Source organism: Rhipicephalus sanguineus, chromosome 7 (assembly GCF_013339695.2).
Source record: "Rhipicephalus sanguineus isolate Rsan-2018 chromosome 7, BIME_Rsan_1.4, whole genome shotgun sequence".
Taxonomy (NCBI): Eukaryota; Metazoa; Arthropoda; class Arachnida; order Ixodida; family Ixodidae; genus Rhipicephalus; species Rhipicephalus sanguineus.
The window spans coordinates 119,446,754-119,518,842 of NC_051182.1; the positions used below are offsets into that span (position 1 = coordinate 119,446,754).

Consider the following 72,089-nt stretch of genomic DNA (forward strand, 5'->3'; position numbering starts at 1 on the left):
CGCAGCGCCTCTTCTATCGTCTTTAGACGACATTTGCAGCGAAGCACGCAGATACGCGGCCAATTTTTTCTTTCGTTATCTCTAACGCATTGCGAAATGCTTCATTTTAACATTTCCTTTCCTCCATGCCAGGAATCGAACCTCCAGCCACGTGATTCGCAGCGCCACACTTCTGTTGATACAGACAAGAACTGGGGTCGTGTTTGAACAAAATAAATGCAATAACGATAAGCAACAATGAAATGAGGCAACGTGAAATGACAGGTGACCTCAATAAAAGATCAAATTTCCATATGAGAAATGGCTGATCGCCGAGAAGTCCACGATCTAGAGAACATCAATTATTGGGAAAACGGTGTATACAAATACGCATTTGACCGGCGCAACATCGAGGGGCTCATTAGTACACACCCGCATTTCTGGCACCGGGTTTTTCGCAAATTATGCGGCCGCCGCTACCGAGGTATGCAACTCATCGAACCTTCGTATCAGAATTCCAGACCATTCCACTCGGTGAAGGTGGGTGACCGGCTGAGCTTACGGGTCCTAAATCTTCTTTGAAGACGTCTAAGAGATGCGTATGTGTAGAGTTTTATTGTAATATGCGACCTTCCCTAGAACGCTGTTGTCGGGCGGCAACGGCAGTTGTGTATTCTTCCTAGCGTTCGTCAGCATCTTGAGCGGCCCCCTAAAGAGCGTAGAGCGAAACGCATGTCTGGCATCAAATTTTGCACATCCAGAATTATCCTGATTCGTGCAAATCTACGCGCCTGACTTCGCATGCCATCCTGCAGATGGCTTTTATTTCAGCACCAGTACACCTCCGTATGGCAACGGGTGACAGCCGTGACCGGCGCGCCGCCAAAGTGGCCAATGGCGAGGCGGCAACCGCTGTGTTTGGGTCTACGTGCTTGGTCTACGGGCGCAGCGATGCGCTGCAAACTTTAGTCGGTTCAAAGCTAACAATAAATGAAAGCTCCGCCTACAGCCGTCGCAGTCCCACCCAGAGAGAACTTGCATAAGTGTCCAATCCAATGGCCATTGTTTATATACGTGACGTGTAAGCACTTCCTGCGTGTTTCGTGACGGTTACTTTCTCATACAGGCACATCTTCGTATCGCTAGTTTTCGGTCGAAAACTTGATCCTCCTGGCAAATTTCAGCAAAGATTCTGGCTTCATTGATAAGCCAAACGTAACATTTTAACACGGGACGACGAACTTTTAATTGATAATATGCGTATTGTTTACATTACCACTGGAAAACTACCTATGGTTGGAACGGAAACCACCTAGCGCGACTGCCTTGCACAGTTAAATGACAGGCGCGTCGTAGTTCTGGCGGCGGAGCTTGTCTTATTCTTCAGCTTGTAAACGACTATAACGTTTGACAACTCCGCTTTAAAATCCTTGTCTATAGGAAAGAAAAGTATCTTGTCTAATAAGACTGCTCACTTGACGTGCATAATGATTTGCTATATTATGGATCGTAGCACGCGAGCCTTCTGTTACTCTGGAATGCACGATGACTCACGCGTGACGATAGCAGCCTCACTTGACTCACAGAGGTGATTACGACGATCGACGAGTGCGCACGCGGCTATTTGTTGCGATTCGAATGTTAGTCGTTATCCTGCTTCCAGGACAACTAAGGGATAGCTTCGTGACTCATGCTTTTTTTTAGCATTGTCTCAATTGTTCCTTCACCAGCCCTACAACTTGAGACGAAAAAGAAAAAGACCGAAGAAAAACACTCAAGAAACGTACTGATGGAAATGCTTACAGCCATCTGTGAAGCTTTCGACTGGAGAGTGATTAGCATAAGTTAATATTTTACGTTCGACTGGCGTTTGTTAGTTCTTCGTAGTTTTGTGAAGCAAAGCAAAATAGAGATTTAGGAACTGCTGGGGACGAAACGTTAACCACTTCGCAGGAAACTAGTGGCCCGGTGATATATTACCGTATGGCGGAAAATAGTCAACGCTTTCCCCCCGTGACTTACTAGTTTAAGATTGCTATCTTTTTACACATGGCTCAACGCATGTGTTTGTGCTGTGCTGAAGGTTAGTATTGCGCTGCTGCAGAGGTGTACCTCGACGAATAACCAAAAGAACGCGAAACGGACCTTGCGCACTAAGAATATTTATTCAAACGCCTTCGTACGTCACACACACACACACACACACACATATATATATATATATATATATGCATGGATGCACAGACAGTGAAAGATGGCGTGTGACACCAGTCAGGCGAAAAACGATTCCCGTTTACAGAGATCATTTTATTTTCAATCAATTATAATAATTGTTGGAGTCTAACGTCCCAAAACGATGATTTCATTATGAGAGACGCCTTAGTAGCTCTCTCCAGACATTTTGACCATCTGGTGTTCTTTAACGTGCGCTTAAATTAAGTACACAGTAGGGGTGTGCGAATATTCGAAAGTTTCGAATATTCGTCGAATATTACATTCGAAATATTCGTATTCGATTCGAAAATCGTGTATTCGATAACTTCGAATATTCGAAAAATTCGAATATGCGATTCGATTATCATGCATAAAATAACTCGTCTTCCACATTTCTGCTGCGTTCGTATAGCTAAAAACGTTGCCGAGAGGAGCGATAAAGATTGTAAGTACACGGAGGCACGATATCTGCCTGCGACGAGCGCCCCAATACGTATGATTTATTGCTGGTGCATCTCCGACGTGCAGCGTTGTTGGCGATCATGTAACCGTATATTTTCAATATTATGCGGCCGTAACGTGCCGCACTACCACTCGTTCACTATGCGGGACCACTTCTGAAGAAAGACAGTGGCCTATGTGACTGGTGGCGGACTGTAGGCACCTTCAGATACCCCAGTCTGGCAAAGCTTGCCCATTCTGTTCCAAGCGAGCGTGCCTTTTCAGTGGCAGGGGGTTTGTCTCTGTTAGAAGGGAGCGCCTGCTGCCTGATCATGTGGAGCAACTCATATTTCTTCAATGATAACATCTAGTCATTACTTTCATTGTGCCGTGATATTTGATAGTGTTGTCATGTGCATTGTGCTAGCCTGGACATTGTGTTCTGGAGATAGCTGCCAGTCAGGCTGTTAATGTTTTTTGTTTTTTTTTTCAAATAGCTACATGTTAAATAAAATATGTTACTGTGGAGGCAGTTTTCCTTTGATATTCGATATTCGATTCGATATTCGACGGTGGATATTCGTATTCGATTCGTATTCGAAAAATTTGATATTCGCACACCCCTAGTACACAGGCATTTTCGCCTCCATCGAAAATGCGGTCGCCGCGGCAGGGATTCAATCCCGCCACCTGCGGGTCAGCATTCGAGCACCATCACCACTAGAACACCATGGCTGGTCTCTATTTCCAATAAAGCCCAAGCTCGAAACCTTTTAGCCGCGCATAAGGCTGGATGGAACGGAAAAAAGACGACTACGACAAAGAAAAAAAAAAGAAACTTTCCGCTGCGCCGGCTCCTTCTCTGACAACAATCGCAACCGCGAAAAAAAAGAAGCGATATCCACGCCAAGAACGGAGAGTTGCCGAAATTCCATTGTCCCATACAGTACCCAAGAATAAAACAAGAACTACAAACGCAAGGTGAATCACAACTTTCGACCTGTTGTTACCTGTGCACTTGCATACGACCGCGACGATATATTCTCAGCGCCACACTCAGTTTTATTCCACCTGTGACGTCAACAGCGGGAATCGGGGGACCTCATTTATGTACCCTTAACGCGGGCACAAAGAATGAATTGACCCTGGTGCTTAATCGAGCGTCATTGCCTACAATTGTGAACAAAAACGTAAGATAAAACCACCGAAAAAAAGCTGCGTTCCTCCATGCGTAGCCCCCTGAACCAAGCTGCGCACGAGTCGTCTCGCTGCTATGACGTCACAAGCCTGCGTGCAGCTTTCACGGACGAACCAAAGATAGAGCTCTCCATGTGCGCATGCGTCGTTCTTGCCTGTTTACTGTGTAACTTACACAGAGTGTATTTTAAGCGAACGGCACGTGGCTCCACTTGCGTGAACGAACTACTTCTGAACTTTTGCCATTACAAAAAAAAAAAACAAGAAACAAAACACACCGTGAGCTTCCGAGGTCACGTGTGTTACGAACAACCAAGCGCCCGCGCGTGCGCTAATTGGATGTTTTTTTTTCGCAAAATCACTCGCTACAGTCTTTCATTTCATTTTATTCGGTTTGCCATAGGCAGATAAATTTGTTTTTGCAGATAAACTGTGGAGCCCTTAGTTAATGTCTAGCGGAGCTCCATAGTCAATCCAGATACGCTGGCGGCTGCAATACATCTGGTATATCTACTTCATAGAGAAAAATAACCCAGCCAAGTGATCGCACACATAAACACATGCAAAAGACAATATAATGAAAATACGGGCGGTATGTAAAGTAACTTATACAACTGTTGAAACAAAGTATTTTTACAATAACAATTTTCGCGATCTGAATCGAGTAGTTTCAGAAAAGTACGGCTTTTCAAGCGAAACTTGTTATGCGTTATAGGTTTAGGCGGCGGAGGCCGCGCTGCACGCGAGATACCCGGCGACGGTGAGTGCACAGTAATGCGGCCATCGACGTTGCGCCGGTCACATGAGCATTCGTATGCGCCATTTCGCCATAAATGATGCTCTCTCGATCCTGGGCTTGGCTGCGATCAGCCGTTTCTGATGTTGCAATCTGATCTTTTATCGAGGTCACTTGTCATTTGGCTTTGCCACGTTTCATTGTTGCCTGGACACGAACGCATGACCGTCGTTGTTGCATGCACGTGGATGAAGGTCCGATTCCCGGTATGGAGGAAGGAAACGAGTTAGGAGCGAGCATTGCCCAATGGAATAGATAGAATGAAAAGTATAGTAAGCAAGGCATGCACGTATAAAGTTTCACTTGCCACAATTTCCCCGTAAGGCAAGGGATATCCTCAATATCTTTTCAACAGAAAACACGAGGTCTTTTTGCCAATTTTACCTCAACTGATACGGACTGCATATTCTGACGCCATCAAGGTCAACCACTCGTCGACCATATGTATCACTAGAAACTGCTGAGGCAAGAATTAATATTTGTCGCGTTACTCTTATTTTTGATGAACGAGCATGTCGACAACGAGTGATTTCCGTTTAAAATGTTAATTAAAACCGCAACCACATCGCTTCAAAGTGCGGAGGCACATTCCTTAATTATTCACTTCCCACTCAGACGCTAGCACTTTCTACCCCAGGATAGTTATCTCCTCTGACGACCAGACGTACAGGATATCATCGAAAGCATTTCCAAACGCCGCATTTCGTTAAAAGTATCAAGTTCAATTTTGTCATTTTGCTACCTACGTTTCATGTCGGAATGGAATAGTCTAATGACCTTAAAAATATTTATGTGAAATATACCATTGACACAAACAGTTATATAGTGTTGTCTTGCATTTCTGCCTAACAAATGTTTCACACAGTTACCTTTCGCGTTTTGTTCGCATTTGCATCTAGCCTGCCGTGCCCGTGCTAACGTCACCAATTTGCAGTCCGCTGAATGAAATACATAAACAAAGAAATAAATAAATAGGTCCGACGCTCCCATATGCATATACATAAGACGACTGAAAGGCGAAAGCCATCTTCTTATTCTTATTCTCACTTTTTTCTACTGATCCTTTCCTTCGACGCGAAAGATCTCTGCACCCAAAATGGTTTCGCACTGCCTCAGGGATCGGAGACATTAGATGCTTTATGCGTCTGCCGTGATATTACAGAGCTTCCGGGATCGGCGCACCACGGACCAATGTCATGTGGTCGCGTCATCTTATGACGACACTTTATGTGTCGTCATAATGACGTCGCAAATTTTGCCGACCTGTGACGGCGGGATGATGTCATAGTGTGAAGTCACCACGTGATGCTTATTTTTTGCGTAACTAGTATTGACGCTGGCGGTGACTTTTTGCGTTTGATGAGGCATCTGAGGCTACCGGCATAATAAGGAAATAAAACATCTGGTGCCATACCAGCAGGGCCAGTTCCGGGAAAGCCGCTGGAAAAACGAGACCCATTTTCGCCATGTTTTGTTTAAAGAACCTCTTGTTTTTTTCTGTGTTTTTTTTTTTCAAATTCTTTTCCGTGTCAGTGCTCACGAAAAACAGCCGGGCAAATAAACACGAGAGATTCATGCTTCGACGTCATAACACTGTTCGCTTGGATCCGAACCCGGGATAAAGACGCGTAGTGTGAATCTGCGGGCTGCCCCTTTTGAGCCACTGCCGACCGGTAAAGCTCATGGTTGCGACGCGCCGAGTGCTTTATTTTTATCTGTTCGCTTTTTTCTCTTTGGTATGCTACCGACGTTGAAGGCGAGGCGGCAAGATAAACTTATAAAGAAAACGAGTGAGATAAAATAAAAAAGGAAACCTTGCAGCTGCGAATTGGTGACAAAAATTATACAAGCGGAAGAAAATTGAGGACAGTAGCAGCGAAAGAAGAAAGGATGAAAAAACAAACAAATTAAGGGAGTGACAATGTGAATCATTCCAAAAGACAGGGCGGGCAAACAATGACACAAGAAAGAAGTCAAGACACCACAAACGCCGACTAACAACTCTTGACCTCTTTTGAGTGTCCGTGTTTGCAAGCCCTTTCTTTTAGAATGAATGCTTACTAACTAGCTCAGCTCTCTGTTATCCGAAATTGTGAGGAAAGAGAACCGGAGGGCAAAGAAATAGACAAAAAAAGGCCAATATATGTTGGAACAGCTGATACGCGTGCATCTGATGGTTTCTGAAGACCTGCACATGCGACACGAACTCGCTCTCTCCCTCCCTCACACGCTCGTACATCTTAATAAGGACTTTAAACTTGTACGCATTATTTTTAACGTTACCGTGTTACCGGAATACCGGATTGCGTTTACCGTGTTACCGGAACGCAAGTTTGAGAAACGTTTCAGCTCCCCCCCATACGTAAATGTTTACGTACGTACGCAATCGTATACCTTTACGTTTGCGCAAATCACTAAATGGTGACGGCAACTGCACTCAAATTATTTTTAATGTAGATAATATTGAATTACCGCTGCGGCAAAATCATATAAGAGGTTTTTAGAGAGAGAAGAAATAATAGAGAAGGCAAGGCAGGGAGGTTAACCAGTATAGGACAACCGGTTCGCTACCCTACAGATGGGGACAGGGTGGGGGAGATTTAAAGATGGAGAGGAAAGAGAGAGAGAAAGGGAACAAGGGAAACAAAAAGAAGAGAAACATGACACTGCACACACAGAATCAGTCGGTCGCTCTTGCGTGAGAGGTTTTTAGCGTGTGCATTATCCCGGAATAGGCCGAAGGGTGTAGGGATACCGGGTTACCGAACAATGGTGTCGACATCTTGTGACGCTTCCTGCAACCACTGTCATGGACATGCTTGTTTTCGCCTAGTGTTTTTGAGGGAAAAAATTATTGAAAAGGCAACAATTTCGTACTTATGCCGCTGCAAGGCATTTACACTGGAAATAGAATGCCCGACGATTCTGCATAACAATTTTGTGCTTGCCTGGTTCATCTTGGCCCCACTAGATGGCACCACCTATCTAGCCTCTCAGGGGCTTTAGGCCTATCACGTTTACGGCTTCGGTATTCTAGGTCGCTCTAGCTTCGGTAATCTGGCTGAAACAAGGTGATGACAATTCGCGCTCGCACTTCGGCTTATTTTGACTCGACGGCTGGAGTCTCCGCAAAGCCGATATCGCGAGTAGCCACGAACGAAGCTGGATTTGCGAGATGGACGGTAAACGTAAAGCCTATTCGGCGAGTAGTTTACGTTCCGTAAAGACCCGCGCATGCGCAGATTCCTTCCGGTATCCGGTAACACGGTAATGTAAAGAAGCATACGTACAAGGTAAAAGCCCCTAATATCAGGCATCTTCGAAATGGGCTGGGCAAAAACAAGGACAAAGGAAAGACGACAACCTTTCCTTTGTCCTTTCCTTTGTCCTAGTTTTTGCGCCTCCAGTTTCGAAGATGCAGAACCAGTTCCAACTTGACCATACATCAATTCTTGTGCCCCTAATATCGTTAGTACGCGAAATGCAGTGTGTACCCTCATATTAGAGTACAAATGGTATTTTAAAGCGATCATGTTTTTGTTCTAAACTCACTCACTCACTCACTCACTCACTCACTCACTCACTCACTCACTCACTCACTCACTCACTCACTCACTCACTCACTCACTCACTCACTCACTCACTCACTCACTCACTCACTCACTCACTCACTCACTCACTCACTCACTCACTCACTCACTCACTCACTCACTCACTCACTCACTCACTCACTCACTCACTCACTTTCTAGTGTTGGTTTTGCATATCGCAGGCAGCTGTCAAAGTACCTTGGAACCCTCTTTTTTCCGAGTTCGCATCCACTCTCAGTGCCTTTTCTTATCTCTGACATATATACAGACATGTAAAATCCTTGAACAGGGAACGTCACTGAAACCAAGGTTTGGACAAGTCCATGTGTCGAAACGCTGCCTCCAGCGACAACCCCTGATCAAGGATTTTTCGTCTGTTCAATCTTGCACCTTATCGTGGGTTTCACTGCGCGCGCGCGCACACACACACATACACACACACACACACACACACATATATATATATATATATATGTATATATATATACATATATATATATATATATATATATATATATATATATATATATATATATATATATAAAGAGAGAGAGAGAGACAGACGGACAGAGAGACAGAGCGATAATAATAATTGTTGGGGTCTTGCGTGATAAAACCACGATCTGGTTATGATGGACACAGACAGATAGATACATACGAACACGTACAGACAGACTGATGCATAGATGAATAGATGGATGAACAGTTAATACATAGAGAAACGTGTAGTGAGCTACTGGTACAGAAAGGTCAGGCTTGTGCAAATAACCCACTTTGATCGCCACAGTACTTGCCGTCTCCCACAACCCAGTTCACATTTTCTTGCACATCCGCTTTAGATATGAGCCATTTTTTTGGTGTCAGTAGCCGTAATGGTATTGATAGCTTCCACGTGACGTCATGGACGTACAACGTGGCTCCAACGTGGAGGCTTAGATGACGTCAAGGCAGTATTTTCATTCAGCGAATAACCTGTTTCAGTGTGATGACGACGTCGCTGCAACGTTATTGGGCCTCTGTGCGTGAATAAAGCAGAAACCAGCATGAGATATACTGATAACACTAACGTGACGACACAAAGTTCGCGTCCCACCGTGTTGGCGCTCCAACATGACTGTTTCAGTGACGTCAGTGCATAGCATCTATCGGTGGGTAGACAGAGACAGGTACGCTTGCGGACGGACGCATGTACACACGAATTACGCGAACATTTCTGCGAGTTTTATTCAGGCGAAAACCTTAGTTGCCTCATCAAAGGCGAAACGTGAGCGTCGGCGTCGACACGAGTGGCGTAAAATATGATCACATGACGACGTCAGCCCAGGTCGTCATCATGACGGCGCCGGTCGCCGAAATTTGACTAGAAGACGACGTCCAGAACTTCAGAAGGACGTCACATGATGACGGCACCAGAAGACATCATCGCTTGCTCAAATGTGGGCCGATCTCGGAGGCAGCGCAAAAACGCGTTGGACGCAGAAAGTTTTGGGGAGGGGAATCATTACAATCAAACTGAGAAGGAAAAATGGATGGATCCTGCATTCGAGTCGTCTCAGGCAAATGCATAGGAACCGCGTGAATTCTTTCCACTTTCCTTCCCTCTACACGTGACATTACCTCTTTCCCTCTATCACTCTTTGCGGTTGTTATTTCGTCCTCCGCCTTGTTCTATTACGCGACAAAAGGAAAATATAGAGATTGATTATTCATGCTGCGTCTATCGGCTACCGCTGTACACGCCTCGCCACAGAAGGTCCCGTCCATTTTCTTTCTCGCTTGTGCTTTATCCATTGTCTCTTCCCCGTCGCCTCCGCTTCTTTTCTTTTATCCGCTTCCTCGCCTTTTTCTTGACGCAGCTGCTGCTGTTGACCCGCCTACCTACGTCATCGTCTCTTTCGGGCCCCCGACGCCACGTGCTAGGCGCCTGCCTTCGTCACCTATAGACTCTCGCGCGGTGGAGCGGGGAAGCGTACAGAACAGAACTGACGCTGGCAGCGTCAGTTCGTATTAGCAGTGCGCCGTCGCCGCTCGTTTCGTATCGGCTCGTCGTCGAAGTTGTCGTCGTTTCAGCCGTCACGGGAAAGTCGTCGGCTACCGAGGCCATCCTCGGCGAAGGCCCGCTGCCCGCACACACGCCGTTGCACCGGTCTCTCTGATAGGAGTTCTTGTTTTTGCTTTGTTTTTTTTTTATTGCCGCCTACCCACCTTACATAACTCAACGTGAGTGCAAGCTCTGGTAGAGCTACAAACCACGACAGGTCGTCGTCGTCGTCACTGCGGTTGTTGTCCGTTTCCTGGGTGAGTCGTTGCGTTTTCGTGGATTTGCGAAGGACGTGCATGAGGATGAGTAGAGGTACAAGGTGACACAGGTTGGCGTTGATTCGTGTTTAAAGTTAATGCATTTAGCTGGGCTGGTTGGTACTGACTGCCATGATACTAGCGGACACACACGAAGACTAGTTTCAAGTTTCAAGTTTATTCAACAACAACGTCACTTACAGGAAAGTGTGTACAAGATTGGTAATGCACTACACAGAAGGACGCGGGACGTCCGCTAGATTAGGTGTCGATTAAAAATCAGACGAAGTCTATGGGTTCTCCCGTGCCTTTCTGCGTAGTCTTCGTTCGTGTTGGCCAGTATTATGGAAGCATTCATCCTTAAAAGTGCGCTAGGTGTACACAGGTACACAGACACTGCACTAATTGTAAGAATACAGGTAGCACGACGCTGAGCGCAACGTCGTGTGTCCTGTACCTTTTTGGTCCTGTGCTGTGTGTGTGTGTGTTCACTTAGCAAACGTTTAAAGATGGATGCGGATGAGGTCTATTTCTGTGTGTGTGGTAGAAGAGAGGGAGGAGAAGGGCTTGAAAGAGGGCTTGGGGAAGTGCAGCGCTCGCGTAAGGAAAGGCGACGTTGAAAATGTCGACAGTAACAACTGGTATGCGCAATTGCTCGAGATAATTAACTGCACGAAGTCGCTACAAAATGTGGCCGTTAGAGGTTACATCGGCTCTGACGTAGGCGTGCGACGCACTACGGCGCCCATGTGAAGCAAATTGAATGCGGTGTTAATAAATTTACGCGCATTAATTAGCCCTTAATTGACGCGTTTCAATCTGCGAGGGCTGTATGTGCGCAAATGCTTCGGCATCGTTACCGGGAACCAATTTATTGCTCCACCAGAGTTATCCGGTTGCTTAATATGCAAATCTGTGATTCGATTTCTCTCTCTCCTCGGTTCATTTATCGTCCTCCTTCCATTCGCTGCGTCGCTAAACCGTTTTTCTTTTTATGATGGCACCACCTTTTCCCTTTCCTACAGATAGAAACTCCTGAGCTGAGCATTTTCCTTGCGAGTATGACAGGTAGTTTTTCACGGTCTTCGCGGTGAAGTTCGCGCTTTTGTTAGGGGTCCTAAAATGTATGTGCGCTTGGAAGTTGATTGATTGTAGCTGTAGAAATTGAGAGGGGCTTGGTTATTTGCATAGTCGTAATGTGTGGAGATCAGTCTGTTGCTAAGATGATTGTTTCACGTCAGTGATTAATGATGGTATTCGTGCTACCCGTCCTATCTCTCGCTACTTATTCTTTTGTTACCGTGCCTTGTTCCCTGCGGCGCCGAGTCGTACTTTCTCTTGACACGCTGCACGCAATATGCGACGCCACATTTCTTCGCGTAACAATGAGCCCTTTCGAAACGAACTGCTCCGTCGGAAGCCTGACAGACATTCCCTGCTGTGTGTTTGCGATTATGTTGTGCAGTTGCGCTTATGGAAAATATGTGCGCAGCTGCTTTTTTTTCCCCTTATGTTGGAGGGGGAGAGGGGATGTGGTTGTTAGAAAGAAGTGGCTTAGCGAGATGATTCGCCAAAAGTACTCGAGGATGATTTATCACCCCGGCAATTTATGCGCGTTTGTGACCTTTACGCGCCTGTCTGGATAACTAGACTAGACTATTCGTGAGTACAGATGACATTCTGGCGCTTGATACAGGTAATGTGATGATTCTGAATCACATATCGGGTAGAGGTATTTGCGCATTTACTACGTCAATGGCTGAGCACCTCCTGAGAATTGACTTACTGCAAGCTATTCTCGGAATGTCTGCGGAATTGTTAGTTTGCTCTTCACTGCCCCTTGACTCCAGCCTCTCTCCTGCCTTGCTGTTTTCTACTGCTTCGATAGCTACCGTGCTTGAACAGCTGTCTCTTGAGTAGCCACGTTTCTCATGCAGTTGCGGTGTATTGATCGCGCGTGTGCGCAATACAACGCAACTGCATGAGAACACACACACACGCGCACACACACGCACACGCGCGCGCACACACACACACACACACACACACACACACACACACACACACACACACACACACACACACACACACACACACACACACACACACACACACACACTAAAGAAAGATCACCCGTACGGCGCCCTTTCAAGAATAATGTGATGCAACCTGCGCCCACCTTTTCTCCGTTTGTAGACGTATTTTGCACCGTGAATAACAACAATATGCGTACACCGGGTGTCGTTCCTTGGCTGACTCTTTCCTTTAAAAGCATGTGACATTGGTTTTAATCTTAGGTATTAATTAACAGTATCTATGTTACAGCGATGAGAAGAAGGCAGAGGAAATTGCGCGCATGGGTGACGTTCTCCAACTAAATCTAGCCTTTAAAAACATGCAACTATTGCTCTATATTTTGGTATTTATTCATAATATCATTGTACTAGCTATACGAAACAGGGATGGAGGATTAACGCTTCTGGACTTCTCTCTCACAAGGCTCTTTTATTGCAATAAGGCAAAAAAAAAAAAACATGATTCGTGGAAGTGGCGGCATCCAGCTGATATACAGAAAATGAAGGGATATTATAGTTTTGTTTATATCTGAGCAGTCATCGGTGAATTGAATTTTGTCATTCGCAAAATGTCCACTACCACAAACACCACACCGCGCACACCGGCAACGAGGTTGACGTACTGCTGTCGACAGTAGAGGAAAATCTATAGGAGCGTTGAGTAAAGGTAACTCCGCAAATGCAGTTTCTGCGCACGCGAGAACCAGGTGTTCAGCTCGCGCAGCGCTCAGCTTTTTCGTTTTTAAAGGATTCGAGTTTTAATGACCCGCAGCGAGAGCTGCTTCCAATGTCATACAAAAAAAAGAAGAAAATAAAGGCTTTTATTTTTTTGCTGCGAAAATGTGCATTCGATGTACTGCGTTGGCTTACTGCCTTGGTACACCAACGCAAATGTACTGCGTTGGTGGTATTCCTTTATATGCGTATATGCTATCGAGTGAGAGGTGGAGAGAGAGAATCACTTTTAATGAGAGAAAAATGAAGAGGCAACCCTAAACCTTGACTCAGGTGTCTGGTAACGGCACGCGCACTTCAGTGTTCATGTACCCTTGTGTATTCCTTGAGTTAGCTTCGCGTTTCGCGCTGCCTAAGCGGCAGCATGGCCTCTGAGATCCGCAGCGGATCTCAGAGGCTACTTAGAAAGAAGCGCGTGGTCGGGACCTGCTCCGCCAGGTGCCGCAACGATCCCAACTGCTCACAAGAAAAGCGTCCGTTCTTTCAATGAAATAATTCAATTAATTTTCAGTAATTATCCTGACAGGTAATTTGCCATCACCTTAAGCAAGCTTACGCTCCGGCGTCAAATGCATCCAATGTAACGGTTAACTTGAACGAGAAAAATTGATTTTCGTACGACAATTTTCTAATGTCCGGAAAACCGGAAGTAAGCACTCGACTGGAAGTGCCTGGAAGAGTAACGGAAGTGTCACCCGTTGCTCGTACCCCTAAAACAGTGAGTGGTGCCTCCTATTTTTTTTTCTCCTGCGTGTATTCACTCTAAAAACTAAGAGGGTGCCGGGCACTCTCTTTGGGGGAGTAAATGCTTGTCCCATATTTAACTCTCTTTTCCAGAGTAAATCACCTCTTTTTGAGGCAGAGTGTAGTAACACCCCCAGAAAGGGTTATAATACTCCACCTCAACAGAGTAACACAACTCTTGGCCAAACATAGTAGCTGCACCCTCCGAAAGGAGTAGTAGTACAACTTCTATGACGTGCATGTCTATATAAAGAATAAAGATAAAGCCCGTAAAAAATGTTGCGGGGTGGCGCGTTTGAATCCTTTGCCTCCGCACTGTTTCTACGGCCATAGCTATTGTGTTGTCTCTGTGCAGCTGATCACGTGCGCAGTACAACGGCTAATGCATTGTCCATTGTACTGCCGATATAGGGCTAGCCTGGCGCCGCACTGGCCAAGCCCTGGCCCGGGACAAATGCCCCTTTCTATGCAGCCTATGGGTGCGCGTACGCAGTTAGGCAGTCCCGAGTCTCGACCTTCATCGCCTTCTATTGTCCGAAGTTGTTTTTGAATGTTTCGCGAGGAGCTTCTTTATTCGAATTCGGTTCCATTATTTTCGTACGAAACAAAGAAGTTGAAGCACTTCTGAAGGGATTGAACAATAGTTCCAGAGGCTCCCCAGCTCGCATTCTGCGACCACAGCTGCATCTCAAGTCCAGCTTAGGTTGACGTCTCAATTTTCTGTGGAATACTCCAGAAATAACGGTACCTATTTTCTCGTAAATATTTATTTATTTATTTATTTATTTATTTATTTATTTATTTATTTATTTATTTATTTATTTATTGCAATGGAAGCGATGTCCCTTTCGACCGTTACAATGTCGTTCGTTGAGTCTTACGAGATCAGTGGCGAGCACCCATACGCCACCCCTCTCGAATCATGCGCGGCATTGTGAAACTGCGCACATTCGAATGACAATTCGTAAAATGTTCTGTTATGACTGTGCAGTTAGCGTGTGTCTTTCCAGTATCCGCTCCGGGTTGTTTCGGAATGTCCGACACGGTGCCTTCAACCAATGAGCGCCGCGTACGCACAAGTCTCGGGCAGTCCTGGACTGTCCAATACGACAAATCGAAGAGTAACAGTAATAAAGAGTCACCGCCCAAGCACTACGTACAGATAGTTAACCAGCGAAGGTCAAAAGTGCAGACCCGGTGTTTGATCCGAGCAGGAACATTTCGAAGCGTCTCCTGTTGTAGCTTTCGATTTCTTCGTCACCACATCCAAGAACCGCGTAAATCAAACTTTGCGTTCGGTGACATTAACTTAAAGGATAATAAGAACACTGAAAGGATTTTATGGGCAGGCGATTGATGCGGCGGCGGTTATCATGCCAAAACTATATATGCTGAGAAAACCTCAAGAGAAACTGGTGCAAGTGCGGACACCTTTCGGGGTAGCGTATGCTAACCATTCCTTCCTTATTAGATTTTCTGCGCACTCACGGACCACCATATTTTCTACCTCCTAGACATATACGCTGTGACATCAGGCGACCAATAAAATCGACTGACAAGAAAAAGAAGATGACTTTCGCGTTCGAGTCGCCTTAGGCAGACGCATTAGGCGCGGTGGGACCTTTTCGTTTTTTTTTTGTAGTGTCAGGAGCTCGCCAAATACCGAATCGACCGCACGACGCACTAAATGCCGAGGTCTTCTCGCGCGACGAAGACACGGCCGTTTTCTCGACCGAGCGAAAGAGCAGCCTATTTCTTAGTTACAAACTCTCTGACTTGCCTTGCATTTCCACGTTAGTGGAGTCCATAAACTATGAGATCGGAAGGTTGCCGCTTGAGGTCGCTTTAGCCGTAGCCAAGGCGGTGACCTATATAAGTTTGGCTTCCGGCTCTCGCTGGCTTGGATAGATGTACATATATAAGGTCGGCGAAAACGTGGGACGCAAGCAACCGGGTGCCTTAACGTCTCGGTTAGGTTATTTTGCAGCACCGTACGAGTCGAAGAATAGATCAGACATTGATATTTGTTGGGTAGGTGGTCTTTTTGTTTTTGCACGGTAGGTAGCTCACGAGCACACCAACGTTCACCCTGGGAGGAGGGCAGGTGAGAAGGAGGAGGAATATCGCAGAAACACACCTTTCAAAGCAGAAAAAAAGCTCTTTGTGACCGCTTTTGCTGGAGCTCCCCTATGTTCGTGTTTTTTGAGGCAGAATGGAGGTTATTATCATTACATTGCGACTTGGTTTTGGCTGCGTCTATCTTGGACCACTATATTTTATTTGATGAAGAATACAACACTAGCAGTCTCGTGCTCGGGTCGTGGGGCGCTGAAACCCTTCACTTTGTCATCGTGTACCAAGTGGTCCACAAAATCACAGTTCGCAAGATGAGTACTTACACTCGCAACACATAAGAGAACACGGCGCAACGTCAGTGGAGACGAGGGTGACACGACGCTGCACCGTGTCCTTTTGCGGGCCGCCATAACCTTTCTTTTCTCAGTCGATTGTACTGATACCCCGCCTCCCTCGAAAACTTCCTGGACACAACGTGGTTTTGCTGTGCCTCCGGGATCGGCCCACCTTTGACCAAGCGACGATGCCACGGTCTGCGACGTCATAGTGACGTGATGGTGACGCGTTGACGAAGTCACTAACTTTGCCGACTTGTTATGTCGCGGGGGCATCATAGAGCGACGTCATCGCTGGATGACGCTTTTTTTGCGTAACTTGTGTTGACTCCGCCGATAGTTACTTTTCGCGTTTGATGAGGCATATACGGCTAGCTATCGCCTTATAAACAAACGCTCGGCAAAACGGGTTGGACGCCTGGTATTTCAGCAGTACTCGCGTAGGTGTGTCATGGCCCCGCAGAGTTCTTTATGGCCGCGGTGCCGGTGCGCCTTCAGCGTGTCACTACAACAGAATGCTCACATGTACTGCAAAGCACGTGCTCCTCGCAGAGGACATAAATAATAATAAAAGAAAAGAAAGAACACGAGGGAACGTACAGGGCCATACTGACATTACCAGCGAACGTTACACAGCTTCGCAGCTGTTGCGGCACGACTTCCTTTCAGCGCAGCGTGCCCAAGTGAATGAAATACGATGGCCCTGAGCCGTTTCCGCTGCAAACCGGGGTCTGCCGCTACACTGCAAAAGCCGTCGTACAGATGGAGAAAGCGGCACTTGCTTTATAGTGGCTGTGCCGAAAGTGGGTCATTAGGAATCTCTGCTGCACTCCTATACGCGACACGGATGCACAACGTGGGAATCTGAAAACCTGCGCCGACGTATGAACGCAACGCTTCTCAGCTATTCATAGGTATATCTATTATGGACTGCAAACGGTGCCAACAGTTATGGTGTTTCGTTCGCTTGTCCGCAAGGTTTTGTCCCTTTATGAATGAAGCATGCAGTCTGGAGAAGTTAATCGAATTAGCACCTGGTGATTCGCTGTAATCTGTGGTACAGTGACTGGTTATAATATAAATGCATGATATATTTTCCCAAGCAACGTTAGAAAAAAGAACAGAGAAGGCTTGCGAAACACTTTGTTTCATTAGTGCGAGCACGGCACGCTGTAATACTTAGGGTTGGATGTCTTCTGTCAGTACAAAGGCGAAATTCTGTAGAATATTATTAATGGAATAGAAAATAAGCCTTTAAGTATTCATACTCGAACCGGCTTACATATTTCTGCAGTCTACTGCGCAGAGATAGACGCGGATAGTCGATCTGCAATGCAGTTAACCTATGTACTACGTCAGGAAAAATGAAACTTCGTATGTGGCACACTAACGCTTGCCCCGTCGTTGTCGCTTCTCTGGCCTGTCTACTGCGTCTCACTTTACCAAACCTGCATCACCAAATGGCCCGAAATTTTGCTCTTTTGAAGTCGAATGCGGCTTGTCTAATGTGTTGCGCAGCTCAGTTAGTTCCTCTTGTGGAGAAATCCGCAAAAGGCGCACACTTGGGGATATTGCGGATATCCATGAATGCCAGGCGAACCTCTTGTGGAACGCACGAGCGTCGCTTCAACGATCCTCTTTGGCTCTTCTTCGCAGGCGCAACCGAACCGTCGAGAATCCACCACCCGTGACAAACCAGTCCATCTAGTCGTCTCCTGCAGGGGTCGTTGACTTCGAGCTCGCCACCAGGCCGAGTATCGCCATGCCGAGCACGGGCCAGGTGCCGTCGCTGTCGGCGCTCCAGCCGCCCCCGCACGAAGACGCCCACCACAGCCACCACCCGGCCAAGGACCAGTACCGGGTCGTGGTACTCGGTGCAGCTCGGGTGGGCAAGACGGCAATCGTGCACCAATTCCTGTACGACGAGTTCCCCGTCGACTACTTCGCCACCGTGGAAGAGGTGAGCGTTTATTTCGGCGATTTTCCGACCCTATTTGACACGCGGCCGTACAGGGCCATAGGCGTACCCAAAGGGGTGCGCAGGGTTCAGCACTAAGGGGGTACAACTTGCACCAGGGGAAGGGGAGCTTTCAGGGCGAGGGGGGTTCGATAACATCGGCTGAGAAGAAAAGGAAGAAGATGGCTTTCGCCTTCGAGTCGTCGTTGGAATATGCACAGGGAACCGTGCGACAACTTTTTCACGTTATGCCCCAACGTTTATATTTAGTATATCTTTCCCAAAATACCTTGCTGCAGTGTGGCGTCACGTTACATCACCGGGCTCTCCTATTACATCGATGAATGAAAATGATAAATGATCCCTCCGTTCGCGGTTGCCTCGTGTTAAGTGGCTCGCAGACGACGCGCCGGCGTGATGTGAGGCTATAATAATGAAACAGACACAAACAGGATCACCCAGGATCACCCTGCATGTGACTTTTCTACTCGTCCTTTAGTCAGTTCCTGAGAGCGTGAACAGTCATGAAGTCATAACGACTAGCCCCCACATAGCAGCTCTATTTGTTGTAGTAAACGTCACTTGGCGTACCTCACAATTCCGTTACCTAACGTTACGTCCGTATGAGCGTGTGAATAATAGATTTTTGCCATCTTCTTCCTGGGAGAGTATAGAAAGTGCCGTTTTCTTTTTTTGCGTGGCTCTTGGACGCACGAACCCAATATAGTTGTCGGGACGAGGAATATTGCACGGATGGAGCTGTTTTTGCTCTAGTTATGACTTTTGTGGGCTGGCTCCCTTATCTCGTGGAGCAAGACGAGCATTGATGATGAGCTCAAGGAAAGTATTAGGCAAGCAGTGACGCACTCAATATTGAATTCCGCTCCTTGGCTCAGATGAAGTAGAAAGGTCTTAGGAGCAGCGCCATTAGGGTAGCTGTACACTCGGATTCTCTGCCAGGGGCCTGTTTGAATTATAGAACGTAATTTCAAAGGGTCCGCCGGCAAATGATGTTGCGCGCTGTAATCACGTTGGTATGTGCAATGTGTGCAATGTGTATGCACATTGTACACATAAACACGTACTTAGATGCTTCCGCTCACCAGTCACCATCTAAATACATGAGAAGACCGAAGTCTGTTTCCTCAGGAAACGACTGCACCGAATTATATGGGGCATGTTCCATTTAGCAAACAAACAAAAAAAAACGAAGAAAATAAAATCTAGTAAAATATAAACGAGGTCATTTTTTATCGATGCCAGCAAAGTTCTGAAACAAGGACATCTGAAATTTCAGAAAAGCAAGAATATATCTCGCTTGCATGTGTATAACTCGGCAATGATAAGCCTTGCCGAAGTTTTTCTAAACGGCAAGCCAAAATACGTGTAAACAGGGAAACAATTGGTGCATTTTACGCGCTCTTCTTGAAATGTATCTCGAAGTTACGTGCAAGGCTTTGCAGAGTTTTACATACGGATCGCAATTAGTTTAACTACAAATTACTTAACTACAAATTAATATATACAATTTGTCGGCTGTAGAAAACACTAACGACGTGGGCTTGCGCAGGGTTCTTCTCCTTTTTTTGTGGTGGGGAGGGGGGGGGGGGAGTGTTAGGAGCGAGAGGGGTGGCAAAGTTTCATAAAGCCGTGGTCGGGCGCTGTGTGGCCCGTAAGTTCTAAATAGACGCTTCTGTATGCGTTATATTGGCGTTCTGACTTTTTGACAGTAATGTATTCGTGACTATTTCGCACTGTTTCCAAGATCCATTCTCAAATTCTCGGGGACAAGGATTAGTAGGCGTGGATGAACAAACATCTGATCTCAGTATTAAAGGCGAAAACGTACCTGATGTACTTTGTCCTCAGCGGGAGATGACACAAAGCGATAGCCGATTCCACCGTTGATTTATCGCCATCCAGATAGTGGGAAGCAGCAAGCGAGATTTGGGATCGAAGCGTGAGATCGCGTCTGAATGGACGCTGCCATGTTGTTTAGAGATAGCGACAATTCTCATCGGTATCTGCCGATGACAGTCATCGGCAGATACCGGTGCAATAATTGAAGACCTACGACGTACAGGGGAATCGCGATTAGCGTATCGCGTATCGCTGCGACGCAGCACTTGCCAAGCAAATGCAGGTTGTCTTAACTTTGTCCAAATATAATGCAGCTACAGAAATAACTATGTTTTGCTGCGCAATGTGGCTCGCTTAAGCCTCGTAGCTTCCATCCTGCTGCGACCAGGAAGAAAGGAACAGGATAGACAGCCAGCCTGTGAGAAAGAGTACTGGCTGAGCGACTGCCATCGCGCGCCCAATACGTGTTAGTCAGTAGCCATCAGTAGGTCAATTCACGCGAACGCTGCAAAAACAATGTGAACGCGTAGCTCTTGTTCCTCGCGTCAGAGGTCACGTGATATTTTAGCTGCGGAGCGGTTTAAAAGGACATAAAGTCAAACAATAGGTTAGTTTAGAGTGATAAATTGTGCTCTGAAAACTATAGTATCGTTCGTTTCACCACCATTGTATGTTTATAGATGACAGAATGAGCGGAAAAAGTTTCACCTTTAAACTTTCCGCTGAAATCTCCGATATTGAGGCCACCGATTGTAAAGGTTTTCTTTCTTATTTTCGCAACATCGCTCAACTAAATTTCTTGAAACCTGGTGTGGTAGGTCTCTGGATCCCTCAGAAGTCAATGTACATCATATTTACCGATTAGGGACTACGTAGGCCCGGGTAGACGCCGTCAAAATCTATGACGTCACGGCTTTGGTGCGGAATGTTCGAGGTGACGTCACCATCCGCATTTTCTTCTTGCGCGTTTTCTCGCTTACCAAGCGTCTTTTCGCGGCAAGTGTGGGAATTTTGCAATTGTTAAACACTAATTTACTAGTAATAGAAAAATCGTTTTTCTCTTTAGTGTCCCTTTAATAAAACGTGAATGATGCAGAGTTACTCTCTGTGCTCTACTATGGGAGAGCTGTTGCCAGCTGTCCCTCCTAACATGCCAGTAGACGACGATTGCTAGTGGAACCGAAGGTAGGCACACGCTGCTGTCACAATCTATCTGCGTAGCCACCGCTATTTCGCTGGGTATTCTAGAAGTTTCCTTTCCAGTAGTTAAATAGAATTGTCCGTTCACACGTTGTCTGTCAAACATTTGCAACGCACGTCACACTTGTTAACGTCTTTTATGTGAACGAAACAAATAATAATGAGGGCTAAATACTGGTGTCTATAGTTTCGAAAACAGCCAATTGCAAGATGCGATCAGTTTTGTCCAGAAACCAACTTCTTTTATGCAACTCCTGTTGCAATACCTCGGACAAGTGATCTTGCTGCATGAATGTGTTCAGTCTTAATAATAATATCTGGATTTTAACGTCCCAAAACCACCATATGATTATGAGAGACGCCGTAGCGGAGGGCTCCGGAAATTTCGACCACCTGGGGTTCTCTAACGTGCACCTAAATCGAAGTACACGGGCCTCAAACATTTTCGCCTCCATCGAAAATTCAGCCGCCGCGGCCGGGATTCAATCCCGCGACCTTCGGGTCAGCAGTCGAGCGCCATAACCACTAGACCACCGTGGCGGGGCTGTGCTCAGTCTTGCTTCTCGTAGAATAGAGGGAGCTCATGTGCAGAAAAATCAATGCCAGCGCGCACGCACGCACGCACGCACGCACGCACGCACGCACACACACACACACACACACACACACACACACACACACACACACACACACACACACACACACACACACACACACACACACACACACACACACACACACACACACACACACACAGCAAACAAAGCTAAATTTAAGTGTTCGTTTTCAAGCGGCCGCCTTTCTTGCTCCCATTACAGCTACAACCACACCATAGATTCTCGTTTGCACTGACTTCATTCGGCAGTCAATATAGTCTTTGCGGAACTCACACACCTATGAAACGGGTCCAGCGAATCTTAGTTGGAGCAGAATATATGAAATGGTGAAGTGCAGGACAGACGCTGCATAATGTAATATCGAATGTGTTCCTCAGCCTAATGGGTAACACAGATAGAGGACGCTTTGCTTCTTGATGAACCGCTTCATCGCTTCTTGATGAACCGAAAACGCTTGAGAGGAGTATCCATCCATCCATCCATCCATCCATCCATCCGTCCATCCAACCATCCATCCGTCCATCCATCCATCCATCCATCCATCCATCCATCCATCCGTCCGTCCGTCCATCCATCCATCCATCCGTCCGTCCGTCCATCCGTCCGTCCATCCATCCATCCATCCGTCCGTCCATCCATCCATCCGTCCATCCATCCATCCATCCGTCCATCTATCTATCTATCTATCTATCTATCTATCTATCTATCTATCTATCTATCTATCTATCTATCTATCTATCTATCTATCTATCTATCTATCTATCTATCTATCTATCTATCTATCTATCTATCTATCTATCTATCTATCTATCTATCTATCTATCTATCTATCTATCTATCTATCTATCTATCTATCTATCTATCTATCTATCTATCTATCTATCTATCTATCTATCTATCTATCTATCTATCTATCTAAATAGTTCTGCCCAAAGAAACGCGAACTCACTCTGCAATAAAGAGTTCAAAAGTACGAGCAATTCCACAAAGCTGCACCCACACGCCCGCTCACTCGCTTGCCCTCGAACCCAATATCGCAGCGATAGCGCCTACGACCACGGACTCGACAAATATCCCCAGCGCCGAAGAGTTATCGAGCTCTACGAATAAAACAAAAACAAGGAAAAAAAGGAAAGAAAGATGCCCCTAACTGCTCTGTCCGCTAGGGAGACGCTGTTAAATAAAGTGCTCCGACGACGTTTTTACAACTCGTCCCTGCTTCTTCTATATGTCTTTACTGTGCGACCGGACTCATCTGCTCCCCAGCCACGCGCTTGTAGGGGCCACGTGTTCTAGAGCTATTTATTATCGCTCTGGCGAGTATGGTATCGCGCGCACGTGGCGATGAAGGATGGAAAAAGTAATAAAATACGAAACAGAGCTCGGTAGCTGCTTGTATGCAGAAGAGAGGAGATGCTTTAGAAACTGGGTCACCGGTTGCTTGCCGCCGTGTTTGTCTAGTCGCGTGTTGAGTTATGGCGAGCGCGTGGCGACCTCGCTCCGCGTGCCCACGGTGGACGTTTTTTTCCCCGATAATGCGTTCTGACGTTTTATTCGAACGCTACATTTTTTTTTTTCAATTCGCTTTATCCGCGGAGATGATAAAGCTTACTTTCGCCGCAATTTCACTTCTCGTACATTTAATGGTTGTTCGCACCGGGGTCAATGAAAGGGTTGAGACAAGTTTGCCTTGTCAGGAGTTTCCTCCTCGCCCATTCGCAAGCATGGAGGTATGAGGCGGTGAAGAGGAATGGATAGGTTGGGGAACGGGAAAACAAACAGATCAAGAAGAGAAGCGGGTGCGCCATCATATGAGCATTATCAACAAAGAAAAAAAACAAGCTCATGCCACCTGCTAACCTGATTGGGTATTAGTGGTAAACGTACGCGCAGGATAGTTTGTCTGTGTAACCATTTGTTTTTTCTGCAGCAGTATTATTATTATCAACAGATGTGCTCATGAACGAACGTAAGGGCAGTACTTCGCGCAAATATACTGCACGCACGTGAAGTTCTCGCTACTGTGGGCAGTATGGTTCCACTATCCGACTAGTCGACCAGCAAACGATCTGTGACGTCATGACGACGTCATGATGTTATGGCATTGCGCACAAAGGTCAGATGGGTTTCTGGCGAGACTCGCGAGACCTTTGCGAGATCTTATGGTCTCGCGCAAGTTTCGCGGACGTGTGCGCCAACATAGGCACTTAAGGCTATCGCCTTAAAAAAAGAAAAAAGAAAAGACCGAGCGCGTGTGTAAAAGATCCTGGTCTCTCATACCTGTGTCAGGCGGTGCACTGCTGATCGTGATTAAGCTCGATTGGGATTGAATTTCTCAACAGTGATTAGCTCCCTTCTTCAGCTTGCGTAATGGAGCCCATCACGATTGAGAAATTCGATCCGGATCAGGCTCGATCCCGATCAGAAGTGACTGTGCCAAGCTAGAGTATGATTCTATGAGTAGACAGAACGCGAGAAGGCGAAAGTGCACACAGAGAGCAAAGCAACGGGACGAGCGCTGACTGCCAACTGAACGGTATAATGGCGAAACACACACGCTGTATGCTGACACCTGTCACACAGCGCCCGCTTGAATGACAGCTAGTCATATATCGCTCAGATATAGGACCTGTAGTCATGCGTACGCTAGGCATGAGACCGGTAGTCATATATCTGTCATAAGACGCACAAGGAAGCAATCGAAGAACCACAATCACATGAACAACAGCAACAACACGCAAAAAAAAAATTGGCCGTTTGTTTGCGTGCTTCGCTGGAAATGTCGTCGGAAGACGATAGTCTTCTGCCGGCCGTACTACATGAGTACTGGTCTCATCCGCGGCCACCCGTGATGCTGTTCCCAGGGCCACTGCCAGGTGGCAGCACCATATCGTCGGCAGAGGGCTTTTCCGTGCATAGCGTCGCATTTTCAGCAGAGTCTAAAAAACACTACCTTCTTTAGAATTACGTATATACGTATGTTCTAGTGAAGGAACACACCGCCTAATATTTACGTATTGATTTTGCGCCTCAGATATGCGTAATATTCGCTTTTTAATTGACAATGTTCACAAGCATGAACGCAGCTACCAGTTCAAGATGGCTGGGCGTTCAGCAAGTGTTTAAACTTTGGCCGGGTGGCTGGATGGTGTGACAGACAGACAGACAGACAGACAGACAGACAGACAGACAGACAGACAGACAGACAGACAGACAGAAATATAGACCAAAATTTCTGCGTTCAAGTATCCCAAGAAACAATATCGCCTTTAAAACAGTGGGCTTCGTAGCCAGCGATGACAAAAAGCGTGTTCTGCCTTTCTTAATGCCTTTTCTAGACGTTGTCTTTGTTGGCCATTAGTTCCAAATGCCGAAGAGGTTTGCCGTTATTCGTTCAAATCCTCACCTATTGGCTTCTTCGTGAATTGCTGATAATCGATAATTACTTTATACCTGAATGAAACATGAGCATCCGTGACGGGATGTTCGTCGCAGTCAGTAACAAAGAGAAAATAAGAAGTTCTCTTGCCTAGTTATGTAAAGCTGTAAGAACTAAACAAATGTAAATGATAATATTACAGTATTAGGTCCGTACGAATCACCCAAAAAAGTGTGGACGAAAGAATTGCGGGAAATACGTTATCAGGCAGTGTTGCAACGTCTAACCCCTTATACAATGGAATTAGCAAGGCGGTAAGAAAAAAAAACATAACAAAGAACGAAAAGAAATATCACGAAATGTAGGTGGCCTTTCAGCCATGGCAACAGCTGAAAAGTGGTACTGCAAACTTTTATTTTCAAGCGAAAGCCCGTGATATGCAGCATCAGAACAAAAATACGACTTGATCATGAAATGGTACAAAAAGTAGCACAAAAAAAGAAAAAGAACCGTGGCCCGAAACGTGCGGCCTCTGCGTTGACTTCGCCTTCCCGCGGCGCTCGTTAAAGATAAAGAAAAAAAAAACAGACCCGTTTTTAAAAGACCATATACGTTTTCGCCTTCATGTGGTCTTAAGTGCATAAGATACCCTATTAATTTTTTTTCTTTTGCGCTGTGAACAGCGTTTAGAATAACAGAGAGCTGAGCTAGTTGGTAAGTATTCATTCCTTGTGCCCTTGTTTCCACGCCCCGTCTTTTCAGAATGAACAGCGTTTGTTCTTTTTCGACGCAGTTTCTTTATATCGTGGTGCCTGTAGATAATATAGGACTTAATTTGATCCTACAGAATTTAAAGAAGGAACGGTTATATTCAACGTTCGGCCAGTTTCCTTAAGCGGGCTCGCTTTTCGACCAACCGTGCTTGTGCAACGGCACAGGAACGCACGATTATTGCTTCGTGCGTTCCGAGGCACTTTATATGATCCGGGTATCCGTAGACACGGGCAGTGCGGAGTTACGTAATAAAGACGTACTGGCTGGAAGCACATCGATTGGAAATAAGATTTAAGCGAGCACATATATCTTGCCATGAAAGGTCAATTTCGCGAGTGTTGCGTAGTCAAATGGACTATTGAGGATCCATTTGAACAGGCAAAGCTTAATTTGTGTATTGTTTTGCTATGTTCGGCCGCTTTCCGTTTGCAAAGCTTGTGTGCCGGTTCCCTAGGAACAGCGTAATAGTTTCGTCTCGGGCCTACTTATATCATGGAAGAAATAATGACACCGTATATTGGTGTCCTTGTTATGTGTTTCGTTCCGTAATCTTTCGCAATAACGGGAGCGATCTTTTTAAGAAAAAAAAAAGAGTGCTTTGACTCTCTTTTTTTGTTATTTGTCATTTCACGTTGCCACATTTCATTGTTGCCTGGATACGAACGCACGACCTTCGTTGTTGCCTGTAACAACTGCAGTGTTGCGCTGCTGAGCACCTAGATGAAGCTCCAATTCCCGGCATGAAGGAAGAAAACAGATAGGAGGGAGCATTGCAAGAGATCAAAGAAAGAAAGAAAGAAAGAAAGAAAGAAAGAAAGAAAGAAAGAAAGAAAGAAAGAAAGAAAGAAAGAAAGAAAGAAAGAAAGAAAGAAAGAAAGTAGTAGGTCGGTCACGCATACCGCCAAGCTTCGCTTGTCCCCTTTTCCCGATAGGGCACGATCCTCTGAATTTCTTTTTTAGATGCGAAGTATCTTATGGCGGAGTTCAATCCGGTGGTGGTGGTGGTGTGCGGCGTGACCGCCCTTACTGTGCATGCGCATACCCTCTCCACTCACCCTCTCCCCCACTCCACATCCCCTCTCCACATTCCCTCTCTCCTCTCCCTCTCTCCTTTCCCCCTCTCCACTCCCCCTCTCCCCTCTCCCTCTCCACTCTTCCTCTGAAACGCGGGCTACATGCCGAAATTCTTCCTGCGCAACCCACGATGAACAGCAGCGCATGCGCGTCCCCTCCCCCTCTCTCTCCTCTCCTACGCTGCCCCCTTCTAGCACGCCTGCCGACTGCGTTGCCCACTCGCTCTGTGAGAATTAACGGCCAGGCTAAGGGAATACAAGACGCGCGTAGCGTTCCTCTTCGCGTTCCGCGACGCGAGGTCGCTGGCATGCCCAAAGAACGCCAACGGAACGCGATCGTGCAAGTGCTCCGGCTTCGCATCGCCTCATGGTCCCCTTTAGCGGGAAATGGTGTAATTTTTTCCTTCGTTCTCCGGGATTCTTTTTTCCCTCCAATACCAGAAAAAAACGAGAGAAAAAAAAACGAAGTAATTTACACGACATTTATTATTTGCATTATTTGTGCACCACGCAACTTACGCTGCGTTGCGCGCGCTTATCATTTTGAAAAGGCAATCAGTCCTCTTGTTAAGCGCGTCGCAACGCCACCTCCGTTGCGTTACACCCGCCTAACAAGAGGCCTGATCCCTTTTTCAAACAGGAAGAGGCTCAGAACCGCGGATCTATCTTTCCATTTGACCCCTTTCGGTTCCACGTCGAGGATTACCGATAATCCCCGCGCATAATCTGACCCTTTTCCTCGGTCTTCTTTTTGTGCGAGCAATGAAAAAAGGTTGAGGGTAAAAGAAAAAAAAGAAAAGACTTTTCCGAGCTTCTCCGCGCTAAATGAATCAATAATGAGGACAGCGCGTGGCGGGCTTAGCCATCGCCAAAGCTGAATAACAAATGAGGGTTTGCGTGAGGATACTGGTCAAGGTTTTTTCGATGGTGGCCTTGGACCGCCCGGGACCGCATTTTCCCGAAAGGCACGTTCTAACGATGGTGAGCTTCTTTGATGCATAGCTTTTTTTTGCGGGCCCGTGTTTACACCACCTTGCACAAATACAGATTGCAGAGGCGAACGCCTGTGCGATGTGTATTTGTGCAAGATGGTCGATCCGTGCCTTTGGTTGAAGGCCCCTGTTAGACGAACGCTTCCATCGCTTTCGTGCAAGCACGCGAACCTGTAGATTTGTAGACGTTTATTTTTTTTGTCTGACGGGGAAGAGAAGAGTTTCGCAGCGGTTTGACGAGTGTCTATAATGAAGTTAGCTTACTTTGTGATGTGATGTGTTTCAGGGTCCGAGTCTTTATATAAGAGACCCATATACAAGGACATGGCTGAGGAGTATAGAAAAAAAAAACGCTCAGTCGCTACTTGACGGTGATGATCCCTTTCACCGCGTATACGTCGGTACTGCGGTACGCACAGAAGAGAAGCAGCTCACAGTAATGAAGTTACATGAAAAGCTGAGAAAGAAACTAGAAAAAAACGCGGCACTCCTTAAAATGAGCTATGCAACCAATACAGTACAATAGGATACATTCGGTACAAGTTACTCCCCCCCCCAAAAAAAAACACAGTTGTGGGGCAAGGCACAATTAACGAAATAAATGTCTAAGAGAATGATAAGAAAGATAACGGGTAGAGGTGTCAGATAGGCCATACTTGTTTAAAAGAGAAGGCATGATATAGCTTAGAGCTTGAAAGTTTAACCTAGTACGCTACTCGTGGTGTCGTGTACGGTAGTAGCGAGTGTTGGTGTGGAGGCTAGCGACTTCAGATAAGAATATTCTGCCCAGTTTAATGTATGATATAGCGGTCCAAGACGATGGTGCATGTTAGACGAGTTATACGATAGGCTATAAACAGTGGTTACGATAGGCTAGAAACAGTGGTTCGTGCAAAAATGTTTCAAAAGCCGGGTGAGTTCATGATTCTAAAAGATTTCCTGAGACTTAACACAACAAAAATGTAACCAAAATTACATAGACGCTTCGCCACCTATGCAGGTGGCATCCTCAGTAAACCCTGGCACCAAATGAGCGGAGGTCGCCCAGTCCACTACTAATCGCAAACATCCTTGTAAACGTCCGGCAGGGGGCCACGGCTGTTGTTGCAAGCCGATTTGTCACGACGGATGGCCCACGAAACGTCTATGTAACTTTGGCTATATTTTTGTTGCGGTAAATCGGAGTAAATCCTTTAGAATCATAAACAGTGGTTCCAAGTGCGTTCCATAAGGCACGTCGGCAATCGCTCTAAGTGCATCCTTCTGCATTGTTAACAGCTTACAAATACTTGTCTGTGTCGTACCGTTCTTCTTTTCTGCCTTACTCAAAAGGAGGCTCAAAGAAGACACATAGAGACAGCACAGATCAGATAAAAAAGGCGCGACGGCGAGCTAACTGAATTTGACTTTGAGAATTGCTAGAGGTCGAAAGCTGACGTTTTTCTTTTCCGCATCTACTGGGCGAGCCGGATGAAAGTGTGACGGGTGAAACTTGGGACGAAATGCTAGACGCGAAGAGGGTTGTCTTACGAAAAAAAAAAACAGGATAAAGGAACGAACAGAAGAAAAAGAAATAAAAAAGAGATGGAGAATAAGTAAGACTGATCGGGAAATAAATAGGGAGGCTAACTGAATATGACTTTAGGGATCGGGGAGCCTATCGAGACGTCCAGACATCGCGCTTTTTTTCCCTGATCTAGTCTTGGGGAGAGGGGGGGTGGGTGATAAAAATGGGCCCGACAATAAACATGGAAAGCAGAATGCTCAGAGTTTTGTCTTTATGAATAAGAAACGAGGACGGCATAGTAAACAGAATCAAGCAGATGCGATTGAACGAGAAACAAAAAGGGAGAAAACTAATTGAATATGGGTTCAGTAGTTGAGCACTCGTCCAGAAATCACAAGTTTTCCCGAGTCTAGTCAGCGACGTTGACGAAAGTGCTCAAACTCAAGAATATGGATTGAAAGCACAATGTGAAGAGATTCCTTTTACCGAAAAGAAAAAAAAACTAACACAGAAAAAAAAAACGGGAGCCAGGAGAAGGTGTTGACAGGGAACCGAAAGGAGGAAAGCTAATTGAATATGACTTTAGGGTTTAGGGAAAAGGTCGAAAAGTCACCCATTTCCCGAAAGTTGGTTGGCGGGATGGACGAATACGCACACTGGAACGGAATGCATTACGTGAAGAGGTTTCTTTCACGCATAAAAGGGAAAGCCACAGTCTGAGTCTTTATTCCCGACATGCATACACAAATACATGGCTGAGGAGAATAGAAAAAAAAAAGCAGCGAAGAAAATCGGATAAAGGAGATGGATCGGAAAACAAAGAGCGAAGCTAATCGAATATGACTTTGGGAAGTTTGGGAAAAGGTCGAATGATCGCACTTTTGCCCGAAATCAAGTCGGCAAGCTTGAATGAAATGGAAGTGGCATGGAGGGGGGGCGGGGAGCGCGTTGTCACTGAGTGCACGTTGATGGGCGAGACGGACGATCACCGAAAAGAGCTAAATCACAAAGTAAAGGAAAAGAAAACAAGAAAACAAAACGAGAACGTCCTAATAGAGACGAGGGAGTCAATAGGGCTGCAGGGCTCGTCTTTCGCGGAACCGATTGCCGCAAGCTTCGTGCTGTCAACGACGCGCTGCTTAGCAATATCATTACTGACGAGGACATTTGCAATTGCGCAAACTGCAAAGAGTGACAGCGCGCCGCTTCTCGTTAATTAAGACAGCCGGAGGCTATTTGCGCCGTCATCGCAATTGAGCGAGAGCGATTGCGACAAGCGGGGGTTCATAGGTGTGATTCTAGGAATCAACTCCATTAGTACGAAAAGCGCTCTCTTGGACATGTTGGTTCATTCTGGAGGAGTTAAATAAGAGCACAGCTTAATGTCGAGACGACGAAGAAGATGAAAGACGAGCGCTGACAATGTCAACTTTTCGAGCTGTCTGTTATGACTGCGCAGTTGCACAATACTCGCCGTTTCTCGTTTATATGCTTTTTTTATGTTACCGTCATATTGTAAATCTGTAAAACAAGTATTTAAGATTTCAGATGCCCGATCCTTGGCCAATTTTTTGTGTAAATACGTGCCATATTAGCCCATCATCATCAAACTCTGCAAGTCGACACCACACCAACTGTGGATAGCCTGGAAACATTGCTCTGTGTAAGATGGGGGTGAAAAAGGGGCGGGGGGGGGGTTGAGGCTGGTCTGTACTAGAGGCTCTACCGTAGTACCACTGTATCTAGCTGTAACAATTAGCTATAACCGTCGCCCCCTATCGATCGTTTACGAGGACGTATATGGGTAGTGGGCTGGTAGTGGCAGTGCACAGTGAAGATGCCACACGCATAGATGTCGAAGAGTCTATACTATTTTGGTAATAATTTTTATGTTAAGTCAGAGTTAACCTTGTTTCAAAATGAATTCACCCAGGTTTTGGGACATATTTTTTTTTGCAAAATGCCAACATAAACAGCAAAGACTGCGGCACTTAAACGCACCCTTAGAGTAGTCTGCAGTCACCGGTGACGCATCAAAATCAGTTCTGTAACGCGCTGCTACCATTCAACCTGTCTCCTTCCAAAGCTTTCGAGAAGAGTTGTTTTTACACCAGTCGCTAGCCTGAAGCCTACCGCTACCGATGTAACGTACGCGTCCTTTATCGCAGCGCAGCGATGGAGAACAGCTGCGGCCATTCTACCCGTGGTTGATGATAAACAGCCTTACGTCGGAAGCGCGACAGAGGCGTAGCGGCTATGAATCATTCCACTAAATTATCGTGCTGACTTTGAAAGCGTCGCGTGTGTTTTGACAGGACTTGCACGTCTTGAAGGAAATAGGTAAAGGCGTTTGATGAATGAGTTGCCAAGTGTACTGTCGCGTACGCGCACGAAACTCCGTGACGCAATGTATTTTGTAAAGTACGTCACCTATATCAGGGAGAGTGACACAAATGACTTGGCGCAATACAAACACGGCACACAAGCAAGGTACACCAGGGACTCTGCAAGTCCCTTGTGTACGCCTTGTGTACGCCTTGTATACGTCCCTTGTGTACCTTCCTTGTGTGCCGTATTTGTATTGCGCTAAGTAATTTTTGTCAGTATGCCCCAACTAGGCCCCCCAAAAGTCCTAATAAATCAGGGAGAGTGTCGGTGTAAAAATGGAACGCAAGTGTGCATTCATTATTGAGAGGAGTTAATTCGAATACCCCACGGTGACGATCATGACGATTTTGATGAACCATTTCAAGCGAAGCTTTATAACTCGCAGATTTCGGTGGCTGCATCGTACGCGAAACACCTGGCGCCGGCGAGCGTACAGGCATGCGGACCTTAGAGGTGCGTCAGTCACATGCGTGTTTGAATGCGTCGTTTTCCAATAATTGATGCCCTCTTCATCGTGGACTTGAAGTGATCGTCCGTTTCTGATACGGCAAGCCGATATTTTATCGAGGTCGCTTGTCATTTCACATTGCCGCATTTCATTGTTGCCTGGACGTAATCATGATCGTCGTTGTTTCCTGTAGCAACTGGAGTGTTCCGCTGCTAAGCACCTGGATGAAGCTCCGACGCCCGGCATGGAATAAGAAAATTAGGAGGGAGAATTGCGAAATAGGACAGAAAAAATATAAGTAATAAATAAATAAATAAATAAATAAATAAAAAAGAAAGAATGAAAGAAAGAAAGAAAGAAAGAAAGAAAGAAAGAAAGAAAGAAAGAAAGAAAGAAAGAAAGAAAGAAAGAAAGAAAGAAAGAAAGAAAGAAAGAAAGAAAGAAAGAAAGAAAGAAAAGGAAAATAGTAGCCCAGACGTGCACACGCTAAGGTTGCGTTGCACTCGTTTCCCCGATAGGGCAAGGGATTCTGAATTTCTTGTTAAGTATGTCCGCTATATGAAAGAAAATGCAAAGTCAGGGGAGAAAATGGAATGCAAGTGTACGTTTACATTTTGCAGGCGTTAATTCTAATACACAATGATGATGATGTACCATGTTTTATCGCACGCACACATTACGGTCATCCGCTAAATCCCAGCTAATTTTCTTCTTTTCTTCTTCTTTCCTCCCTGACGCAGTTCCACACCGGCGAATACGAGCTGAACGGTGCCTCGCTAACCCTGGACATCGTGGACACGAGCGGCAGCTACCCGTTCCCGGCCATGAGGCGGCTGGCCATCACCACTGCGGACGCGTTCATTCTCGTTTACGCCATCGACGACCCGGAGTCGTTCGAAGAGGCCCGGCGCATCCACGACCAGATCGTTGAGCTGCGCTCGGCCAAGGCTCCCGTGGTCGTGGTTGGCAACAAGTGCGACTTGCCCGCCGCGATGCGTCGAGTCCGACGTGAAGTCGCCGAGACCATCATCTCCATCGACTGGGAGCACGGGTTCGTCGAGTCCTCGGCCAAGGAGAACATCAACGTCTTGGGAATCTTCAAGGAACTCCTGGTCCAGGCCAAGATCCCGTACGACCTCAACCCGGCCGTAGTGAACAAGAGGCGTCGCTCGCTGCCCGTGTACCCGACAAGCCCGACCATCAAGGACAAGACGCTGCTCAAGAGGAACAGCTGCGCAGTGTCATAGCTGCGTGGAAGTCGTCGCTAGTGTTTTTTTTTATTCTCTTTACCTGAACTCACGGACCGGACTAGAGCACAGTGCCAGTGAGTGTGGATGTGTCGTTGACAGTGGAGGTTTTGGGGAAAATCATCAGACAAAACTCGCCGCGAGAAAGCAAAGCCTGATAAAGACGAACTCTTTTTGCTGGGCACAAATACCAGCGGACTAGTGTCCAGCTTCAGGCGATAACGAACCACCTGCCAAAAGGGACGTCTGAGTGAAACCTTGGGCAGCTTAGCCGACAGTCCAGCTAGACAAAATGCGTGAAGTGACTTTGACCTCACCATACATCACACAAGTTGGGGCTCCAATAACCACCCACTTTCGTCACTGAAGGTCGGTACGGTGACGTGAAAATTCCGCTGACAACAACAAATATCGTCGGTCTGAAACCTCACCGTATGAAAATCGCTAAAGGCTCGCATTCGCTTGAAGAGCTAGTCGTAAGTCGCAACCAGGACTGACGCACGCAGTTACTTGAAGCCTTGGCATTCCATCTCGACCAGCTTGAGTTCATCACCTCATCTATTCACGAGGACAAGACTAAACAGAAACTATTAAGCGGTTCGAGTTACCCGCCGTTCAAGTCGTCGCAGTCCGCAAGGTCTGACACAATGGCGAGTGTTTGAGCACGGACAGTTGCAGCCCAACCAGCATGCAAGAACAATCGCACTTCGTTCACAGAAACTTCCCCGCGATTAACTTTGACTTGAGAACGCAAAACTCGGCGCAAGCAAAGAACAAGCACCCTGTTACCAGCATGAGACAGCAAATACAGCCATCACTCTGGCTCGATCCTGGCTACAAGATCGACCAATGGCTTTCTCGCTACGACAGACACGTCAGCGGAGCCCCCGTGTCTTCCTGTGCCACAGGCATTCTAACCTCAGAGGACAGTAACCTTGCAACTGTGCTCAAGATTAAGAACTGCGCAATTGTGTCTTTTGTGAGAACAGATTGACGCGTGACAACGGTTTGGTTACGCTCCGGTTCCAAAACGAAAGCTGTTACAACTCATCGCAATGAACGTACACGTTTTGAACATTGCATATTCTGCCGGGAACATCCCATTTACGACATGAGTCGTCTCTCGCAGGTGTAAAATTCAAATGCTCCCTTATGCATTCGACAAAGACGACTCGAAGGCGAAAGCAATCTTCTTTTTCTTCTGAGTATTTATTCGTCACTTATCCCTCCCAGAAAGCGTTCCGCGCCTCATCTGGTTTTGCACTCCCGCCGTGATCCACCCACGTTTGACCAAGCAACGATGTCGCGTGATGACGGCTCATTGTGACGTCATGATGACGCCACGTTATGGCGTGACATCAGATTGTGACATCATCACACTCTTGTCACGAATGTTGACGGACTGTGACGTCATGATGACGCCATGATCTGAGGTCATCTCTCGGACTAGATCACGTGGGTTTTTGGCGAGGATTCGTGAGACCTTTGCGATACCTTACGAGATCTTGAGGTCTCTCAAAGTGTTACGCCAGTCTCGCACACGAGATTGCCAGGATAGCCAGTTAAGGCTTTCCTCTTCATGAAACGCGCCTGCGCGTGTCAGAATTCATAGAGCGCATTCACAACGAACGTATGGTCACGCAGCACCGGCCAGTGTTACTGAGACCCGTCTCGATGGCGCACATTGTTAACGATGACCCAGGACATGCCATGACATGAAACACACACGACGAAAGCTAAGCCATGGATGCAGCTTGATTACAGTATTCGCGTACCGGTTCAGCAGATCGCTCTTCTTAGTTTGCAGGCGAAACGAAATCAAAACAACCAGGAAAGCGATGTGAAAGCATTGACTTTAGCGTCAGAATTGAAGTACGCATTTTAGTATCGGTATTTGAAAAAAAAAAGGAGAACAGGAAAGGCAGCTGAAGTCAGTTATCTACGAACACGTTTCACTCACTCATGTCGAATAGCTTTGACCATTGCCAAACCACATGTTCGCACGTTTTTGTGATTGCCAGCATGTTCGTACTTTCCCAAGGACATTTATATCCTACCCTTCCTTGTAAGACAAATAGCACAGCCTGACATCTCCCAACAGTAGCAATCAATGTCCTTGTTCTCTTGTATGAGTAGTATAGAAGGAGCCAATGAAGGCTTCTCCAACCAAATCTGATGCTACATCTACCGTGATTAGGAGTTCTTAGATTTAGGCATATAGGAAACTCTTAGTTTCGTATAGTCATAGCATTCGTGCTAAACCTGCATGATCCTATAACCAAACTGACCTAACTAAACAACTAAATTTAGTGTTTTTATACCACACCTTTCCTATGCTTCATCTCCTTTCTGCACTTTCACAATCTTCATCCTTGCATCTAAATTGCTTGTCATACAAACCCGCAGTCAACGGTAACGTAGCGGTGACCGCAACCATTTATTAATGCGAAGTCCCAGACCCCAACATGTAATCCCTAAAAAGCGTGGTTGATAAGAAAGAGTAGCGATCAACGACTATCCATCTAATCAATTCCTCGATAAAGCCAAATACACTCATGTTCTTTTTAAGTACTCGTACTCATGAACTAAAATGGGTAAATAAAAATCGGAGCTCAGCGCTGCTCCTGATCATCCAATCACGCGTATCGAAGTTGGAAAAGAATGCTGCGACATAGCTATCTGTCGCACTGAATGATTAGAAGAGCTTCACGCGACGGATATTCACCGAGTTTGACTAATGCACTGCCGAGGGATCACTCACAACAATCGCTGTTTTGCTGCGCGCCCGGGATTGAGAGTCGCTTGAGCGACCGACGGGCACGGATGACAACATGAAGAAACGTTTCTCGCGGAAATTTCCGCAGATGTCAAACAAAACAGTGACAACGCTTTTCACAACGTGCCTACGCGAAGTGCTTTTGTTTCTATTTATATTCGTATTTTTCTGTCACCCTTACTCTCTAGCCGCGCCTCAACTCGAACCAAGTTCATAAATATCAGTCGGTTGATGACGTTATTATAAATTCTGTTATCCGGTTTAAAGTCCCGATTTACTATGTTGAGTACTAAATATGTCATTGTGATATCACCTGGAAAGACGAACTACTTTCTGGCATTCCGGTGAGCACGTATTCAACGCATTTATGCTCAACAATTTAGTTCGTTATATCCAGTGAAGTGACAGTTTTACTTCGTTATAGCGAAGTTGCAGATGAATGTGTTTCTAGAAGAACTTCACAGCGTAATTAAAGATTCATTATATCCACAAAATTCGTTATAACGTCGAAGTAATTGTGAACGCTTCCGTAGCCTGTACAGAGAGAACGCAAATAGGAATGGCCTTGGTTCACCACACACTAACGAAGTACTCAAAAATGCAATGCGTCGTCTTTTTTTGACGGTATCGGCAGATAAAGAAAAATCCCGTATAAACGGCAGATCGTTTTGATTTATGGTTGTTCACACAAATGCAACCGTTGCTTCCTAGGTGATCGATCTTTACTGAGTGTGATATTACGCTGAATTAGTAACGTTGTGCCTAATTTACTTGAGGATAGTTCGGCAAGGTTCGAGCTGTAGGTGTGACTGGAAAGCCCCGAGTAAAATCGAATAAAATCTGCATGCTTCCTTTAGAAGTGTTGCGTAAATCGGTGTGGCGACGCTCGAGTCGATGGTGATGCCTACAAATTCCCATCCGAAACCACGTGACGTAATCCATGTGTTTGTGACGGCGAAATAATTGCCATCTTAATCGAGCTTTCCATGTGATTTGTTTTCCTTTCTTGCACTTTCTTCTCTTCTCTATATAACTGTTTGATGTTGACGTCTACTTGAATGTGTCTGTTTATGTGGTATTTCTTTCGATATTCTCTTCATTAGTTCATTGCACGAGGGTCGGCGTCAGGATTTTCTTACTGGAGCGTAGGGGGGGGGGGGGGTAGGGGGCAGGGACCCGCGACAAGCGAGTTCCTTTGGGAAAGGGGTGGGGTTCAAGTAGTGATAGTCAAAACAGAACTTATGCGTTGTGTTTTGGTTATGTTTGCTCTTGGGGGTAGGGGGAGGGGTTTAAGAGTGGGCAGGGCAAGATTTCCCCCCGTGTCCCCCCGTTTCTGACGCCGTCCTTGCATTGCACAGGAAACGTGCACAGAAGTTCTTGCAAGCAGACTTGCTGCAAGACCTATAACAAAGCACAAACCAAGCTTCTAGCCTTGTTTTTTTGTTGTGCGCCGAAACACGAGCTAGCGCGTTTGACCACAAAGCGCAGGAGAAGAGGTAAACTCCCTTGATTGCGCACTGGATCTTATTTTTTTTATACGACTTTCATGGCCCATCAACATGTCAGTGTTGCCGTACTGCAAACTTGATGGCCAATTTCAGAATTATTGAGATTAAAGAGAAACGAAGTATGATTTTTTTAAACATTTTCTGTTGTTGTTCAGGGACAATCTGTCCATTCAAAGTGCTATCAAAATACGGCCAACTGCACAGACGTCATGTGTAGTCCATAAAGTTCGACACTATCCGCTTCGGCAGCACGCTGCAAGAGTTGATTGCGGAGGCCACGCAGAGGGAAGCGCAGCTCAACTCTTCGAGTGCGCTTAAATTAATCGAACGAGTTCATCAATAAGAGCAGGCTGTTTCATTTCTTATCCAAAGAAGAGTGTGACGTTGCAGCGAAACAAATTTAGGAAGATACCTTTAGCCGAAACGTCCTACTCGATGCTGGACTCGATGTTTAGATGTCGTTAGTCTCAGTGTGTACGAAGCCTGAGTTAAGCTCTTAGTTTTGCTTTACTTTGACTACCAGTCGCGTCGATGCAAATGAATACTGTTTGAATATTGTAAAAAAAAACGTAGGCTAGACCCGTTTCAATGTGAGCACTACGTCTGTGATTATAGGAGACTCCAGTGTGGTCTGTTTATGTGTGTTAACGAGCTTGCATCGACGTTTCTTTTGGATGTCGTGAAGCCACGGTGGCGTTTCGTGTTCATTTGTTGTGCTTTGATGGACTCTGGTGGTTCAACTTTTTTGTGCATCTCTTCAGTGACAATGACTCCCGGACGCGACTACACTTCGAATGATGAAACAAAGGCTGCTTCCACTGTGTAAATAAAGGCTGTTCGAACTGTATTCAAGCGAATTTGCCCATTACTTTTCCGAAATCATGTATGCTGACAATAAAAAAAATTAATAAACCAGTCAGCACGATAATTCACGCAAGCCCATCTGCGAACTAGGCAGGTTGTGACCAGTTAGTGCGCAGAGCTGTCGTCTTTCGCTATGTAATGACAGCTAATCAGCAGGCTTTTGCAACGCCTGGCTGTGACCGTAATGGCCAAAATACGCGAAAGAGACTACTGGACTTGAGAGATAAGCCATGTAAAGAGCACAGAGCGCTTACTTAGTAAGAATGTGCTCTAGAAAATGCCTACAAGTTTTCTGATTGACCCATTTAACATCAATCACGGCCAGCTGAACAGGCCATAAAGCAAGACTGCAGGATTTAAGTGTAATTTGCATGCTGTGTCGCAAAAGTACAAAATATTAACATATAATAATTGTTGGGCTTTGACATCCCAAAACCACGATTTGATTAGGAGGGATGGTGTAATGGAGGGCTCCGAAAATTTCAGCCTCCTAGGATTCTTTAGGGTGCACCTAAATCTAAGCACATGGGCCTCTAGCATTCCACCTCCATCGAAATGTGGCCGCCGCGGCCGGGATTCAATCCCGGGCATTCGGGTCAGCCGTCGAGCACCTTAACCACTACATCACCATGGCAGGTGCATAAATAGGAAAGAATCAAAGAACATCTTCAACGTGTGAATCTGTCGTTGCCACTTTATAAAGGGTAAGATACTGAACCGCAGTACTTCAGACTGCTCGAGGGGCTTCGCTATGGCGGCGACTGCCAAACGAAGGTCAAGCACCCCGGACGTGACGTCACGAGAAGACTGTGCACAGATGAAAACTCCTAATATGCTAGCCTCAATGCGAATAAGGTGACAAATGGCAGACCTACGTTCTCTGAAGCTGCATTGAAAATGATCTAGTGAATTGTTCGTGTCGAGATGAAATGAGATCCTATTTATTATATGTTTTCAGACAGCTTGCGAAGAAAGCGTGTCAAAACTATGGTTTTATAGTTGTTTAGTAAAGACTGTTCGTTTCCTCCTTATTTTTGAAGAGGAATGACCGCGGCTTCCTTCAAAGACGGTAAACTATAGAGCACATCTACCTACCGCGGTAGCTTTTAAGGTGCGGTAGTGGCAAGCTAGAGGGCGCGGGTTTGGATCCCAGCCACGGCGGCTGTATTTTGATGAAGGCTAAATGTAACGAACTCCCGTTTGCTTAGAATGAGGTGTTCGTTAAATTACCCAAGGTGGTCGAAATTGATACGGAGTGCTCCACTACGGTGTGCCTCATAATTGTATCGCGGTTTTGGCACCTATAACCCAAGCGATTATTTAGAATGTGTCTAATTAAAAGGAGGCCGAAGTGCGTCTAGTGCCTAATCATTGGATACATGCAACGATCTCCCCCTGGTGTCTTGTCACGTGTATGGCCCATACTAATCCACACATGATGCACATGGAGAAAATCGGAATAAATATCTTTATTTTTCAAAATGTCGCTAAGGAGAGTCCAGAATGCCTTGAGTTCGGGTAGAGTACTGCACTGCGCCTTCGCGACCAGTCTTAAAAGGGGTCGTGAACCACCTCGGGGCTAGGTAAAACAACACATTCTAGGAACAGCCAACGCTGCTATGAGCAGCTCGGACAAATTTTGTGGTTTTGCGCGGCACGCAGAATTTACAAGTGGGGCAAGAAATCGCCACTTTCTCTACAGTTGGATACAACTTTAGAAGTCTGCGGCGTTTCCTAAACAAAGACGGATGCACACGAGCATGTCCCAAAGGACGCGCACTCCTGGCTGACGTCATCAGCCGGACGGCCGCTGACTCCGCCCTTGGAGGACATTGCCGAATGCAAGAGAGGGATTATTTCTTTAGTCCCGGAGGCGATAGGCTGCGGCGCTTCGGTCATCTGGGCGAGTCATTTGCGGACTTCTTGAAATATAACCAACTATAGCGCCCTCTCTTCATAAAGAAGCTCACTCCTTACTCGCCTCGGAGCTGCCAGGCCTGTTCTTTGACGCCAGGAAACAGATCGCTGCAGATCATGCGTGAACCAGAAGTGGATTAAATTGCATAAAGAAGAAATAAAATACCTGAACCTGTCACGGAGAACCCCACGCGTGCCAGATGGAAAGGTGTCATCTCTTGCCTGAGCATGTACAGATATGTATTTGTGCCTACTTTCTTTCCCGCCGCTCTGCGTCTTTTCAGTTGTTAGTAGGTTTTGAGGCGTCATGATAGTTCTCTTGTGTCCATGTTTGCACGTCCACAGTCTTTTTTTGTGAATCCCTAGCAACTAGCCCAGCTTTCTGTCATTCAAAAAGTGGATGGTACACGCGATGTCATTATTCTGAAAACCGCGAAATGAAAGTTTCTGTCACGAGCGCTGTCAATATATGCACACATTCAGGCCCACACAAGCAGGCACATTATCACCACTGATGAACTCCACTACGGCAAAATGTGGCTAGAGGTTCAGGTGACCAGGCACTGATCAATCGCGCGTAAACTGACGCACAAAACAGAACAAATCTTCACAGCAATACGCCCAAACACGCTTGCACCAACAAGCAAGGCCACGATCCTGCAGCCAACAGCGCCATCTGCACAATTTCATGGTCACGGCGGCCCTCTCCACTTTCATCGAAATGCGCCGCGCGCGGCACACTTCTAATTCTACTTACACCGTAACGCCGAGGCAGGACACGAGTGCGAGTTGAATGGGCGCCGTGGAGAGCTAATTCTTAATAACTCAAGGTATTCACAAGATCAATGCAGAACATGCATGAACAAGAGCCTGCATATATACGCGTTCACAAAGTTATACGCGCATTTCAGAGAAGACCTTCACGGAATTACACAACCCAGTCATGCTACAGAACCAACGACATGCCATTCATGAATAACGCAAGGTCGCTCCAACACCTATGCAGAGAGCACGCACACCACCTTGTACACGCGTACGCATTTTTTCCCCTAGAAACTACATTCAACCCCAATACACAATTAATTCATGCTACACAACCCACAACATGCCATGCATGCATGCATACGCTAACACGCCGCAAGGTCACTTTCGAGTAAGTACACACGTTCGTATACAGATACGCGCTCGCGAGGTTATACAGGTATTTCAGACAGTAAACGCACTTCGACACACCATTCATTCATGCACATGCAACCGACAACATAAACAAAGCTGAACGCAGCCCTCGTACGCATGTCGCATAGGAAGCGACGAAGCATATATATTTGCCAGACTTCTTCACGTTACAGAGAATAAGCGACCGATTACAATTACAATTACTTACTTTAAAAGGTATTTGATTACAGTGGTCAATTACAGGTCCAGGAAAGTAACTGAGCAATTACAGAAATGTAGTCGATTACTTTTTCGTTACCTTCCTTAATTTACCCTTTACTGCACATCGTTGCATTTACGCAACATTCCAAGAATAGGCAATTAAAACAAAAGAAAAGCCTGTTTGGAGCAGCCTGTCCACGTTGTTGCATTTCCGCAACATTGCTTTGAAAGAGGAAATGTCTTGTGTTGCCATCAGTGCTCATCCCGTGCAGCTATTCCGGAAACATACACAGCGGACGCTGCACGCACCAGCCTGCAGTGATACAGGCAAGTTTTGCCGATTATAAGTGCGTTGTCTAACGCGATAAGGCGAGGGAAAACTTCTCAAGCTACGCTACACATCCTCCTGATTGTGTAGATTCTGAAAAACATTGTCGTCTCGTAATAGTTTGTTCCTGGCGACGGAACATTGCTATATTGCGCAAAGCCAACGACGTGTACATCGGGTTTGTTCTCCTCGTAAATGGCAATTGGCCCTAAATACTTCCATGAAAGAGTAATTCTTTCTGATAGTGAAGATAGCGACTTTCCGGAACTGACTACGACCGCGATCCATCCATTCCGATTCAACAAGTGTGCAGAATATTTTTAGGTCGTATGCTCAGAATTTCACTTGGGAGTTCTGTGTATTCGTGCACTTTCGTGTCGCGCCGTCCCGGGTATACCTTTACGTCTCTGCTTCTAAGTTCTAAATTTTGTTCCATACCGCTAAAACACTGTGCGTCGTGGTGGACACAATATTAATGAGAACTAACAGACAGTTATGCCAAAGAAAGTATAGGGGGTGTTATTTGTAGCAATTAGGATGTAAATGTGAAGAAAGTAAAGTGGACGAAAAGATAACTTGCCGCCGGCAGGGACCAAACCTGCGACCTTCGAATAACGCGTCCGATGCTCTACTACTGAGCTAGTGCGGCGGTCATCCTCTCGTCCATTTTGTAGGGTATATATGTGCATTTTAAACCTAGGAGTGTTAGTCAGCGCCGATCGCCGCCATGGCGGCGAGTGTGGAACACTCTTTTTCTGCCTATTGGCATCACGTAGCACGTGATGTTTTTACGAGCCGGCAGCTGACCAATAATCCCTCGCATACTACCTGAAGGCATGAAGTCTGCCAGAACGAGACCCTCGCTATGAATTAAGGAAAGACGATGACATTTAAGTACAAGTTTTTCTTTGTTAGACACAATATTAATGAGAACTAACAGACAATAATGCCAATGTATAGGGGGTGTTATTTGTAGCAATTAGGATATAAATGTGAAGAAAGTAAAGTGGACGAAAAGACAACTTGCCGCCGGCAGGGACCGAACCTGCGTGGTGGTGTTTTATTACACGTTCCACTAGGCCCTGAGTTCCGAGCGTCCCCTCCTCCGGTGCCCTCGCGATCCTCTTCCTCTTCGTTCCTTGAACGAGCCCGGAACGCGTATTAAAAGCAGTTATGCCTGTTATAAAATTACAGAGGCTTTGTCTAGCCCGCGATTGCGCTTAGCTCTACTTTTGCACAAGTTTTATTCGCTTTATTGCGATCTGTTTCCTCCTTTCGAGTTCTTCTGAGCCGTAATGCGATGGGCTCGACGCATCGCCGCAATCATCCTAGAGACCCCGGACTTGGGGTTCCTCTCATGCTCCTCGCTCAATTCCAATATTAATAGTAAACATGTTTTGCACTATCACTTTCACATGGTCAACCTAATGTGGAAAGGCACTGCAAGTTTCCTGGCTGCACGGAAATCTCCATGACGTACTGCTTAAATTGTGGAAACGAGTATTGTTCAACAGGCATGAACAATTTCTTTCTTTTGTATCACACTAGACAATGAGTGGGTGCACTCATTCTCATCTGCAAATAAATATTTGAGTTTGAATCGCACTGAGCATCTTTTCCCTTCAACATGTTCTTTAGTTGCTCGTTGTTGCAAATTTGCAACATACCTTTTTTCTGCTTCTGCGAACTAAAAATCCAGAAAATTCATTTTCGATGGCAGTACAGCTGTCGTTATGCTTCTATGCTACTCCAGGAATAATATTATGAAGGAACCAAAAAATTTTGCAGTAAAGGGTTAAAATTTTACTGCCGTAACACAAAAACACAGGTTTACACAAGCTACACCGAACTACTGTGCCGTGCATGGTAGAGAAGGCTGGAGGGTTGCGTGAGGGCTAGGAGGCTTACTGTGGCTTTTGTGACATAGCGTTACACGTTGTTAACTTTCAACAAGAGTTGTTTTGCAGCGTTGTCGTCGCTGATTCTTCCACGTTTTGTCGTTAAGAGGTCAGCTGCTACATTGAACACTCTCTTAATACATCTCCTAGAAGAAAGGGTAGTATTATAACGTAGGAGCACCTTGCACAGTCCTTGGATGCTAGTGTCTATGTCTTCTGTGAAGCGTCCAGCTTCTCCGTTGCTTGCACTCTGCTAAGGCGTTGCAGGTAAGGGCAATAAAAGGTGAAAGAAGGCGCTGTAGGGGCTGAAGTCGCTGTAGGACCTGTAGGGACCCCTCGTCTGATCGGACGGGGGATCCCTTCAGAGCGGTTGCATATTTTTTGGGACGAGAACTGCCGTAGAAAGCTGATTACAACTTTATTTTGAAAAAAAAAAGAAGGATCACCGAATCTCCACGAAGTAAAAGATGAGTGGGCGAAGGACGTGGGGATTCGTTCGGTGTTACCGTAAATCATCTGTGACTCTCGCGTATTTTTCACTGTAGCGTGCATTGTTCTGTCACATGCTTGATTGATGGGCTTTTAATGTTGGTTTTATTACGATGTTTTTTTTAATCTTATTTTTGTGCTTGTTCCTCTTTTATTAACCTTTTTTCACGGATGTTTTCGCTTTCGATTGTACACGGTGCAGTCAGTTTCGGTTTCGTGCACCGTGACGGCCGGAGGCGGATGGATGAACAAGCCTCGGCCAACAAGAGGAAGAAGAGTTCTCTTTGGCACGAAGTGCGCGCTCACTTATCATCAAGGCACTCCAAGAACAAGAGGAACAAGACTTCTCCTTGGTGCGAGCGCGGTCGGTTTCGGTTTCGTGTACCGTGACGGCCGGACGCGGATGGACGGACAAGCCTCGGCCCTAAGGTGCTTCGCCCGTAAAAGATAATTGATTACCGGTAATTAACTACAATAAAATGCAATTGATTAATTAAGAACGTTACAGTTGCGAAAAGTAATCGATTTCATTATAAAATTACAGGAAAATATAATTTATTAAAAGTAATCGATTATTTGTAACCCGTTGAGTACAGCTCTGTTATTGGCTCAATGGCGAACCACACAGGTGCTGGGTCATGCGTCGTTTGATTATTCGACTTAAATGCGAAGCATTTGTTAGCGAACCTCAGGCACTTGGGCCGTTTCCATCCATCCATCCATCCATCCACCCACCCACCTATCCATCCACCCACCCACCTATCCACCCATCTATCTATCTATCTATCTATCTATCTATCTATCTATCTATCTATCTATCTATCTATCTATCTATCTATCTATCTATCTATCTATCTATCTATCTATCTATCTATCTATCTATCTATCTATCTATCTATCTATCTATCTATCTATCTATCTATCTATCTATCTATCTATCTATCTATCTATCTATCTATCTATCTATCTATCTATCTATCTATCTATCTATCTATCTATCTATCTATCTATCTATCTATCTATCTATCTATCTATCTATCCGCCTACGTCTGGGCGCTTTCCAGGTGGTCTCCGTAACTTGCAATATACCAAAATTGGCATAGCAGGGAATCAGTGTATGACGAACTCGATCCACTGGTGGTGACATGAATAACGAAAAAAATTCGGCAGAACCCACGTACCGTGGGAATCGATGTTATGCGAAGCATGCGCAGGATGGTGACTGCGGCGTAATTTTTAACATTGAGCGAAACGTTACGGAATGACGCTAGAGAAATGTGGAACTGGTATACGCACACTCATATGTTGAACAGTCGCACATGTATTACATAACCAGGTGTTCACAGTTGCGTAACGATGTCAACGGCAACATGGGTGTTACCAACACCAGACGCGGTAAGCGGACATGTATTTCTTATATTCTTGAATACTGGATAGCGCGAATTTGAACAGCACAAAGAAGAAGCACATATGCACAGGACAGGCGTTACTCGCAACTAAGCTTCATTCAGGAAAGTTACAATAATGTATACACAGCCGAGTGGCACGCGCAGGCGCACTGCAGGTACGTTACAGTCAGAGTTGCAGTTGTTACAGTTGCGTTACAGTCGTTATGCGTATACTTGTCCGTTATGACGGAGAACGCAAACACGTTTCACTAACCTATGTGTATGTGTAGAAGGGGTTCTTGATAGTTCTTGAACAGGGTGTTCATCACCGTGATCAGTGAGCACCAGCAGCTGGACTGGAATTGTTAATTGGATTCGTTCGTGATCGCGGTTACAAGGGGTCTAAGTGTAGTGAAGTGCGAGGTATAGCACAGCTGGTGGAAGTCCCGGGTGCCTCTTACGATGAAATGATATATGATGCCTCCTGTCCTGGACGTGGCAGTGAGGTTTCTTGATGCGCTGTCCATATTCAAGCCTTCTTTCTGCAGTATAAAGACCAGGCGTTCTTGGGTCTTGATAAATCAATGTTGAAGTCACCGGTAATGATGAGAGGCCTGGTTCTCTCGGCAGACTTATTGTAGGAAGCATTGACCCCCGTTTTTGCGTACACGACGTGGTCCACGTTGCGAACCACGTCAACGAGTGCATGGTAGTTGAGCGTCTTCCAGTGGTCTTCTGTCTTCAGTTTCCTCAATATCCTTGCGTCCGCCGCGGTGGTGTAGCGGTTACGGTGCTCGGCTGCTAACCTGAAGGTCGCGGGTTCGATCCCGGCCGCGGCAGTCGCATTTCGATGGAGACAAAACGCTAAATGCCCGTGTACTGTGCAATCTCGGTGCATGCTAAAGCATTCCAGATGGTAAAAATTTCCGGAGCACCTCGCTACGGCGTCTCTCATAATCATATCGTGGTTTCGGGACAGAAAAGCCCAATAATTATTATTATCACTTCCCTTGCGTGTCAATGTGTGTGTTCGCGGCTACTGTGTTGGTTGAGACTTTGTATCACCTGTGGCACATACCCGCATAACATGAACTCTGGTATGCAGGTATGTGCCACACGTGACTGAGAGAAAGGGTTTCATGACGTAGGCGACAGGTATTTTGCGTTATTCATGTCATGACCAGTGAGTCGTGTTCTTCGTACACTGATGCCCTGCTGTGCCAATTTCAGTATATTACAAGTTATGGAGACGACTTGGAGAGCGCCCAGACGTAGGCGGCTAGATAGATAGACAGAGAGATACGTAGGTAGAAACGCCCAAAGCGCCTGAGGTTCGCTAAGAAATGCTTGGCATTTAATACCTGTTGAGTACGTCATGAAACCCTTTTTAAATGCGAAGCATTTCTTAGCGAACGTCTGGCACTTTGAGCGTTTCTATCTACGTATCTATCTATCTAGATATCTATCTATCTATCTAGCCGCCTACGTCTGGGTGCTCTCATCATCGCCTCCTTAACTTGGTGTAGACCAAAATTTGCACAGGAGGGTAAGAGGATTTGACAAATATGACTGGCGGGTCATGACATGAATAACGTTAAAACCTTGTCGCGTACGTCGTCAAACCCTTTCCACTAGACACGTGTGGCACATACCCGTTTACCACGGGCCGCGGTGTTCGGGTATGCGCCACAGGTGATTGACAGTTTATATCTACCCAGGAAAACCAACATCGGCAGCGATGTCTCAACGAATGGAAAGAATGAAAAGTAGGATGCCAGCAGGAATCGAACCCAAGAATTCTGCGTCGCAATCAGGTATTCTACCACTGAGCCACGCCAGGTCTATAAATTGGTTTGGAAAAACAGCCTACGCAGGCGTAATATCGGTGCAACGTCAATTGTGGTTGTGGTGCTGGTTATCTAATTTTACAAGAAAGCAATAAACACTACATGATGCTCCTACGATATCTACTCCTACGATACAGGCGTCATATCAGATTACCGCCTGTAGTTCCAGTGTTGGCTCCGCTTTTATAGTAGTCTATTAAACATTACGTTTTTATTCCTATGATTCAGCAAGCTATATTGAAGCATTGCTCCACCCCGGAGGAATACAATCACGAAGGTACATATGATATCCACATCACCGTACCGTATAGTGCACTTAGTCCGCCAGAACGATGCAGTGTCCTCTTCATTTCTTACGAGGCTGGGCGATGGCCTCATGCTGACCGAGGATGATACCACAGTGATTGACAGCCGCTTTGTAGACTAGGGTACGTAGGCCACATACCCCCAGGTAGTCTACAAATACGACAAACACCATCCACAGATGTTGGTCTACGTAGCATTATCCAGGCCTACCAGCCTCGACGGCCTATCCCTCACCAACGCGAAGGGTGGCTTCAGGTTCCGACATGTCGCCGGCTCTGTCGACAATTTGTCGACGAAATGACTGAGGCATCCACGAATTCCAACAGCTCTACGATACCACATAATTCACTACACATGGACCTCTCGTCACCACGATAACGACCGGAAGCTATAACAAGTCATGACCAGCTGCTGGTGCTCACTGATCACGGTGATGATGCCCTTGTTCAAGAACTGTCAAGAACTTCTTGCACACACGCACACGGGTTCGTGAAACGTGCGTGCGTTCTCGGGACACGTATAAGCACTACATATCAGCTTACCGCTTCTGGTGTTGGTAATACCCACGTTGCCATTGGCAGCGTTACCCAACCGTAATCAACTGGTTATATAACACATATGCGGCTCTTCAACATATATAAGTGTGCGTATAAAGTTTATACAAATCTTTAGCGTCATTTTGTAACGTGTAGCTCAGTAAAAAAAGGTTACGCCAAAGTCACTACCCCCACATGCTTCGCATAACATCGACTCCCACGGTACGTGGGATCTGCCGGATTTTTATCGGTCACGTGTGGCACATACCCGCAAATCAGAGTTCATGTTTTGCGGGTATGTGCCACAGGTGATACAGAGTTTCAACCAACACAGTAACCGCGAACACACACACATTGACACGCAAGGAAAGTGATCATAATAATTGTTGCGGTTGCATGACCAAAACCACGATATGATTGCGAGAGACGCCGTAGCGAAGGGCTCCGGAAATTTTGACGATCTGCTATTCTTTAACGTGTACACAGGTCGCACAGTACAGGGGCATCTAGCATCGTACCTCCATCGAAATTCGACCGGCGCGGCCGGGATCGAACCCGCGACCTTCGGGTCAGCAGCCAAGCACTGTAACCGCTACACCACCGTGGCGAACGCAAGGAAAGTTAGGAAGCTGAAGACAGAACAGCCCTAAAAGACGCTCATCTACCATCCACTCGTCGACGTGGTCAGCAACGTGGACCTCGTGGATTACGCAAAAACCGGGATCAATGCTTCCTACAATAAATCTGCCGAGAGCACCAGAACTCTCATCATTACCGGCGACTTCAACATTGATTTACCAAGACCGAACAACGCGTGGTCCTTATAATGCGCGAAAGACGGCTTGGATGTGGAGAGGACATCAAAATACATCGCTGCGACGTCCAGGACAGGTGGCATCATAGAAAATTTCATCGTAAGAGGCATCCAGGATTTCCACCAGCTGTACTGTACCCCGCACTTCACTGCACTTAGATCCCTCGTAGCCGCGGTCACGAACGCATTTCCTAACAAGTCCGGTCCAGCTGCTGGGGCTCACTGATCACGATGATGATGACCTTGTTCAAGAACTGTCGAGAACCCCTTCCACATATGCACGCGGAGTCGTGCGTGCGTGTGTTTGGTCTCCGTGCGTTTCTGCGTTCACCGTCATATCGGCCAATTGTAAGCATAACAACCGAACAGCTGCAACTGCGACTGTAACGTATATGAAGTGCGCCTGTGCGTGTCACTCGGCTGTGTATATATCTAGGGAAACGTTCCTGAATAAAGCTTAGTTGCGAGTAACGCCTGTCCTGTGCATCGATGTTCCTTCTTTGTCTTGTTCGCAGGGGCGTAGCCAGAAATTTTTTTCGGGGGGGGGGGGGTTCAATCATACTTTATGTATGTTCGTGCGTGCGTTTGTATGTGTGCGTGCCTATATACGCAAGCAAAACTGAAAAATTTCGGGGGGGGGGGGTTGAACCCCCCAACCCCCCCCCCCCCTTAGCTATGCCCCTGCTTGTTCGGATTCGCGCTATCCAGTATTGAAGAATACAAGCACTACATATCAGCTTACCGCACCTGGTGTTGGTAGCACCCGTGTTGCTGTTGGCATCGTTACGCAACTGTAAACAACTCGTTATATAATACGTATGCCACTCTTCAACAAATGAGTGTGCGTATACCCCTTCCACGTTTCTCTAGCGTTATTCCGTAAGGTGTCGCTCAATGTGAAAAATTACGCCATAGTCACTATCCCGCGCATGCTTGGCATAACATCGATTCCCACGGTACGTTGGATCTGCCGAATTTTTTTTTTTACATTTCGGGAATAAATAAAGGTTTATAGCCGCAGTTCTATTGTAGCTATCGATTGGATACACTTATTGATTAATATGAAGCCGCGCAATATTGAACTTTGTAATTAAAGAGCTTAATTTGATGCGTCCGCCAGCACCTCTCGCTACCAGCGCCATTTCTCGACAGCGCTTTCGCAATCTCCACTATTGCCTCTCTGGCAACTGTTCTGTTTTGTTCGTCGTTGCCGTGAGAGGGCGCAACTGGCGCTGTACAGCCGTCGCCTTCGTCGCGTCTACTTCCTCGGATAGTTTAGCGTTAGAACTGTGTTTAAGTGCTGGCCACAAGTTGGACAATGAGTCTTGGATTCGTTCAACTGTCACCGCATCATCGACAATGCTTCCGATGCGATGGCAGCCGTCTCCTTTGTGTGCAAGTGTTTCACCGCTGGTCGTGCAGAAACAGGACAAGATGGCCTCGAACCGGACGGCGTTCTTTTATGGGCGATATCAGTAACTCTTGGCGTCGCAACAGTTCAGTTACATGAGTGGAGGAACTATATAACTACATCGCGGTAGCCGTTGAAATGACTACAAGTTAAAATACGTGTGGTGCAATATTTTAGTACACTCTAACCATTCTGCTCAGCCACAGTTGTATGGCAGCCTTGGCTTGGCATCTCAACATAGCAGCGACTGCGCGACAACTGTGTTGTTATTGTTGTTGCGCTGCTTGGTATTACATTGTATTTGGAATACTGTTTCCACAAAGCTGAGTGAGAGTAGGTAATTACCAGTTGCTCTGTTAGCACACAGCTGTTACTTCTAGAAGTGTATTCTGAATGAAGTTTTACCTATCTAAGGTAGGATCTTTTGTGTGTGACTGAGGAGTGTGGTTTAAACGAGAAAATTCATTGGTTTATTTTTGAGAAATATGCAATTGCTACGCCGTTTCACGTTTTCTGGTGACTGTAAAGCAGTTTGTGAGGTAAACGCTGTGAGAACCTTAGTTGGCCCTTTACTTTCGTACCTTAACGCATCCACTGGACCGCTGTATCATGCTTCTTAAAGCATTAAAAAGGTAACTTTGATTTTCTTTAAACAGATTGTTGCATAGATGAGTGCTATAAGTGCCATGCAAAACTAAAAACGCATGCGTTTGACAAGCATGTTAACACCGGATAGATTATTTTGGTTTCACTGTCGAAGGTGCTGAAGGAAGCAAGACGACTGTCCTGTGTTCAAGCAGGACTTACTGCTTTTGTCTTCAACAAGAGATTACGCGGAAACATGAATATACAAACGACGTGAGGCACAGAAAATTATGCGGGCCATCACAATCACGCAGATGGGCAAGAATACGGCGCGAGCATGACTAAGCATAAAAAATAAAACCATAGACATTACCTCGTATGAATCTTATGTACAGCCGCCCATTTTTTTTAACCTGAACGCGCGAGCATCAACCGCCGAGTCGATAAGCGCAGCGGCGAAATGAACGAGAACACGCGCAATGAGCTGTCCTGTACAGCGGTCTTCTGCTAGGCTGTTCTGGGAATCGGACACGACCCCCGCTTCTTTTGGGCACTGTTATCATTGTCATTTTTTTTTCTTTTCTGAATGCCGTCATCAAGTTACAAAGAAATGGTGGAGTCATTGCGCGTGAGATGGATAGGATCTGATATAGACTCGCTGATTATACGTGCGTATCAACATTGTTTTTTTTTCCTTTTTTGTGGTTCACGTAGCCCTTTCCTGAACCAACAAATATATCTGCCACGGCAAACCAAAGAAAGGACAAACAGCAAGGACACAAAAGCTGGCAGAGGAAAGCTGCGTCTGATTGTTCATTGCTCAATGACTCGTTGCTTTGTTTCGTGTTGTTTTTTATTTCAAAAGCCTGCCCTTAGGTTTAGTAATTCGTGGTATCAAGAGTACCCATACAAATTTTCTTCGTCTATAAAGTCTAACAGTGAACGGCGGTAACGTCCATGGATCCAGCGGTCAAGGTCGGGTGGTTGGCGTGGTCTAAGGCCTCTTGCACGGAGGTGGCAAAGACGGTTTAATTGTAGGCCTGTGCATGTCCACAACAAGTGTGTGGCAGTCACGCCGCAGATTGAGTTATCACAAAATGGGCACGATGTACCATATGGGCCGCCGCAATGTTGCTCCATAGAGTAGTCACACGTGGCAGACACGACAATGCCTGCCTCCTAGACTAGATGCCTGCGAAGTGAGCCGAAAAGCTGGTACCCAGTCCTCCCCTGTTCTCTCTTCCTCCGACCCTCCATGTAGTGGCGGCTGCGAGCGCTCCTTGCGGTAGCCGTTCCAAATATCTCTGCCTCCGAGATCTAAACAGCGTCCTCTGTAATCCCGGAGGCAGCGTGCCAATACCTATGATTGCGTCACTTCCTACGCTACCGGAAATAGTGTTGGCTGAAGCATTCCTTGCGAAGACTACACTCAATTACGAGGAACCTCCACTTCCAACGGAAAAGCGAGTGACCTCGTAGAGGAGGCATTCGACAAAGCCTAATTGAAGCCAACAGACAGCTCTGTGCGGCATGTGGTCACGACGTACATCGTCGCACGAGAGAAAATCATGTGGTCCCTGTGCTTAAATTCTAGTTCCATCGAAGGAGGGTCGACAAGCGTATTGTCTCTGAACGACAAGGGCCAAAGTCTTCTTTCGCTCCACCGGAAGCGTTGAACGCGAGACCGCTTAATATCAATGTTCTCAAACTTATTTCTGGCAGCCCGTCTGTCAAAACTAGTCTGTCGGAATAACTACTGCTTCCGTCTAGAGTTTCTGGATTAGTTAGTAAAGAGCGCAAATACCCTCGATATACATAAAGAACTCTTTAATTTTGGATAGTGCCACTAGTAAAGACCTGACCTCGCTAGTAATGCTTAGCTGAGCGGCTGCTCATTAAATGTTGTACAGCGATTCATAGTAGCAATCCTGAAATGCGAAAGTTGAAATATTTTTAATCACAGTTTGAACTATCCTGAACACGATCCACAGTGCACCATTTAAACCAAAGAGATTTCCAGAATCCGCCTTGAAGGCCATGTCTTTAGATAGAAAACAAGAGCCAAAACGAAATCTTACTGTTTAGAGCACCGATTTTACATTGATCTCAGCAAAGAAAAAATTCGGCAGCACGTTAAATTCTGTAAGACTTCAAGGCGAAGTGTGGTGAACACTTGGTACTTCATTAGGTTTTTACAATCGGGGAGCAGACTTTTTGCAAGGCAGAACGAGTCACACTATGAGAGACATTGGTGCACTATGGAACGTGATTGCCTTCACGTTCTCAGCCGATGGCACTGTTTTTGAAGCGTTGCGTGGTAGTGTGTGCATGAACACAGGCTCAAGCCACCCTACTACTCGGGAGCGCGCACCTTGCCGCTTTTCTCCTCAAGTGACGACGCTCTGAAAGAGTGCATATTGATTACCAGTGTTCATTATGTGCTTGGTGAGATATGTTGGCGCGGGATTCACGATATGATGTGTCCAGGTATATGTTAACAACTATGTTAACTACCACCAGGGTTAAATCATGGCCTTCGGCGTTAGTCGTCGGGATGGAGATGTATCACTAGGCGTTAACGTGGGGGCATCAACATCAAATGGTCTTATAGCTGCCGAATACCAATAGACGTAGTGAAAGATCTCACACATCCGTGTACACTAAAAAAACAACTATGCTCCTGTTAAGACACGGTTCTCTTTCGTGTTATACTGATTCCCACGACGGAAGGATCAGCCATGTTTTTTTGTACCATCTTTCTCGCCTGCCATGTTTCGCTCAAGAAACCCGATCAACGAAACTCTGAACGCTTTCGCCTTAACAAAAGAACCAGTAAACATTTGCAAGAAGCAATATAAAAGGAACATTGGACATGAGCAAAAATACCCTGTTGACAACATGCGACATGCTAGAATGAGCCTGTTCAGCCTTTCGCAATGAAATAATGCCTAAATAGACCAACCTAACGGTGAACACGAACCAACGCGCGCCATTGAGAGCCACGAAGGCTTAGTAATATCCCGAGCCCTATTGCATGGTCACGGCAGCAGGCGCTCACACTTTGGCATGTCTGCGGGCGGCAGGTGCGGGCACGGGCCCAAAGCGATAAGCGAGGCTTAGGCGTTCTGTTGTTCGTGCCGGCGAAACTGCTAATTAAGCTGGCTAATCCTTCCGCGGCGCCCATGAGACTCACTCAGCCTTGAAGTGCGCAGTCATACGCAGCCCTAGGGCAATATATGTCCAGCGCATATTCGGCCGACTTATAATCATCTCAATGAGACTTTGAAGATAATAGAGACAGTCGAGCAAGAAACGTCATTGTCTTTAGACAAAAGCAATGTCTCACAAAGACGCCGTTTCGCTTCACTCTTCGTTTTCGATAACATTGTCTTTCCTGCCATCATCCAGAACTTTAACGCTTTGGTATACTAAACATGCGAAGACGCCAGGGGCGCGGAAAATAATTACAGTCGCGCGCGCGGACTGCTAGAGAACGGACGTGTTTTTCGTGGGCTCCGGAATGACAGCGTCAGATAAGTTTTTTTCTTTTTTTTTTGCATGATTCGAGCTTGTTTTTTTTTAGTTATATGAGTACATAAGCCACTAGATTGAAGGTTAATAGGGCTTACAACTTTGTATTGTTTCCTGTGTGACAGTTGCCTGGGTTTTTTTTTATTATTTGTTTGTTCGGACACCACGTGGCTGAAAGGTACACATGTGATTTGCAGTGTAGCATACTTGCGGAGTTTAGTGATATCATTTGGCTTTAAGTGTATTTAATCCGCCGTGTGAACGATCTAGCCATGGTCAAAAAGACCGTAAAGTGTTCAGGGTGCGGAATGGGATGGAAAATAGAGGTTGGTACGGATGAGAAGACAGAGGGAGCTGACGCCAAGTGTAAGCAATGCGAGTTAGAGGCGAAAATGGAAATAATGATGGCTGCCCAGAATGAGCTCATGGTAAGAATCGCCGAGCTGGAAAATGCGTTGGCGACAGAGCGGGGAAAAACGATGGCTATGGGGGAAAGGCTTAAGTCAGCCGAGGAGGGGTTAGCAAAGGTAGTCATGGCGAACAAGGAAGCAAGCGACAGCGGGAACAGAGGGGCATCGACCCCCACAGTGGTCGACGCGAAGGGGGAAACAGGTTTGGAAAAGACAGGTGCAAGGGTCACAGGACCTAGCTTCCGCGAAGTAGTTTTGGGAAGGGAAGGGGACAATACAGCAGCAGTGGCACGCGCTAATAACCGAGGCAGTGGCCAGGTGCGGGAGAGTCCAGCAGAAAAGTCGGAACGCGTGATAATCGCCGGGGACTCGAATTTAGTTAGATGCGCAGAAGCAGTCAAGGAAAGGGTGAGAGGCGACAAACGAGTTTTAATAGGGAAGTTCCCGGGACATGGGCTGGGATCAGTGATGAGACAAGCTAGCGCAAAACTCACAACTAAGGCTAATGGACGTAACCTCGTGATAATCGCGGGAGGTCTAAACGACGTCTTGAATGAAGAATCAGCCGAACTAGCGACCACATTAGCGAAAGGGGTAGATGACATGCGCGCCATTTCCCCTCAGGTGCAGATAGTGGTATGCACAATACCGGAGGTACCGGTGCGTGACGTCAACCTGCAAAGAGCGGTTGTCGACGCAAACAAAGAGATATGGCATATGAGTCGAGAGAAAGGCATCGAGGTAGTGGAAATAAACAGAGAGGTGCACAGGTGGGGTGGTTTTCAAAGAGACGGAATACACTTCGATAGGAGGCTTGGTCATGAGGTGGGTTGGCGACTTGCGGGACGCGCAGTAGCTTTTTTGGGGGGCACGCGGGCCCTTCGGTGCCCAGGGTAGCTTGTAATGAGGAAAACAACCAGGGGGACTCTTTGACAGGCAGCATAGCGAAAAACCAGAGAAAAGGTAAAAGAAGGGAGAAGGCGCGTGTTGCAATTAGTTACATTAACATGCAGGGTGGCAGAAAAAAGGAAAAATGGTTAGAGATTGAGGGACAGTTAAACAAGGAACAGATAGGTGTTTATGCGGTTACAGAAACACACCTTAGAGACTTGGAAGAGCCACCACATATTGACAATTATATTTGGGAAGGATGTAACAGGATCACATCAGAAAGGAGAGGTGGGGGTGTTGGAATGCTAATTCATAGCAGAACAAAATGGGATAGAGTGAAGCAGACGTGTTCAGAGCACCTTTGGGTTTCGGGCACAGTAGGTGGAAAGAAAACGTGGCTGGGTGTAGCATACTTGTGGACGGGGAATAACTGCAGAGAAAAGAATCTGGAGATAGTGAGATGCATAAGCACCGATATTAAAGAATTTGGTCATGATGTCGAAAAAATCCTTCTAGGGGACATGAACGCTCACATTCGTGACCTTGACGGATATTCAGACACCAATGGCAAGTTATTGGTAGATCTCTGCGAGCAACATAGTCTTGAGATAGTTAACGTGGGGCCGAAGTGTGAGGGGCAGATCACGTGGGAAGTCGGAAACAGGCAATCGAGCATTGATTATTGTCTCATGACAGAAGGAATATATGACAAACTTAGAGAGATGAGAATAGACGAGGAAGGCATTAACAGCTTGGGTAGTGATCATAAACGCATAATATTACAAATGGGATATAAAACTGAAAATAAGAACATAGAATCAAAATTTGGCAGCTTGTATCTAAATGACAAACAAATAACGAATGTAGCCGCAAGAGTCGAAGAAAAAGTAGACGAACTGCCAGGCAAAGACTGGAAGTATAGTGAGCTGCTACATATAATCACAAAAGAAATGGAAAAAGAGAAGAAAACTATTTGTTGGAAAGGAAAGAGAAAGCCAAAAAGTTGGTGGAACAAAGAAATCCGGGAGGCGATCGAGAAGCGACGTGAGGCATCACGGGAGCACAGACAGGCAAAAAAAGAGAAGCGGCCACAGGACGAAGTCAACCAAATATGGGAAATATATTTAGAGCAAAAATCCATCGTGCAGAAATTAGTCGAGGCAAAAATTAAAGGTGAAAGTGAACGCTGGATGACAGAGATTCGCGAAAAGAAGAAGGCCGCGCCTAGGATATTTTGGAGCCACCTAAAAGCGCTAGGTAGGAAGTCTGTCACAATGCAACAACGTTTGGTAGATGAAGGAGGAAATCAATTGGAAGGGCATGAAGCGCTAGGTTACATCCGAAAGATAACAGCCGATTCGTTTAAAAAGGTCACCCAGGGGATTCCCCCGGTAGGTAATAGTACGCAAAGGAGTGCAACTGACGAAGATGTAGTACTAGAGAATTTCAATTGGAAGAAGGCCGAAGGAAAAATTCCTAAGCGCACTACTCCGGGCTTAGATGGGGTTCCCGTCAGCCTCATTAACGAACTCGGACATAACACTAAAGAAGCACTGCTGAAAGCCGTAGAAAAGTGCTTACAGGAGCGGGAAATACCAGACAGTTGGCGAAAAAGTAGAATGAACTTAATCTATAAAGGCCGGGGAGAAAAGGATAAAAGCCGCTCGTATAGACCGCTAACCATTACATCGGTGCTATACAGGTTGGCGATGCAGCCAGTAAAATTAAAAATAGAAGCGTGGGTAGAACAAAATGATATTTTGGGAGAACTTCAGAATGGATTTCGAATCAACAGGCGGTTAGACGATAATCTGTTTGTTCTTACCCAGTGTATAGAAATATCGAAAATAGAAAACAGGCCCTTATACATAGCTTATCTAGATATCACCGGAGCGTATGACAACGTTAAGCAGGAAATTTTGTGGGATATATTGAAAGAAGTGGGCATAGGGGACGACTGTATACAGCTTTTGAGGGAAATGTACCGAGAAAATACAGTTTGTATAGAATGGGAAGGAATAAGTAGCAAGGACAGCGTTGAAATTAGCAAGGGGCTGAGACAGGGATGTCCTTTGTCCCCGCTATTATTCATGCTGTACATGGTGAGGATGGAAAAAGCGCTAGAAGGTAGCAACATTGGATTTAATTTGTCACACAAACAGGTCGGCACGATGGTTGAGCAGAAGCTTCCAGGTCTATTTTATGCTGATGATATTGTCTTATTTGCGGACAGTCAAGATGATATACAGTGACTGGCAGATATATGCGGAAGGGAATGTGAGGCTCTAGGACTAGGATTTAGTGCAACAAAATGTGGATTGATGGTATTCAATGATCGCGAAGACCATGCGGTCTTCATACAGGGCCAAAAAATACCGAGGGTAAGCGAGTACAAGTACCTCGGAGTATGGGTAAATGAAGGGGATAGATATATGGAGGTACAAGAGAAAGCAGCGGTAGCAAAGGGAAAGAGGAATGCTGCAATTATGAAGCACAGAGCTTTATGGGGATACAATAGGTACGAGGTGCTTCGAGGGCTGTGGAAGGGTGTGATGGTCCCGGGGCTTACATTTGGGAACTCAGTGGTTTGCATGAAGTCAGAGGTACAATCAGGAATGGATGTAAATCAAAGGATGGTTGGCCGCCTCGCGTTGGGCGCTCACGGGAAGACGACAATTGAGGCTGTAAAGGGTGATATGGGATGGACAGGCTTTGAAGTGAGGGAAGCTCAGAGCAAAGTGAGATTCGAAGAGAGGCTGAGGAAAATGAAGAAGAGTAGATGGGCAGAGAAGGTTTTCAGGTATTTGTATAGAAAAAGCGTTGACACGCAGTGGAGAAAGAGAACTAGGAGGCTCACCAGTAAATATACGGCTAGCAGTGCGGGCGATATGGCAACAGGGAGCATTAAGCGGAAGGTCAGGGAGGCGGAGAGGACTTATTGGATGACAGCGATGGAAAAGAAGCCGGCTCTGAGTAACTACCGAAAGGGAAAAAACGAAATAAGGAGGGAAAGGTTTTATGATAATTCAAGGGGAAGCGCTTTACTGTTTGAAGCAAGGTCGGGCTGCCTTAGAACGCGAAGTTATAAAGCGAGATTCAGTAACGAAGACGAACACTGTACATGCTGCGGGGGAACTAAGGAAACGATGGAACATGTACTGATTGAATGTGGCGATATTCACCCAGGTATACTTGTGGGCACGAGTCTACAGGAAGCCTTGGGTTTTAGGGACAACAATGGAAAGCTGAACACGTCCGCGATAGAAATAAGTAAGAGACGGTTAGAGTATTGGTGGCAGAAGAGTAGAGATAAAGTACAAAAATAAATAATGGGGGGGGGGAGAAGGTCATTCTGCCTTAAGAGGCGGAGAGATAGACCGTACGTGAATTTATAAATTTTTTGGTATAATAAGATAGATTTAATCAATGTAGACAAGGTATTAGGCCTGCATGAAACAAGGAAGTTTTTTTTTTCTTTTTTCTTCGAGCATGGTGGCAGACATGTCACCGCCCCGTTATAAAGGGGACGCTCATAGCATCCATCCATCCATGGTCCCCGCTAACTGCACCGATAATTATACGCTCTGGCACTTTGCCATATCAAGAACTGTACACGAATTGAGTGAATGACGACAAACAGGTGGGCATAATAAGACATAAAAAAACTCACACATCATTAAGCCACCATGACATCGACAGTTCCATAGAGCGTTATCCAAGTATACGCCCTAGGCACAGTACATTGCAATCAAATGCTAACCTCGTAAATGTCTTAGTTAGAAACAGTTTTTACAGGTGTGTATGGATAGGGTTTCGCATATTTTCCTTGTCTGTCAACACGTGGCTAGTTTCCTCGGGCTCCACGGCATGACATAATAATATAATAATACTAGTTAGGGCTTTACTTCCCAAAACCTTTATATGATTATGAGAGACGCCGTAGTGGAGGGCTCCGGAAATTTCGACCACCTGGGGTTATTTAACGTGCACCGAAATCTAAGTTCACGGGCCTCAAGCATTTTTGCCTCCATCGAAAATGTGGCCGCCGCGGCCGGGATTCGGTTCCGCGACCTGCGGGTCAGCAGTCGAGCACGATAACTACTAGACCACCTGGCGGGTCCGATATGGTAGTAGTTATCCACACTGAGCAATATGCAAAAAAAAAGAAGACCTCACAAAGTCTTTTGCGCATTCGCCTAAAATGAATCGAAGGCTAAAGCAATCTTTTTATTGCGATAGCAATTATATGGACAGTCTCGGCTGGATTTTGCCGTCGCCGTCGCCGCCGTCATGCACCGTATATGTATAAGTATGTATATACATATATATATAAAGGCACCAAAGAAAAATAACTCAGAAAAATGCTTCCGAAGCGCGGAATCGAACCAGGGACCTCTTGCTCCGCAGCGAGCGGCGCTATCCACTACGCCACGAAACGCAGATCCTCCACGTAGCTAACGGCGAGCGTTATATACACACCATTTAGCGCTGGACGGACTCAGAGACAGAAGGCGATAATAAGCGTTTCTTCATTACCAGCGAGGTGGCGCTAGGAGCCCGACGGGCGCATTTAAAAGTCGTCGGCGAGCTCGCTCGCTTCTTATATTTGCGCATGGGAGAAGCTTGCCCTTCCGCTGTCTGCTCGCGCGGTTTTCTCGTGGCGCGGGGTAGAGGAATGTTTCACGCTTTCACCGTGATGTCCGTGCTCATGTCACGGCGCGTACGAATGTCACTCGAGCTCAGGGACGCCGCTAAACGAACAAACAGAAGATGAGCGCGAACTATCAAGTGTCACAGCTCGACACTTGAAGCACGCTAGTTTCCTTCGCTGCTTCGGCCGCCTTTGCAACAGAAGCGCTGTTCAAACTGAGAGTATCCATTGGCGAGCCTCACTTCGTATAGCATTAGTTCCTTGCTATCGCATTCATTGCTTCGCCCTTGCGGCGAAACTGTGACTTTTTTCTTCTTAGTCGATGTATTGGTCCTCCACAGGTGCTCCACAGCTCCGTTCCGAAAGCTTTCTACACTTAATGTGGTTTTACACTGCCCCCAGAATCGAAGGCGTTGCAAGCTTTGTGCATCTCAACTTGTTTTCACAGCCTCTGTGATAGGCCCACCTTTGACCACGATGTCATATGATGACGTGATCACGTGACGTCACAAAATTTGGCGATATGTGACTTCATGATGGCGTCATATGTTTATGTCATCACATGATGATGACTTTTTGCATCACTCGTTTTGACTTCGACGCCGCGGGACACCGCGGACGCCGAAAGGTCAATTTTCGCGCTTCGTTAGGCATGTAAGCCTTTCGCTTTATTAAATGAAACCAGCAGCTGCCGAGTAGCGCACTCGATTTATGTTCTCCAGTAGCTATGGTACGGCGACGTATAGTCAGGACTCGGGAAGAGCAACGTTCCCACGAGAAAAGACACGAAGAAAACAGCAACAGGAATGTCCATGGCTCCGGCGGATGGCAAACACCAAAGACGTTCGTGCACGAAACGCCAAGCGCCAGCCGCCAGACATGAGGATGCAGGTCGCGAAGCGGAGAATGCGGTCGTGCAGGTAGGCTTGGCGAGCAGCGTCACCGTCAATGTGTTGTGGCCAACTCTTCACAGTGGTTTGAACGTTGATGGGCACGTTCACAACCTGGTATCAACTCGCCCAATCAGCCATTATAACAACCTGGCCTTTGATCCCAAGCTGGCCTCCATCGTGTCACCATTGTGCCGTGTACTAAACAGCTTCACTGGTCATCCATCTTGGCAAAATGGAATGGCTCACTGTTTTTTTTATGCGATACGAATTTCATGGCGACGTCACAAAGTTTGCGGTATGTGGGCATGTCCTTCATCTATGCATTTTCATATCAACTGACGCATAATTGGGTAGTCTACAGTCCAATGATCGGCGTAGGGAGGAAGCTCACGTCAGGTAGGCAGCAGTAGCCAGTGGAGCCCTGGACTTGGGGCCCAACCCATCGAGCTCATGACCCCTTATCCCAACCCTTATGAATAAAGTTGTACTTTCTTTCTTCATTTATAATAGCTACTCTGGGAAGCGATCTGGTCACGATTTGTGCTAAGGGAAGCTGCACCCCTGCCTTAAGTGACGTCATCATCCTAAGCAGCCATCATGAAATTCGCTCTCGACAGCTCTTCAAGACTTGTCTTATCAACCAAAAGAATGGCGAGGATGCGGTCCTGTACGACCCCATGAACGAACACTCGGGTGAGGTATAAGCAAGCGAGCTAGAAATAGCCGCTTGTGCGCAAATAGCGTGCGCCGTATACATGTTACTGGTTTGAACCACTGTTTGATAAGTACTCTCCTTAGCTTAGGAGGATTCTGGCAGGAGTGGCCCTTACACCAGCTGTTATCTCAACATGGAACTGGTCGCATTTACCAGTTGGTGCTACGTTCGCGTACCGTTCTGTTCCAGTGATGCAAGCAGATGCATACCACCTTATGTGGACATGCCAAGGATTACAGTCGGAACGCTCCCGTCACCTCCTGCAAGCTGGTCTTCGCTACAGTGACACAAACAGTTATGACCGATGGATACATGACAACACATTCCACAAGACACTTCTTCACTTCATACACAACATCGGCCTAACGGCGCACATTTAAAACAAATAACCATAACAAATATTATGCCTTAAGGGCAAGTCTATGTCACAAGAAAAGGTACTCTCCTATGTCTACTTACCCAATAAACACGCTTGTTTGACTTCAGAGACTTTTTAAAGGCGAAGAATTTCTCAGCGAGCCACAGTAACTTTGAGCGTTTCAATCTATCTATCTATCTATCTATCTATCTATCTATCTATCTATCTATCTATCTATCTATCTATCTATCTATCTATCTATCTATCTATCTATCTATCTATCTATCTATCTATCTATCTATCTATCTATCTATCTATCTATCTATCTATCTATCTATCTATCTATCTATCTATCTATCTATCTATCTATCTATCTATCTATCTATCTATCTATCTATCTATCTATCTATCTATCTATCTATCTATCTATCTATCTATCTATCTATCTACCTATAAATCCCAGTAGAAATCTAACCCAAGCATTCTGCGTGACAGTCAGGTATTCTACCACAGAGCCACCCCAGGTCTTGGAGCTGCGTAATGTCGGTGTAACGTCAATTGTGGTTGCAGTGCTGGCAATCTAATTTTATAACGAAGCAATATACATTACATACGTACTCCTACGATACGGGCGTCATGTCGGGCTAACGTCAGTTTTGGTTGCAGTGTTGGTTCCGCTTTTATAGCAGTCTAATAAACATTATATTTGTATTCCTATGATTGAGCGAGCTATATTCAAGCCTTGCTCGACCCCGGAGTAATACGTTAATGAAAGTTACGTATGATATTCACATCATCGCCCCGTAAAGTGCACTGCGTTTCGATAATACTGACGTCAGCACTCTAACGTGAGTGCTGGCGTTACGTCAGCCTATAAGTTATCCTTTAAACTGCAGCGTGGTTGACATACCTGGTAAGTCCACGATGTGCGCGCAACCACTACAATTACAAAAACACGTCGATCCACCTCGTAACTCTTGGAGCAAAGCCAAAAAATGCAGCATAGACAATTACCCGCCGAGTGCCTCACATGAAACGAATTCCCACAAGGCGTGGGATCTGCCCAATTTTTATATTCACGCATTACGTGATGTGTGCGTGAGCTAGCCATCTCTGTAACGTCTGTAGAATGAGATGTAATTAGGGCGAAAGCCTTAGATGCCTCATCATGATGACGTCATCTGTGACCTGACCCCGACGTCAGAGATCGCCGAAATGTGTGGCGTCCTAATGGAGTCCCGCAATAACGTCATCACAACACATCGTTGGTTGGTCACATGTGAGCCGATCCCGGAGACATTGCCACACCACGTGACGTGCAGAAAGCTTCGATGGAGGGGGCAAGGATCAACACAATCGACTTAGAAGAAAAAGAACAAGACGATGGCTTTCGCCTTCGAGTCGTCCTAGGCGAATGGATTTTCGAGTTCGTTTCTTAGGAACCATACCGCTCATGCGTCTTTTTTATGCTCGAAAAGCAATACGTGTGGTCTTGATGGAATACGCTATAGTTGTTGCCTCAGACTTGCTGGCACTTGAATAGCTTTGTCTGACATAAAAGCACATTCTATGGCGCGCACTGTTGCGGCTCAGAAGAAAAAGATGTCTTTCACTTTCGAGTCGTATCAGGTGAACGTGTAAGGGACCCGGTGAGTTTTTTTTTTCGTTTAGAAGTTTGGTTAAAGAAAAGGACGTTTGAAAAACCTGCAAAGAACGTTACGTCGTTCTATATCGCTCGTTAGGTATTGTCGAGGGCCCTATTTTGAAATATTGCAGGCGCTCATTTCTACATCGTACGGGGCTCCTCTGAAAGTTTTGTATACCTCTGAGGGACGAGAGCGTTCAATGAAAACAACAACATGGCACTTCCCCATCGCGAATCGTTCCATAACAATTTGCTTTTGCTCTATTGCCGTTGCTTAGCCTGAACCAATACTGTCATTCTGTTTGAGTGGGCAGTAACAAGATTCTATTTCGCAAAAACACAAACTAAAAAAAATGAGAAAGCCTGTCATAACGGGAGCGTACCATTGTAAGAGAAAAAAAAAAGCCCCGAAAGGTTGCCTTCGAAGCGGAAAGTGCATGACGAAAGACGAAGAGACGTCAGCCCTGGGACGCCAAATGCGTTCCTCTTACGAAGTCGAAGCCTCTGCGAAAATCCGCCCCTTCTTGCATACGTATGTGTCTGCTGGTCTGTTGAAAGAAGAAAACCGAAGGCTCCGAAATTGAAGAACGCTTCGAAACAGAAGTCCGGTTTGAAAGCGGCAGCCAAAGAAAGAAGCAAAAAAACAAACTCACAGGGGTCCCTTAAGCATTTGCCAACGATGACTCGATGACGAAAGCCATCGTCTTTATCTCCACAGTCGATGTATATATCGTCGCCCGCTCGCCCTCCGAAAGCTTTCTGCACTTAACCTGCTTTTGCACTGCCTCCGTGATCGGCCTGCCTTTGACCGAGCTCTGATGCCATGTAATGTCGTCATCATGTGATTTCATAGTGACGTCACGATGACGTCCTGATGATGTCACAAATTTTGTTGATCGGACATAATGATGACGTCATCACGTGATAATAATTTTTTTAATCGCTCGTGTTGAAGCTGACGCCGACGGTTAATTTTCGCGTTTGATGAGGCATCTAAGGCTTTCGTCTTGAAGAGCTACCCATTCCTGTATACGTATGTGCCGGCTGGCCGGTTGAAAGAACAAAATTGCGCGTTCCGAAATGAAAAAGAAAAAAATGCTTCGGAAATGAAGTCTAGTTTGCAATATGTAACCAACAAAGAAAGTGAAGAAGGGTAGTGAAAAAAGAAAGAAAATGAAGCCAGTAAGTGTCGTTGTTCGACAACAATATATCAAGCTCGGTCTGACACGGAGCGTCTGGAGAGTAAATAACACCATACGCCGAGTACGAAACGATGCGACACCGTCACATCGCTTGAACCCCAACACGGGGGACAGCTATGGTTTGCGCAGACTTGTCAAAAGCAGCAACTTTGTTCGCGCAACGAAACTGTCGCAACCCGAAAAGAATAGCATTGACGTTACCAAACGGGGACTCTCTATTTGCAGCGAAGAAAGTCTGCGAGGTACTTTTTGATCGCGGAGCAACCGAATCAATGAAGTGTCGCCGGCCTCGTCAGTGTGACGACACCGCGAAACATAAAGACGGGTCAGAGTGTCGTAGCTACCTCTTTATGTACGTACTTCTTTCATGCTTCCAGCAGGAAGGAACGCTCAGTGGTAGGAACGCTTTGTAAGCTTTCCCGAGCTTGAAACTCCGGGTGTGTACGCACGAGTGCGAACGTCACTTAGCTTCTTTTTTCTAACTTGAAGTAAACCACGTAAAATACACGTATTATTGACGTCAAATGAAAGGCGAGCAGCGGAGAGCGTGGCCCATGCATCAGGGATGTTGTAGCGCATGCCGTCCGGTCATCATTACTGAAGGGTGCGTTTGTTCGGTTTGGCAGCACTTCGCGATCCCCTTATAGTGCAGTACTTGCGCTTCTGTTCTACCTCTGATATTTGATAGGTATAAATGAACAAGAAAAAACTGAGAAGTTTAAAAGAACATTAAAGTGAAACGGTCAAGCGCCGGCACGCCCTCCCTGTCCGCCTTTGTTACCATATGAGAAGTAGAATATCAGGTAAAATAAATAAGGCGACCGCACAGTGCTGCCTAACTGGATGTCGTCGCCTGTCATTGGTGATGACTGGACGACGCTCACTGAGCCGTTGCTAATGCTTGGGCCATGCACTCCGCTGTTCGCGTTTCATTTAACCCCAATAGTACCAACACCACCTTTGCAGGGTAGGATTCCGTTAGAAACCGGGTTCCACCTCCGTGAGCGAAGTGGGTAGTGCGGTTTGGGAGGCTTCTAATAAGCGCAACACACTCTAAAGAAAGCCGGGTGCCTGGCCGGGAAACGCCTGGACCCAATTTTACCGGTGTGGCTCCGGCATTCGGTTTCGAACCAATAACCTCCCAGTTGTCCTATTTTTGCATTCGCTTAAACAATTCCTTCCGTCTTATAGCCGATTCATTATACTAATTGGGTGTTCGCTTCCTAAATGACTGTACTGAAAGCTTGCTTACCTCTAGTTTCTCCAGGAGGTGGGAGCAAAAACTGGCCATTCTGTGCCTGCGCAGAGTTGGATCGCTGCACAGCCACTCAGCACATATTCGCGGCCTCGAAGTTTACACTTTTCGGATATTACCGGAACACTTGCAGGCACAGACAGAATCACAGTTGTCTAGAGCGGCCAGCCGGCCGCTTCAGCCACCGTTTTCCGCGGAAAAATGCAAAGACTGACGCCTTAATGATATCTAACATAGTCATACTGCATGCTAGGTCCTTGTGCTGCAATTCAAGCATGCACGGCAGCTTACAGCTAACGTGGGGTAGCAGCTGCGGACGACAACAGCGCCCACAGCCACGCTCTCCGCGACAAATTTGATTTCGTCCGCACGTACTACGAAAGCAACGAAACATTAGGGATCACAGCACCATTCCAAAGGCGCGCACGTCTGCACAAATTCGGCAGCTTGCAGACAAACAGAATGAAGGAGTGTTCACGTGACTTTAGAGCGTTACGTCAATTTACTTTTCGGGTAGTTCACGGCTTCCATTGCGTTCGTGGATATAAACAGATCAATAAAGCGCAGTTTTCCAACGTACATGCCGTACAACAGCCTACTGACGCCTGCGCGTAGCTTCTGTAGATGGCGACACGATAAAATGATTACAAGGAAAAGCAAAGTTGGAGGCGACCTTAATCCTCGACTTGGGTGTCTGGCAATGGCATTCGCACCTCGGCGTTTGTGTGCCCTGATGTATGTCATGGGGTTTACTTTGTGTTTCGTCACACTACAGAAGCGGATCTTGAAGGCCACGTAGAAAGGAGCGCTTGGTTGAGATCTGCTCCGCCAGGGGCTACAACGATATCAGCTGCTCACAAGAAAAGCGTCTGCCCTTCAATGAACTCCTTTCATTAATTTTCATTACTTATCCGAACAGATAAATGGTCCTTACTTTAAAAAATCGGCAGATTCCACGTACCGTGGGAGTCGATATTATGCGAAGCATGCGGCGGGTAAGTGACTGTGGCGTAATTTTTTACTTAGCGACACGGTACAAAATGACGCTAAAGATATGTATAAATTATATATATATATATATATATATATATATATATATATATATATATATATATATATATATATATTGAAGACCAGCATATGTGTTATATCACCAGTTGTTTGCGGTTGGGTAACGCTGCCAATGGCAACGAGGGTATTACCACTACCAGAAGCGGTAAGCTGATATGTTGTGCTTATACGTGTCCCGAGAACGCACGCGCACTTCACGAACCCGTGTGCATGTGTGCAAGAAGTTCTTGACAATTCTTGAACAAGGACATCATCACCGTGATCAGTGAGCAGCGGCAGCTGGTCATGACTTGTTATAGGATCCGGTCGTGATCGTGGCGACAAGGGGTCTATGTGTATTGAAGTATGTGGTATAGTAGAGCTGTTAGAATTCGTGGATGCCTCGGTCATTGTGTCGACAAATTATCTGTGGACAGAGCCGGCGACACCATCAGTGGACGGTGTTTGTCGTATTCGTAGACTACCTGGGCGTATGTGGCCTACGTAGCGTAGTTTACAAAGCGGCTGTCATCAATCTGGCATAATCCTCGGCCAGCATGAGGCCATCGGCCAACGTCGTAAGAAATGAAGAGGATACTGCGTCGTTCTGGTGGACAAGTGCACCTTACGGTGCGTTGATGTGGATATCATATGTAACTTTCGTTAATGTATTCCTCCGGTTTCGAGCAATGCTTCATTATAGCTTTCTGATTAATAGAAATACAAACGTAATGTTTATTAGGCTGTTATAAGCCAACACTGGAACTACAGACGTTAATCTGATATAACGACTGTATCGTACAAGTACACATCGCAGGAATATCGTGTAGTGTTTATTGCTTTCTTGTAAAATTCGATAGCCAGCACCACAACCACAATCGACGTTGCGCCGACATTACGCCTGCATACGCTGTTTTTCCAAACCAGTTTATAGACCTGGCGTGGTTCAGTGGTAGAATACCTGATTGAAACGCAGAATACTTGGGTTCGATTCCTGCTGGGATCCTAATTCTCATTCTTTCCAATCGTTGAGTCAACGCTGCCGATGTTGGTTTTCCTTAATGCTCTAGAATTTAAGTTACCAATGTCTGTTCTCGCCGTTCCTAGGTAGATATAAACTGTCAATCACCTGTGGCGCATACCCGTACACCGCGGGCCGTGGTGAACGGGTATGTGCCACACGTGTCTAGTGGAAAGGGTTTGACGACGTACGTGACAGGATCTTAACGTTACTCATGTCATGACCCGGCAATCATATTCGTCAAATCCTCTTACCCTCCCATGCAAATTTTGGTCTACACCAAGTTAAGGAGGCGTTCATGAGAGCACCCAGACGTAGGCGGCTAGATAGATAGATATATAGATAGATAGATACGTAGATAGAAACGCTCAAAGTGCCAGAGGTTCGCTAAGAAATGCTTCGCATTTAATAATCTTATGATCCGATATCATAACTATGCATTGTAACCTGCGAGCCGCCATGAACGTAGGCATATAACCAATATTTTCGACCCAGTTTCTTATACCTTACTACTTGCATATATGTGTGCCATGACAAAACGTATTACTGGTATTCCATAAAATGAAGAAAAATTTAGTTTCACTAAATTTACCCGAAAGACTGTTACAATTGCAGCATAACATAGTACGGCCAGTAGACGTAGTAACGTTTGTTAACCCGTCACGTAAGCAAGTAGTGACCTTTGCTAACCTCTATATCAGGGGTCTCAAACACGCGGGCCGCGTGCAGCGCGCCGACCTTTCGCCAGCGGCCCACCCCATGATTGCCTTCGTCCCATATTTTAAGTGGGGAGCATTTTAGGGGCCCAGGTTGTCGTATGCTGTCATCGCTTGGCGTAAACTGCCCATACCATAGCCATCTGAAGCATATTTTAAGCGCGTGCTCGCGCCAAGGAGGAGTCTTCTTCCTCTTGTTCTGCGAGCGCCTTGATGATGATATTATGTGCGGATCACTTTAGGGGTCCGGGCTGTCGTATGCTGTCGTCGCTTGGCGTAAACCGCCCATACCATAGCCATCTGAAGCATATTTTAAGCGCGTGCTCGCGCCAAGGAGAAGTCTTCTTCCTCTTGTTCTGCGAGCGCCTTGATGATGATATTACGTGCGGATCACTTTAGGGGTCCGGGCTGTCGTATGCTGTCATCGCTTGGCGTAAACCGCCCATACCATAGCCATCTGAAGCATATTTTAAGCGCGTGCTCGCGCCAAGGAGAAGTCTTCTTCCTCTTGTTCTGCGAGCGCCTTGATGATGATATTATGTGCGGATCACTTTAGGGGTCCGGGCTGTCGTATGCTGTCATCGCTTGGCGTAAACCGCCCATACCATAGCCATCTGAAGCATATTTTAAGCGCGTGCTCGCGCCAAGGAGAAGTCTTCTTCCTCTTGTTCTGCGAGCGCCTTGATGATGATATTATGTGCGGATCACTTTAGGGGTCCGGGCTCTCGTATGCTGTCATCGCTTGGCGTAAACCGCCCATACCATAGCCATCTGAAGCATATTTTAAGCGCGTGCTCGCGCCAAGGAGAAGTCTTCTTCCTCTTGTTCTGCGAGCGCCTTGATGATGATATTATGTGCGGATCACTTTAGGGGTCCGGGCTGTCGTATGCTGTCATCGCTTGGCGTAAACCGCCCATACCATAGCCATCTGAAGCATATTTTAAGCGCGTGCTCGCGCCAAGGAGAAGTCTTCTTCCTCTTGTTCTGCGAGCGCCTTGATGATGATATTATGTGCGGATCACTTTAGGGGTCCGGGCTGTCGTATGCTGTCATCGCTTGGCGTAAACCGCCCGTACCATAGCCATATGAAGCATATTTTAAGCGCGTGCTCGCGCCAAGGAGAAGTCTTCTTCCTCTTGTTCTGCGAGCGCCTTGATGATGATATTATGTGCGGATCACTTTAGGGGTCCGGGCTCTCGTATGCTGTCATCGCTTGGCGTAAACCGCCCATACCATAGCCATCTGAAGCATATTTTAAGCGCGTGCTCGCGCCAAGGAGAAGTCTTCTTCCTCTTGTTCTGCGAGCGCCTTGATGATGATATTATGTGCGGATCACTTTAGGGGTCCGGGCTGTCGTATGCTGTCATCGCTTGGCGTAAACCGCCCATACCATAGCCATATGAAGCATATTTTAAGCGCGTGCTCGCGCCAAGGAGAAGTCTTCTTCCTCTTGTTCTGCGAGCGCCTTGATGATGATATTATGTGCGGATCACTTTAGGGGTCCGGGCTGTCGTATGCTGTCGTCGCTTGGCGTAAACCGCCCATACCATAGCCATCTGAAGCATATTTTAAGCGCGTGCTCGCGCCAAGGAGAAGTCTTCTTCCTCTTGTTCTGCGAGCGCCTTGATGATGATATTATGTGCGGATCACTTTAGGGGTCCGGGCTGTCGTATGCTGTCGTCGCTTGGCGTACCGCAGGAGGAACCGCGTATAAAAAAATGGTAAGACAGCTTTGCACTAGTGGTGCCAAGCCTGAAGGAAGTGCGGAGCTGCGCAGCCTTTGTT

The 72,089-nt window shown here is 46.2% G+C and overlaps 1 protein-coding gene across 1 annotated transcript; it reads left to right on the forward strand.

Moving 5' to 3' along the window:
• Positions 1-10,186: 10,186 nt before the first annotated feature.
• On the forward strand, positions 10,187-39,053 carry LOC119399801 (GTP-binding protein Rhes). Its single transcript, XM_037666646.2, has 3 exons — positions 10,187-10,515; positions 18,137-18,440; positions 33,416-39,053. The coding sequence occupies exons 2-3, from the start codon at positions 18,243-18,245 to the stop codon at positions 33,920-33,922; spliced, it is 705 nt and encodes a 234-aa protein (XP_037522574.1). The 5' UTR covers positions 10,187-10,515; positions 18,137-18,242; the 3' UTR covers positions 33,923-39,053.
• The last annotated feature ends 33,036 nt before the right edge of the window (positions 39,054-72,089 follow it).

Excerpts from the sequence above, each read along its gene's own strand:
- LOC119399801 (XM_037666646.2), top strand. The coding sequence starts at position 18,243 with ATGCCGAGCACGGGCCAGGTGCCGTCGCTGTCGGCGCTCCAGCCGCCC. Across the intron at positions 18,441-33,415 it reads ACTTCGCCACCGTGGAAGAG|TTCCACACCGGCGAATACGA; the intron begins GTGAGCGTTTAT and ends TCCCTGACGCAG.